The 72,089-nt window shown below is 47.4% G+C and overlaps 3 protein-coding genes and 1 non-coding gene across 4 annotated transcripts; 3 read left to right on the forward strand and 1 right to left on the reverse strand.

The window, feature by feature from the left end:
• Positions 1-17,825: 17,825 nt before the first annotated feature.
• Trnak-cuu lies at positions 17,826-17,898 on the forward strand. The gene has a single exon. It is a non-coding gene; the product is annotated as a tRNA-Lys (tRNA).
• Positions 17,899-45,452: 27,554 nt separating this feature from the next.
• Positions 45,453-46,115, forward strand: LOC8027647 (protein Mpv17). The gene has a single exon (XM_002409027.4). The coding sequence runs from the start codon at positions 45,453-45,455 to the stop codon at positions 46,113-46,115; it is 663 nt and encodes a 220-aa protein (XP_002409071.4).
• A 17,333-nt stretch (positions 46,116-63,448) lies between these two features.
• Positions 63,449-64,033, forward strand: LOC8041030 (protein Mpv17). The gene has a single exon (XM_040211315.3). The coding sequence runs from the start codon at positions 63,449-63,451 to the stop codon at positions 64,031-64,033; it is 585 nt and encodes a 194-aa protein (XP_040067249.2).
• A 2,304-nt stretch (positions 64,034-66,337) lies between these two features.
• LOC8027633 (protein Mpv17-like) lies at positions 66,338-66,880 on the reverse strand. Its single transcript, XM_040211316.2, has one exon. The coding sequence runs from the start codon at positions 66,878-66,880 to the stop codon at positions 66,338-66,340; it is 543 nt and encodes a 180-aa protein (XP_040067250.2).
• Positions 66,881-72,089: the final 5,209 nt, after the last annotated feature.

The following is a 72,089-nucleotide window of genomic DNA, read 5'->3' on the forward strand; positions in this document are numbered from 1 at the left end:
TGTGTGTGTGTGTGTGTGTGTGTGTGCGTGTGTGTGTGTGAAGGGAGGGGGGGAAAGGGGGAAAGGACTGTCGACATTTGCATAATTGAAACGGGTCCCCATTTTCCGCTGAATTTCGCATGCGGGATCGCCACAACCTTAACCCAACCTCTACCAAGCATCGTCTTGAGTGGACTTGCCGCAGGCAACCGGCTGTCAGCCCTCTTATCACGTGATGGCGCTCGCCGCGGGAAAGTGCGGACACGGGAAGCGCTGTCACGTGTGGTTTGGGGCGAATTCCACGGGTCGTTTCGGAGCACACCGGTATCGACTTTTATCCGGAGGCGGAGCGACTCCGTTCGGATTGCGTGCTCCATCATGGATCTGGTCTACCGATCCCGGCGCGCTCCAAAACGACCATTGGAACACGCCATTAGCTGCGTGATTGCAAAGACAGCGCTGGGCTGTCAGGTGGACGCTCGGTGCTTGCAGCTGCGTCGTCGCTCGCATTGCGAGATAGGCAGATGACTCGCCCGTGGTGACGCCAAGACGCACCCGTCGGCCGCTATGCGGTGATTCGGGTCGAGCTTCGGCGTGTTGGCCACTTGGGGGCGGGTCGGCGATCCACTAATGATGACGTCATACACAGGCCTTGGCTTCTACGTGGTGTTGGCTGGACTCTCGACTACAATGCCTGTGTACATGAACGCTTCCTGTTTACTTTTGTTCCGTTTGAACCCTTATTGATGGCATTCAGATGATAATATTGTTTTTATGTATATATTTTGATATGTAGTGGTGTTGCATCTGAGACAAAGTTTGAGGGTATAATGGAAGAATGACGTAATGTCTTATTTTTATTATTACAAAGAGGGAAAACAAAGCGCACGTCAAAAATGCATTAGTTTTTTTTATTCGTTATTTTTTTATTTTATTTCCACAAATTACGTTGTAGCGCTTAATATAATCTTTTTCTGTGATGCTCTCGCGAGATCCCGTAAGAGGCTGTATAGTTACACTAATTGCAATACAAAAGTCGTTAAAAAAGGGAAAAAAATCTCTACGGGGTAAGCCAGTGAGACGAGCCTATTTTTTCAGTATAGAAGAGTGAATAACAAAGTACCAAAAATCAGTTTTTTCTTTTCTTTTTTTTGCTAAAGATAAAAGTTTTTTGTTTTTGTTTTTTGCTTCAGGCTTATACTATATACTTCGTTTCATGTAGAGAGCCCACATTTAAGAGAGCTTCCAACTCGCACGATGAAGAGCATTTGCACTTTACTGGTGGATTCCTCCTGCGCAGAGTGAGCAGCTCGAAGCGCGTGGAGCGAAAGCTCGCGCTGCAGAACCCAAGGCTCCTGTGTTCACTCAACGCCACCTAGAATAATCAAAGCCTCCGCATCGCCTCCTCTCCCTTCATGAAACGTCATCAGAGTCGGATCGCGCTAACTCGGCTTTTGGTCCCGAGTCCGACCTTCGACGCCCTGATTGGACACGAGCCCCGGCCGAACACCGACGCAGCACTCGTGCCCAATCTCAGGCCTCGATCCACCTGACTGTGGCTGTGTTCCAAATTTCACCCAAATGAATCCGAGTTACTCCGGCGGGTCGTGTCACGTGACAACACAGATTGAAAAGTGCTGGACGCGGGTAGGTTTTGAAACGCCAAGGTACAAAATTCTTACCCTGGTGTAAGATCGAGTACATTTTGGAACACGGCCTGTGATGACGGTAAGGAAGCCTTCTGCTTGCCTAGGTGATGTTAGTTCAATCCGAACCCGGCCCGTTTTATCCTGGATGAGCATCATACCTGTGTGCGGTCGTGTATCACTACTGCGTGGTTAAAAACTCCAGGCTGGCGGTTATACTGCACTGGCTAAATTTCGCCACCAGACGGCCGTTGAGGCTGACTAATACTTCCGCCTGTCAGACATACAGACACCATTATTACTTTGGCGAGCACTTTTGAGGGTTGAAGTGAACCGGAATTGCGTCACGTTCTTTATGCAGGGCGTTGCTTATGAACACTTGTAAAAGAGTATGCGCAGTAATGACTTCACGTGCGACCCACGCCATTAAAAGATCTAAAACTCGTTAAATGTGTCGCCTTATTTTTTACTATTATTACATTTTATGGAGCGACGTAAGGGCTTCTAGGCGGAATCCTGACAGACCCGTGCAGGCTCCCAAGGGAGAATTCGGAGAAACCCTGCTTGATGATCGATATCGATTGAACGAGTCGTGCGACAGACGCTTTCGAGAAACGATAAGACACGCGGGGATCCATGCGTTCCTTCCAGGAGCAATCAAACTCAGATGACACGGTAAGGAAACGGAATTCGTGGAAACGTCTCTGTTTATCGTCTCGGCGTTGTTTCAGCAAGCAATTATTTTTATTTGTAGCGAGTTGACAGCCCCATTTATTTGCATCGATTTGACAGGCGGTTGAGGGAGTTTGCCTCAGCAGAAGCGATCAGAATCCTGCTCCAATATCGTGGTGTATACGGTAATGAATAAATCTGATATTTAAAACTAGCATCCGCCTGGTGGTCACAAGACTTCAGCAGTGCAGACTCCAGGCACGAGTCTGCACTGCTGAAGCCTTGTGACCACCAGCTGCACGCTAACTTTAAATATCAGATTTCTAGACTGGAATTGGCTGGCTTCTAGAGTTCGGTCTTAGTTTCTGTGGCGGAGACCGGCCTACAAAAAATAAAGGGGTTGAAAAAAAAAAAAAGGTCCCATCGAGGCAGAGAACAAAAAGACCAGTAGTTTTTTCGTGCATCCACAAGGTGGCCCACAATCTGAAGAAAGTTGCAAGCAACTACGATATTCAAGTTGTGTCCTCTGCCCCAAAGAAGTTGGCTGGGTCGTGCTCCCGCATTTTCGATGAGAAGGCGAAAATGCCATATCATAAGAAACACGTCAACCCTTATGTGGACGGCACAGTGGGTGTGGTCTACGAAATCCCACTGAGTTGTGGAAACGTATACATCAGCCAGACGGGGCACTGCATCAATGACCGAACATGCGAGCACGCATTATCAGTACAAAATAAATATGGGTCGCATTTGCCTATACATTGCAACACGTGTGACTGTGTTCTGCGACTTCAGCAGAGAATGACTGTGAGGAGAAGCCGAGAGACGGTCGCTCGTGAGCTATTGGAGGCACTCTTTATCAAAAACAGTGGGACGGCATGTGTCAGCCACACTTCTATTGTGCTTCATAGCAATTAATTTCAGTATTTGAATGATCGGGTACAAAATTAATAAACTTTTACGTGGTGCTGCTTTGCCTGTCGTGTGTATAATGTGTTTGCTTTTCTTGAGTAAAACTAGTTGAAAGTTAGCGCTTGTCCTGTATACTTCTTGTCCTTGTCTCCTTTGCGATATTTTATATGTTTAACTAAGATGAACCAACTGGCCCAACAACGTACCCTACTAATCTTATAGTCGCTCCGGAGACAATCGAATTGCCGCATCAGCCGAGAAAATGGCCGGCGAAGGAATCACGAAGCAATGAGCGTGAAGATAGTTAGCCACGTCTCGTGTTTCTAAAACTGTCGATGACCGTAGTCTTGTCACGCATAGTTGGGAGGCCGTAGTTCAAGGAGCGCGCCAAATGGACCCTTGTAACAATAACGAGGCATCCTTGCGAGAAAAAGGAAAAAAGCCCAAGCGGTCCACACCGTGGCCTTTGGCTCTTATGCTTGATGTCTCATGAGTCTGTGGCGCATCTGGAATCGAGGAGACCAAAGTTCGGGCGTGGGCAAAAATAGCCCGAGGGCAATGAACGGAAGGCGCGTTGGTGTAGCGCGGCTGGTGCCCAGAAAGGGCAACTTTGGGCTCGCCACGCCACCGAACAAATTGCGAACATTGCGTCAAAGTTCGGCAGGGATTCGGACATTCTCGCTCGAGATCGGGTCTGAGAGTTGCGAAAATCCCAGGTGTGATGGCGCTACCTATCAAATCAAATTTCATGAGTCGTGAGTGGCCACTTGAAACCACCGAGAGAAATTCTCCCAGGCGATGTCTGACCGATCACTGCAGCTGTTTAGTGCACCCATACCTTCTACGTGTCTTGCATTGAAAAGTGACGACCGGATCGAAACCTTTAATGAGCGGATTAAAAGTTAGCAAGAACGCTCATAAGCATGAACTGAACGCATGATCCGATCGTATGAGTAAAAAACATTTTCCTCTAGACTTCTTCTTTTGATTCCGCTGCCGACCTTTGTATTCTTATAACAACCAGACGATGAACCGCTTGGAAGCTACAGCTAACTAGAATCGCGATGTCACACGAAGCTTATACACAGAATTTTAAAGAATAATAAAAACACATTCCGCGTTTTATGAATGAAAAAATAAACTAAAAATCCTGGTAGCGTCGGGCAGGTGGGACTCATTTTTCTGCTTTGGCAAATGTTTCTCCCGGTACTTCTTTTTTTTTTTTTCCACCGCTTTCAGTTCTGGTTTTAAAAAAAAAATATATATATATATAAAACAATTGCGAAGTGCGTCATACTGCAAAAGTTCGATGGCCTTAGTAGGGAGCCGTTTCCACGGACAACTTCGAACTTCGGAATGCCTCGTTTGCTTAGAAGAACCTTTTCAATAAACCGGAAGTGGCCACACTTTAAAATCACCAAAACCGTAAAAAAAAAGCAGGGCGTATTTTTTTTAACTTTGTGAATGGTTTTTCGGTATTCTTATTGGGTAAGGCCACGAACTCATGGGCTGCAAAGATGCCCCGGTGTCACTATCCCCGCATTTTTTAGGTTGTCGGTGACGGAGCAACGCAATCCAATTCCTTTTCCTAATTCAAGTTCATGAAAGTTTTTTTGTTGTTTTTTCCGGTATGAAGCCGCATGGGCCATGTGCGAGAGAGGGCGAACATTTCTTCGAGTGACGACGTCAGATCCTGTTGACTCCATTGAAATACGGACAAGAACCGTAGTAAAAATAAGCAGTCCGGCTGCTCGCGTAGCATTACTAAATCCGTCCTTTATCTGGAGAATTAAGATACCGTATTTACTCGAGTATAACCGGCACTATTTATGAAGAAAACCTTATTCGCTATGTTATTTATGCACAACGCGATGATAGGCTGTATATGTGGTTTGCGGGAATGTAGACACAAGTGCCTTGTTCATAAATAATGCGGGTTATACTCGAGTAAATACGGTATACGGGGGGTGCATTTTAGATTAGATGTGTGTCATCTTATCAAGACGTACAGGGTTTCAAACGCCAAAAGCTTCGCTTCCTTTTCCGGCAAGCGAACCTTGTAAGAACTACTTCGCGCGGGATATGAACAATTCGCAAAACTTGCTTCCTTCCCAGAGTTGATAACTAGTATAGGCTGAACCTCCCTAAAGCATCGCTTTTCTGTCCCTTGTGGGTCACGTTCCCCCCCCCCCCCCCCCCCCACCCCCCCCCCCCTCATTACTGAAATGAGGCGTCTTCTTACTGTCGCTTTGCTTTTCGCGGAACTTCCGAGGCTTCACTGTCTTTTTTATTGTACAAAGATAATGAAACCAGGTCAAAAAGCTTGAGTGCCTGTCTCCCTGACAAAAGTAACAAAAAAGTCAACCTCTCTCGAAAAAAAAAAACTGTTCGCAAAATTGGTGACAATATTGCGCTACTATAGATGGTGGTATTAACAAAAACGGAAACGCAAGCACAACTACTCGTACCATTGTAGTGATAGACACTTCCAGCGCGAGAAACAATTTCGAATTCACACACGGCACTGGCCGTGTGTGAATTCGCGTGTGAATGCAACAAGTGAAAAAAAAAATTGAATGTCTGCAATACAATGTTAGTTAAGTTTTGATTTCCCAAGAATAATCAAAGCGTTTTTGCTTCGAATGCACTTAGTATCGACGGCAAAGTATACTGGGGGGGGGGGGGGGGGGGGGGGGGGGGGTAATCATGCAAAACCATATAATATTCATAACGCTAACAACCGGGTCCCCGACAAGGGCACCAGTTCTTCGGAAAGAGGTGGACTGATATCATCGTAATAGAACGAAGCAACACACTTTTCATGGCCCGATGTACCGGAAGGAAACTGTGATGCGCCATTACTATTTTTTTCGCGGAGCTAGCAAGCGCCAGCTGTGCCGTTTTACCCCGTCGCACCGCAGCAACAGGCCACAGCAGACAGGGCTAAAACTCGTTGCGCCGCCAACAAAGTTACCGGATTTCCCCCCGGTCCCAGAAAATGCTGGCGATTTTTGCGGCCTACGGCCACGCGATGGAAACCCATCCGGGCATCACGCAGATCTTGAGCAACGCGCTGATGCTTCTCATCGGCGACATCGTCGCTCAGACGCTCATCGAACGCAGGGGACTTCTGAACGCGCGAAGAGCCGCCGTGGCGTTCTCCGTTGGGGCCGTCTACTGCGGTCCGGTCTTGAGGATGTGGTACCAGGCACTCGACTGGATGTCCCTGGGGACCGGCCTTTACGGTGTGGCGCTGAACGTGATGCTGACGGAACTTGTCTTCGCGCCCATCTTCCTGCTGGGCTTCTTTGTGGTTTTCGGCTTCATCTGTTGGAAAAGTTGGAGAGACATGGGTGGTTTCATTAGGGTCAAGTACCCTTCGACTCTTGCGGCAAACTTGGTCTTCTGGCCGGCGACGCAGATCATCAACTTTCGGTTCGTGTCTCTGAACTACCGTCTCCTGTTTGCCGACTTCATGGGGCTTCTATGGGGTTCCTTCGTGTCCTGGAGGGCTAACAGCCGCTACAAGACTGGCCTTGAGGATTCGTGTTCGGACGACAAGTTCAGCATCCCATAAAAAAAATAAAACTAATTGAACTGAACATTTGAGTGGCTTGATGTGCACTGCACGGTACGTACAGTCCCCAACGACATGAAAGGCCCGTTCGACGAGGCAGTTGCAGAAGGCTGGGATGGATTCGCTTAGGCCAGGCCACTCATTGCTCGAGGACATAGGTGAGAAAATAAACGAATCTTTTCGCTCTTCTTTCTCTAAAAATCAACTGCCTCTGGCCAAAGTCTGCCCAGCACCACCTCATCAACTACCTGAACAAATGGGTCTTTCGAATTGTGGGAGTCTGTATACGGGTATATGCTTTCCCTAGAAGCAATCTAAACACAACCTAATAAATAAGAATATGTATGTTGCAGGTTTAGAATACCGGGACAACCAGCCCCACGAGGCTCTCTCCGCTCACCATGATTGGAAGTCTCCTCTTCTCCAGTAGCCTCCTCTCCAGCGTTCACCCTGCTAAAATGGAAAAATTGGAAGTTATAGTGTTCGGATATCCTTATTTTGCGGCGAACTATAGTCACTCTAGTCAATGACATCTTAAGAAGGACGTGGCCAGTCCTGAGCATTAAATTATCTCTCCGCAGCCAATGAGATTCAGGCATCGGCCGATAAGAATCATTAGCATAATAACCCACGCCCTGCGTTTCTTCAGCTGTCAGTGACTCAATTACCCAATTTCTAAGTGAGAGATAAAAAAAGGAAATAAACTGTTCCTCTCGACCTGCACCACCTGACGGTATAACAGGTTTGATCCAATATAATATAAAAAATGAGGGCCGTAATTGACCAAACGTTTCTTTAGTCCTTAAAGCCAATTAAAAAGAAAAACAGGGAGACAGCTGAACATTGGCATTGGAACGAACTTGGAGAATCTTGCGAGCAATTATGTCAGTGACTGTAAGAAGAGTGAGGATGACCGCACCCGATTGACTATGCATCCCGGGGGCAAGAAGACATCAACACCTTTTACCGCAATTAAGGCCATTGGACGATTCTACCGATTACCGTTGTCGTTAGTATAAATTATTGTAGAAAGACCAATTACCGGTTTTTCTAGCGAACTGCGATGCGCATTACTAACTCATGAATTTCTGAGTGCGTGTAATGAACCATCTATTCGCTGTAAGGACTCAAAAAACAAATCACAGTGAAAAGAGAAAAAGAAAAACATGAGACTAGGGACAAAAAAAAAAACAGTAACGGGGGACAACACACCATCTAAAGTTTCGTTGATATTTGGTTGGAGGCGGTTTTATGTTGCTCCCTTATTTTCCCTAATCTCAAGATTTTTTTTTACTATGATTATTTATTAGTTTCCCTGCGCAGTAACCCTCATCTCAGAATGACTGTTACCACATACAACCTGGCATATTCCAGCAAAATAAATTTAAATCGTAAGTGTTGTTTGTTAATTGGAGCGAGCAGGCGGGAAATTGATCACTTTTTTCAACTAACAAAATTTCTGGCCAGTAATTACTTTCAATGGGCACGTGACTTCCTTTTTCGTTTGTTCGAACTTCAACTCGTTTCTATCAAAACCAATTTCTAGTTTAAAATTATTAATGTAGGTCAGACAAAAACGAAAAGAGAACTTTGACAAATCTCATGAAAGAAAAAGAAATCATTCAAAGCAGTCATACAGTATACTGATATTCTTAAAATGCCGGCAAACTGAAATCATCAGCAAAAAAATCTGCCCTTACGAATGACTGCCGCAATGCTCGGAAGACAAAAAAAAAAAAAATGAGCATGGCGCGTGTTTCCAGCAGCATCGTGTAACGGTACTGCAGGAAGCATGACGATAACGACTGGTAACCAACAACGTTTCTTCCTGCGCAGCTTGCGCTTAATTTGTACACGAACTCAACTCTGTGACGTCACGGCGCGGTGGTGGCGCGCGCGTCGGGCGAACTTCCGGTCTGGGGCTGTGGGCGGAAGTCACCTTGCGCGACGTGCATTCCTGTGTTGTTTTGGAAGAAACGAGACAAAAACCTGCCTTGCCGTCAAAACGCCGCGACTGGGGCTGTCCCAAAAGAGTCGGAAAAGGTTTGAAGGTCAGTCTTCGTGTGTTTTCTGCCTGCTCGGTGCGTCCGAGAAGATTAATAGGTGCCGTGAAAAAAAAAATTATTAAAAAACCAGACGCCGTCGGACCACGATTGCTTCTGTGGGAAGCACTCTGGGTTGAATTCACGAATACTTGTGGTCATCAGATTTAGTTGCTTTGTTCCAACGTGAACGCGGGAAAACCACCAAGTTTTAAGAATCAGCTGCGGACTACGTTCAGTGCGTCTTCAAGTTCAAACGGCTGCCTGATCGTTCGAACTGTCGTCTGCTCTTTCAAATATTTCTCTTTGTTATCTTCTGCTCGTTCAAACAACAGCGTCCCGTAGCCCAAACATTGACCCGGTAATTGCGACAAGAAGTGCAGGCCTCAAAGGACTTAAGTTTGAAGGTAGGTGGGGGTAAGTAGGCTCGAAGGAGTGGATGCAATGAGATATTGATTATTGTTACCGGTGGCCATCACCGACTTGTTATGCCTGATTCGCTTGGGCCGATTCTGCTTGTGATTTTCAGTATCAACGTCGACCATCTCAGCAACGGTCCACGCTTTTGCAGCCCGAGCGACGTCGCGACTGAAAGCAGCAAGCAGAATCTCATCATGCGAATGAGGCTGTAGCGTCCATTCTGCGGCGTCCACACGGAATGAATTGCCGCATGTCACATTGTCACGGCTCGGTGCGGAGCGAGAGGGGAAGCGCACTCGCCGTAGACCGCAACGGAGGTTCGGACGCCCACTATCTTATGGTACGTGGGCTCCAGGGACGGGGGGACAAAGACAAGGCACGTGACGAACAGAGCACTAGAAACATTCAATAAAAGGCTAGAAAGATGGTGACAAAAGTAAAAAGGTAATACAGGCACAGTCTCAATCAGGCGGAAGAATACAAGAGAAACGTAGTAGCTATGAGAAAAATAGAGTATGCATAACAAGAGGAATGGGAACGGTAGCGGCACCACGAGGCTCGGAGAGGCGTGGGAGCACCTGAAGTCTTTCGCTTGTGGTTGATTTCCTCTTGACGTGGCTCTGGTGCGCCAGAGGCGGTGGTCGTTGGCTTTAGTCGCTGTCGCGTCACGGACGGTCGACGCACTGGGGCAGTCCGGCAGAGGGAGTCCGCACAGAGTAGCAGCACAGAAGTAGCCGACGTTGAGTGTCCCGTCGGGTCTTCCCCTTTACCGCGGTGCCCGAGGGTACGCCCGGAGCCGATAGGAAGACCGGGTTGCGCTCTCGAACCTCCCAAGTCGACTGCCGCGCCGTTTCCCAGTTCCAACCGAACGGCGCTCTTTTTCTAATAAACTAAACAAAACACACCCGCTCCCCAACAATAGCAATACACTCACAAAAAAACAAAAACAATTACGACCGTCACAGCGGCGAAGACACTCGCTGCCCCAGCTCCAAACGAAGTCGATACCAAAAACGCTCAACTGGGGCATCTGGCAAGCTCATTTCCAAATTCCAAGAAGTTTTACCACACCCAAGCATCGGGCAAAAGCGTCCCCCGAACGGGAGTCGAAGAGGCCACAAACAAGTCAAGTTAGGGTCCCAGTCGGGACCGGTGAGGTGCCAACTAGCGCCAACAACTAGCGCCAACAACCCGATGCGACCACATGGTCCCGCAGGCAGCCGATGTGACGCCATTTACAATACGCGTGGCCCAGCGGAACCAGGCCGGTTTTTGCGACACAGATTATTCACGCGACGTTTTTCGGTGTAGCGAGCTTGGTTAATTTCGCTGAGGCCGCTGAAGTAATCAGACATTGAGAAGAAGACGTGGAATTAACAATTCCAGCGCGAAAAAGAGCACGGGGACTCACCGACGTCTACAACATCGTTTTCCAATGGTTTGTTTATGGACGAAGGCGAGCTTCTTGCCCACACTCCATCACGCATGCGCGGCGCCGGCGTAGTCCGCTAGAGGCGCTCCGGTTTGTTTATAAACATGAGTTGGTCTATATAAAAGCAAGGTGAGGGGAATGCGAGAGGGAAGGCGGCAAGATAAGACTGCAAGGGCCACCGTGCTTGTGGCGGCGTGGCCTATCTGTAACAGTCTTCTCCCTCCTGGCGGGAAAACCGTACTGGGGCTCTCCTGGTTCGAGCAGGGCGTTGCAGGCCTGGCTTCGCTTCCGGCTGCGGGATACGCGGTGGACTGGAAGCGCCTTCCAGTGGATTTTCGGGAAGCCGGGGCTTGACTTGATCATGTGTTTGTGCAGGGTATATGTCTCCCTCGTTGCCTCCAGCCAAATTGCATTCAGCTTGTCTTCTTCCGGGGCGACATGGCTGCTGGAAGGCTCCCTGTCGCAATCACTCATCTGGCATTACTTTACAGAGCAACGACGCCGCTTTATAGAAGCTGGCATCTCCAAAAAAACAAACTATTGCACGCTCAAAAAAAAAAAAAAAAAGCACGTTAAGAATGCAAAAAGGAAAACGAAAGTAACAAACCGCGCAACGAAAGCCAAAACCCCGCGTCGCTTCCTATCACTATAACATCTGCGACGGATAAACAGACACTACTTCACTTCAAGAAGTTTCACTCAAGCACCTGGGTCAACACGAAACACTGATCACTTAGGCGAAACGACTAGTCGAGATGGGCGGGAGCAAGGACTTCGGCAGCCGTGAAAAGAGTGGCGAAGCTTTTGTTTTGTTATGGTATGAATCCAAACGGAAGTGCCCGTCTCGTAAACCTTTTGTAAAGAATAATAACTCTCATTGCATGGGTTATTCTTTGCGGCTCAAAAGGAAATTACAACATATCACAAAAGTTTAACAACCAAGGTCTAAGCTGTCAATCAATCTCTTAGCCAATGAGAAGTATAGCAGCCATTCCGTAACGTATAATACCAACTTTGTGGCGCGCGATTTAAAACGGACGAAATAGCCGCAGACTGAAACCAGTCTTGCGCAATAAATATTGCTGTAAAAATGTTTTTTGTTCGCGGAAAAAATTGTTTTGCGATACGCTTGTCCCAATTAGGCTGCTAAAAAAACTTTTCTTGTTTTTCAGTTATCCTTTAAGGGGGATGTGCGGCTTTAGAGTAATGTTCTTCTTTATGAAAGAATACTTATTATGTATTGTACACTGATATAACACATCTCACACCTATTCCAAGTATGCAAATATAAATACCTTTACTAAAACCCGGGTTATGGGAGATCGGTTTAATTTGATTAAGTCATTTGTTACCGGTCATTAAATTGAATGATTCCTGAATTATTAAAATGTTTAATGCAACTGCATTCACAGAGGTGTGATTTGTGCGGTCATTCTATTTTATATCTGACCTGAGAAGGTTATATTACTAAAACGATTGTAACTATAGTGTAAAAGACATGCTTTCTCGTTATTTAAGAAAGTAATTAATTGGACAGAACTCTTAAGCTGGTAGACTGTATGGGGTTATCCCCGTCCAGCTTCCCCACCCCCGAGTGACACAACACCACTTTCCATATAAACATTTATTCACTCACATTTGGCGAGTTCTCCGGCGGTCGCACCTCGCGGTATCCAAACGTCCGTCCTCCTTCACGTCCGTCGCACCACTCCCGCGTCCTCCCACCGACCCCTCGAGCCCCCGCCGGTCCTTCCCTCGCACCCCCTTTTCCCGGCGCCAGGCCGACGGGTGCCTTCCTCCCGACGTGGGTGTTCTCCCGGCTCCCCATCCACGCCGTCCAGGCCCTTGGGGGTCGGGCTCCTTTGAAGGGGGCCCGAGGACGTCCGCCGCCGCCACCAGCCGGCCACTATCAGCCTCGATCGGCTACCGAGGGTGCCGACGGCTCGCCCTTGAGCCGCCCTCGGCCGCCAGCGTCTGGTAGCAATCAGGCGGCGGCAGAGCGGGCCCCCACACCACCCCCCCCTCAATCCTCAGACCCCGACGCCGCCAAGAAAGAGTCCAGGTCAACGTCCATCAAGGACGGCGACGGCAGGGTCCGAGTGATAGGCCCTCCGGGCCCGGTGGCAGATGAGTCCGTCGGGGAGGGGCCGATGAACTCGGCAGGCCGGACCGGCTCGGACTGCCTCAGCGGCGGAAGCTCCAGGGCCCGCGGGATCGGCGTTCGCCGCGGTGGGGTCGGCCCCGTGCACCGCCGTTGGCAGACATTCTGTGTGGGAAAAAGAGGTGGTTAATGGATGCGATACACTAGTGCCTTTTGGCCCTGAGATTGTATCTCCGGGGATTTTCCCCAGCGTTGCTTGTCCCGCCTGCCTCCCCGTCAGTATCGTCAGGATCGCGGAGGCAGTAGGTCTTTAAGTCGCCCACGTGCACCGAGCCGGACACTTCGCCCGTGTCCAGGCGAGCAAGTCGGTAGGTCAAACGTGACAGTCGTGCCGCGACCCGGTACGGCCCTTCCCACCTGTGTGCCAGCGACGCCGCAAAACCTTGCGCCGCGTTGCTGAGAGGGTGTGTTCGCCTAAGGACCAGATCCCCAACGGCGTAAACCAGGTGGCGGTGCGTTTTGTCGTACTGGGCGGCCTGCTCCAGCCGGGCAGACGGGAACCCACAGCCGCCGTTCCCCCTGAGGCTAACCCCGCAGGGGCGACTGCGTCGCTGGTTGAGAGTCCGACCATCGCGCAACCGCAGGCGCCTTCGGGTGCGGCTGAGCTCATGGAGCAAATGACAGCTCTGTTCGCTACACTTACGCGGCAGTTAGCTGCGGCGCAGAGCCCGACTGCTCCCGCGCCGGTGACTCTTCCGCGTCCGCGGCTTACGATGGAGCTGCCCACGTATTCGGGTTACGCGGATGAGAGTTCTGTTCATGACTTCCTGTTGCGCCTGGGCACCTACCAAACGGCCGTTGGCGCGTCGGATGACACCGTCATCCGGCAGATCCTGCCAATCGCCCTTGTCGGGGATGCCGCCCGTTGGTGGAGGCTTCAGGAGCCTCCCTCATCGATGGCCGCGTTCCATGAGCGCTTCCGAAGCGAGTTTCTGCCGCCGGACTATGAGAGGCGCGTCCGCGAGGAATTGAACACGCGCACGCAGCATCCTGACGAGAGCCTTTTGGAGTACGTGCGCGCACTTCAGGAACTTTATTCGAGAGCAGACCCCGCGGCGAGTCACGCGGACCAAGTTTCGCGCGTAATCCGCCAGTGCCACCCATCCTTCAAGCCGTACCTTCGTGGGCGCAGCTTCGACACCCTGGAGGCTCTGGCTCGAGAGGCGCGCGTCGTTCAGGCGGACTTGCTTGCTGAGCTCCGCTACGCGCCGCCGCCTGGGCCGGAGGAATCGCTTGAGCCTAGCTGCGCCTGGGCGGGGTCCCAAAGCCCGACCCCCCGCGTCGAGGCAGCGTCGGTGTCCGCGGTTGTTAGGCGCGAGGCGCGAGAAGTCGTTTCAGCTCGCGCGCTAGACCCCTTCTCGTACGAGCAGAGACGCCGCGCCGGCCGCGAGAATCGGCCTTCGAGTTCGGTCGGGGCCGGCGCGGCCGGGGCGCGTGGTGTCGCGAGGCGGGGAGATAACGCGCCCCGTTTCGGTCGAGATGAAAGGGACGGGCGTCGCCAGAGTCCGGGCCGCCGACCCCTGCGTTGTTTCCGGTGTGACCAGCCTGGCCACATCATACGTAACTGTCCGCAGCTCGAGCGCGACGGTCAGCGCCAGGGAAACGCCCGGGGCCAGCGGCGTTAACCGGATCATCCAGGTTCCCGCCGCTGGCCAGCGGCGAAAGGGAGGGGCGACGCGGTACCGTGGGGAAGCCCCACGAAGACGTGTCGCCGACATGTCCCACTGATGTCGCGGACGCGTTTGCCCCACTGGCATGTAGAGCCCAGACGGGACTCTCTGCCTCTGGACCTTACATGACGATTAACATTGCTGGGAGGGAGTTCTCAGCATTGATAGATACCGGAGCTACCCTTTGTCTGATCGGTGACGACGTGTACGAAGCATGCCGCGAGAGGAGGAGGAGTTTAAGACCGGTCGACATCTGCATGCGTTTGGCAACGGGCATGACGAGGGCTGAGGGGGCTCTGCGCCTTCAGGTCGAGTTTGACGGTCGACGTAAGAGGCAACGTTTTGTGTACCTTCGGGGTCTCACATCTCCGGTCATACTGGGGCGAGATTTCCTTTCTCGGGAAGGCATCATCGTTGACCTGCGGAACAATGGGTACCGTTACGACCCGTCTACTCCGCTGATACCTTTCGCCGACCCACCGCCCTGTGTTCCTTGCGCTCCACGTACGACGGCTCTCGCTGGGTGTCCCAAGCTCCAGCCAGAGGCGCTCGTCACGCAGGTTGGAGCGGCGGAATTGGAGGCCGTGCTCGCGTCTTTCGACGGCCCGACCGAGCAGAGGCATGCACTCGCGGACGTTTTGCGCCCCTTTTCGGCGACATTCACCGAACGGCCGGGCATGACTAACGTCCTTCAGCACCGGATCGACACCGGCGAAGCTAAGCCCTGGGGTTGCAATCCCCGGCCGCTTAGCGTTCACAAAAGAAACCTCCTAGACGCCGCCCTCGACGAGATGATTGACACGGGCGCGGTCAGGAGATCGAAAAGTCCTTGGGCTTTCCCGGTAGTTCTAGCTCCAAAGAAGGACGGGACAGCCAGGCTTTGCGTTGACTACCGCCAACTCAATTCTCTGACAACGAGGGATGCGTATCCTTTTCCGTCGATCGAATCCATCATGTATTCCTTGGGGAACGCCCGAGTGTTTACAACACTAGACTGCAGCAGGGGGTTTTTGCAGATTCAGATCGCTCCTGCCGATGTCGAGAAGACTGCTTTCACTTGCCATCGCGGGTTATTTGAGTTTACTCGCCTTCCCTTCGGACTGTCTAACTCGCCGGCAAGTTTCCAGCGACTTATGGACATCGTTTTGGGAGACGCCAGGTTTAATTTCGCAATGGCCTACATGGATGATGTTGTGGTCTTCTCCAAGTCATTCAGCGAACATCTCGTTCACCTGAGGATCATCCTCGGACGAATGAGGGATGCGGGGTTGACGATTAACCCGAAGAAGGTACAGCTCGCTTCTCCGAAAATCGATCTCCTTGGGTTTGTGGTCGACGAGGGAACCTTGAAACCGAACGACGAGAAGTTAAGGGCCATCCTTGATTTCCCTCGGCCGCAGGAGGTGAAAAGCCTCCAAAGGTTTCTAGGAATGATTGGGTTTTATCGCCATTTTATTCCCAACTGTGCCGAGCTAGCCCGCCCGCTTAACCAGCTGCTGCGCAAAGGCTCGAAGTACGTCTGGCAACGAGAACAAGAGGTGTCATTCATCTCTCTCACTCGCGCGATCGCGGCGACTGCCAGTTTGCGACTGCCGGACTTAAACTTGCCGTTTGTGGTGCAAACAGACGCCAGCGATTACGGCGTGGGAGCGGTCTTGTTGCAAGAGCACGACGGCCAATTAAGGCCCGTCGCCTTTGCGAGCCGCACACTCACGCCAGCGGAACGCAACTACAGCACCACCGAGCGAGAGGGAGTGGCAATTATGTATGCCCTGCATAAGTTCGATCTCTACCTGGATGGCGCTCTCTTTACCATCCAAACTGATCACAACGCTCTCGCCTGGATTCAGAGGCTGAAGCAACCAGCCGGCAGACTGGCCCGCTGGGTGCTCACTCTGCAGCGCTGCGCCTACAAGATAGAGTATCGCAGAGGCACTGCGAACCAGGTCGCGGACGCATTGTCGCGCGCACCCGTGGAGACTGACCCGGGGGAACTGCCCCGGGCAACCCTCCACCCACGACAGCAAACTTGCGGGAATGCAGAGGAAAGGGGCGAGAAGGAGAGAGCGCCCGGTCACGCGCCGGAAGCTGGTTCCAGGGGTGCCATCCACGCGGAGAGAAAGACTCGCGGCAATGCGAGCGGTGGCGGAAAAGGTGATACCCCGCCTTGTGCGGCTGTGTGTGATGCCACCAATGAACAGATGAACGCTTGGGGTACTGTTGTGAGCAGGGAAGAGTTGTTGGAAGCCCAGAAAACAGATGGTTTCTGTCAGCGAGTGTCGGAAAAGCTAGCGGATAACGCAGCAGACGCTGGAAACGCTGGCACGGGACAGCGGGTGTCAGAAACGCTGGAGGGCAACGCAGCGGACACCGGAAACGCGGGTGCGAGGGTCGATAGAGAGATCGATTCCTATCTGTTGGGTGAAAACTACTTGCTGCTCAGGTACATCCCCGAGATGGACGAACACGAGGGAGACCCATCCCCCTTCAAAATCGTCGTTCCGCGGAAGCTGCGGCGGAAACTGATGAGGTATTTTCATGACTCGGCCCTGGCAGGGCACGGGAGCGGCAAGAAGACTTACGAAAAGTTGTGTCGTGTCGTGACCTGGCCGGGAATGAGGAGGGAGGTACTTCGATATGCCCGCAGCTGTCCAGCGTGCCAAGTGGCGAAGCCCAGGGGAGGGAAGCCCCCCGGCCTGATGCAACCTGTCATCAGCAAGCGCCCTTGGGAGACGGTCGCGTGTGACATCATTGGACCACTGCCCCGAAGTCCACGCGGAAACCAGTATCTACTCGTCGTCACGGACCATTTCTCGAAGTGGGTCGAGCTTTTCCCACTCAGAAAGCTAGTGTCTGCAAGAATCTGGGAAAGACTGTTGGATACGTTTTGTCGCTACGGTTTCCCTGCTTCTCTGATCACAGATAACGCGTCGGTGTTCACAAGTAAGGTCTTTGTGGACTCGTGCCGGTCACTCAATATCCAGCACAAACGAACAACGCCTTACCACCCACAGGCGAACATCACCGAGCGGGTGAACCGGAACCTGAAGGCGATGCTGGTGACACTCACCGGTAAGCATAAGGATTGGGACGCGAACATATCCGAGCTCGGTTTTGCAACCCGAACGACGGTAAATCGAATGACTGGACTGACACCCGCGTACCTGAACTTGGGAAAGGAGCTGACGTATCCCTTGGAAAATGGATTCCGAGAGTGTGGGCAGGCTGACCCCCGCCCCATCTCTCGCTACGCATCGGAACTCCGTGGCCGACTCGGGGACGCCCTCCGCACGGCCAGGGAGAACCTCGACGCTGCCCGGCTAGCTCAGTCGGTAGAGCATGAGACTCTTAATCTCAGGGTCGTGGGTTCGAGCCCCACGTTGGGCGCCAGTGTATGGGGTTATCCCCGTCCAGCTTCCCCACCCCCGAGTGACACAACACCACTTTCCATATAAACATTTATTCACTCACATTTGGCGAGTTCTCCGGCGGTCGCACCTCGCGGTATCCAAACGTCCGTCCTCCTTCACGTCCGTCGCACCACTCCCGCGTCCTCCCACCGACCCCTCGAGCCCCCGCCGGTCCTTCCCTCGCACCCCCTTTTCCCGGCGCCAGGCCGACGGGTGCCTTCCTCCCGACGTGGGTGTTCTCCCGGCTCCCCATCCACGCCGTCCAGGCCCTTGGGGGTCGGGCTCCTTTGAAGGGGGCCCGAGGACGTCCGCCGCCGCCACCAGCCGGCCACTATCAGCCTCGATCGGCTACCGAGGGTGCCGACGGCTCGCCCTTGAGCCGCCCTCGGCCGCCAGCGTCTGGTAGCAATCAGGCGGCGGCAGAGCGGGCCCCCACAACTGTAACAATAGTATCACCGCACAGCTCCATTCTTCCCGATTAAAATGACACTAAACGGGTTAATATTGTCCAAGAAAAACTACAGAAAACGCCTGTACGGCGTCAGTATTTGTGAAAAACTGTGAAGAGAGAAAAAAAAGCACTTGCAGTATGTGTATCCCTACTGACTGTTCATAAAAAATTCAGACTTCATTTTTTTTTATATTTGAAAATTATATAGAGAAATAATATTTTGCACTGAGCTGGGCGGGTATGTCTAAATATCAGAAAAGACATTTTGCAAAAATGACTTTTCCCCATTTCTTTTATCATTTAAAGACCAGCCTGCCCCATTAAAATTGTTCAGCGGGAACATCTTGAGCACATGACACACATGGAGCACACGGAGGAAATGAGAACTAATACTATTAGAGCGATGAAACTCGCGCATGGCACGAACATACACACGGCATGGAGAGTGCGCGGCGACAGCTATCAGTTTTGATTTCGGCAACTGCCGCTAGAGGCGCTTTTTGGAACCGAAAAAAAGTATATTATGTTTTATTGCATTAATTTTGTTACGTGAAAATAAATCTATTACGTTTGATACATGAGTTTCGCTTCACTCTAACTCGGCACGTAGATGTTGTCAGTGCCTAAAACTTGCGGCCGTGTCGTACACACAATCTACACTTGTTTTGTGTGTGTGTGTTTTTTTATGTATAGAAACATATTTATGAATAAACGACGCATTTACGTCATTATCGAAATTGCAGGTGTACAAAGACGTTATTTAAAAGTAGAAAAAAAAAATACAGGCACAGCTATTTTTGTGTATATAATCTAAAAAAACTTACCTTTCTCGTAAATCGTCATGGCATCAACTTAATAAAACGTTCCTCCCATAAATAGTGTTCTCGTTTTTGTAGATAAAAGTGATTGAGTGTGGTGTTTTGTGTGTGTGGGTAATTAAATCAACCGGGATATTAATAAGTGTCAGAAAAGAGACTCCGAGCTGCACGCGAACACACCACATGGCCGCTTGCTTGAACTGCATCATAAACCGTAGCAGCTTCCCGATCGTCATAGCCCGCTGACTGTGAGTGTTACACTTCCATCTTTTGATATAAAGGACTGAAAATCGCACAATTTAAGATAATGTTAACTTTTGAATACATGCGATGCGTACATCGAAGTACCTAACAACTGTTTACAAGCTCACAAGTCTGTATATCCAACTTAGCAGAACGGTGGGTTGGATTAATACCACCTTGAAGGGCAATAGGCCTGCACATGACGTCACTGCTAGTAGATCCACGACCCGCCTGAAGCGGCAAACCCGCTCAAGCTTGACGGAGCTACGCCGCAAAGTTAGATGCGTGCGTTCGTCTGCTTCTTTTGGAGGGGTAGCGGTGACGTCAGAGAGACGCCGAGCTCTCATTGGTTCTGAATGAAGGATGGTGGGTAGACCTCGAGGCAGCTTGCTTTGAGGTCTACCCACTATTCTTCAATCAGAGCCAATCAGACCTTGGCATCTTTCTGTGGACACCACAACTCTTGTGCATGAAGCAGACGACTCGCTCGTTCTGAGACGCTGCCAGAGACGCTGGCGCGGCGACGCGGACGCGACGTACGCGAGGCTGCGTGAATTGATGACGTTTGAGGCGGGAAGGAGCAGAACCGGCTCATTCTACAACAGCATGTAAACAAACGCTTTGAAGACACTTTAGACGGCCCACTAAGATCAGTTTCTCAACCTATCGCGCTGCGATATACTACATAGGTGGAAGCGAGTGGTAGAAGTTTGCAGTGAGAAACTGAAGGAACAAATTTACATCACTAAAGGTACGTGCGTTTCAACACTGTTGGAAAGCAGTCGGCGAAAGTCAAGAGCCAGTAGGAACGTGCTATCGTCGCTTGCGACCCACCAATAGATAACTAAAATCCACAGCAGTATGGCGGCACCCGGCAAAAGCATGGAGGTGGCCGTTAGAGTTCGGAGTTGAACCATCGCAGCCTCGGAAAAACCGGCTGGTGCTGCGTCCCCACCACAAATGTACGCATGGGCCTGGACGTTGGACCCTTGCGATTGACCGTCGCGCTCCGTGAAGCTCCGCAAGAACTTTGTTTTAGATGCCGAGCATCTCTTGTTTGGGTCTATGTCCCGCGGCGTCGTAGTCCGCACTCACACTACGCATGCGCAACTCTCCTCCTCTAGTCTCCTCTCCTTCAAGTGTGGATATAAGCAGCGGTAGCGCGCGCAGCGAAGGGCACGCGACGCTGGGCGCAAACGCTTGAAGTGAGCGGCAGACCCTGAACTACGGCAACGAGAAGCGGCGTCCATTCGTCAACGTCGAGCGGCGGATGCTGAACTACCACAACGTGAAGCAGCAGCGGTTCGAGAACGTCGAGCAGCAGAACCTGAGGTTCGGGACCGTGAAGTTCAACGTAAACGTACGAAGCGAGCGGCGGAACCCGACCTTCGAGAACGGGAAGCCGCGTTGGTTCGTGAACGTCGAGCAGCAGAACCTGAGGTTCGGGACCGTGAAGTGCAACAACGTTACTAACACCGTTAGTAACACCGTTAATAACACCGTTAATAACGATCCGCGATGCTCCGCATCTCCCCATGGTTCCCCTCGGGAAGATGGTGTAATTGTTTCTCCCGCATACCAGATACAGAACCCACGTGACCGAGAACGACAGGAAACAGAAAACGTCTATAGATCTTTCCGGAATTATGTAAAAAAACAAAATTGGGTTGTGTGTGTGTTTATACAGCCTAGAACTTGGTCTGCCTCACAGGGGCGACGAGTCTCCCAGCTGTAGATGAGAATTAGTGCCCCCAGCGTCTGCTTTACGCATTTTGACGTTCACATGTACGGCACGTGAAAGTATCCAAGCAGCGAAGACGAAGTTGACGTTGGTATAACAGTTCGTGATTTCAGAACGCAGAGAAGGCGGAAGGAAAGCAAAGCAGAGTGATCACCTTCTTTTCTGTTCGGTTTATTTGTCTGTGTGTCCCGAGCTCTTAATGATAAGAGAGGATGAATCGTTCAGCTACCAAGATACACGAAGCGTTCGCGCCGGCACGAGCGTATACACCCGAACAGCCCCACAATCCCCCTCGTTGCAAATTCTCCTGGGATATGGTGGAAAGGTCTTTGGGGCTTTTACCGACGCCTGTCGCAACGGTTGCTGGCGCTCGAAACCAGCGAGGAGAAGCCTTCGCCGCAGGAAAATGGGGATAATCGATCTCACTCTAACTTAAGGCCACGGCTGGGCTGGACTTTAGACAAAACACGGCACGGACGAGAAATAAAGTAGGGATCTGAGCGCGCAAAAGAAAGCAGTCGCGAAGTTTCCTCGACCCAAGAATAGGGGCGGGGACTGTCGCGAGGACAAGGTAGCAATATGTGGGCTATTTTCAGCCCGCTGTTCTGACGCAAAATCCAATCAGATCGCCAGAGATTGGAGCGCTCATCGCGTCGAGCGAGCGGATTTCTATCAGAAAAGATTAAAGTTTGATTTCTGGAGGAAACGGGAAAAGGCTACGACTAAAACGGAACGCGACGAACTTGAGAAACAAGGCGAAAAAGGGCTACCCGAAAATGGTGCGAGGGAACTGTTAAAAACGTACATTAAACAAGCACTGAATCAAGCGCGAAAGAAGCGAAACGAGAAAATGAAGGACAGACGCCGGTCTTGGAGGTTATGGCATCTGAAAAAAGAAAGACAATCTTCCTTTGAAACCCCCTACAACTCAAAGAAGCGTCAAACCGTGGTGCCATCGCTTGCCGTCGCTGCTTGCGAGGAATGGACCCTTTTCGCAATTCAGGGTCATCCAGTGGCTTTGTGAGAAGAGCATGACCCGCTATGATTAACACGAGAGATAAACTACCATAAAGTAACACGATGCGCTATTACTTATAAATATTACAAGAAAGCAAATGCACACGGCTAAATTAACGAGCATTTTGCCAGTGAGCTTTAAACACTGGCGAAGCGTTTTGTGATGATACCTGTATGGACACAACCCATAATCCTCCTAGATCTCTAAAACAAACATTATTCGTTACAAGCGATTCTTTCTAACCTATGCCAACAAAAGTGGCAATAATATTGAGAAAAAATAAGAATGCTTTTATGTCTTAAGTTTTTATAATGCACGGAATGTCGTATTTAAGAAGCGATCGTTTAAATAAACACGCAGTCTGATGGGACGACGTCACGGTGGCAGGTCATGGCGTCCCGTGTGACAAGGGCACGTGACACAGACACGGTGACGCAAGGTTCACACCACGTGTTCACGTGACGTCAAGGTGTCAAGTCGTGTTGCGACGTGACGTCACGTCACGTGACGCAGTGTCACGGAAATTCGTGACGCCACATTACATCACAAGTGGTTATTGTAGTTCGGCTGTTTTGACATGTCCTACAATTGATACATTTCTGGGTTTTCTAGGCTTCCATATAAAGAATTCTACGCTTAAAAAAAAAGCAATAAAACATCATGCAATGTTAGACCTCGTGCCAGTTGTGAAAAAAAAAAAAAAGTAGTTTTTTTAACTTTTGAGGCAAATATTTTCGGGAAGCCTCTTGCCGCAGTGCTAGGCTTACGGCATTTCCAAGGCTGCCACTTTACCTGCACAAAAGGACGTTTTGCTTGCGAAAGTAGAATAGACGAGAGCTCGGAATATCCTCCTCTTCCATAGTTCATCTTGTTTCATGCGTTCCCCCTTTGTTGGCAAGTGGATTGTCTGGCAAAGAGAAGGTCGTTCGGTCGGTAAGTTGAAATTTTCTCTTCCGAAATCTCCCCAAATTTATTCGTCGCGTTCCCTCTGCGTTACAAGTGAACTCACTCGCCAGACTTGAGCAAAACATTTCATTTTACTTTTCTTTTTTAAAGTTTCGCCTCTTAAAACTTTTCTTTTTATTGTCATGCGTTTAGATATTTTCATACCTTTCGTAAGTCACTCAAGTGTACGCTGCGTCTGCTGACATGACATTCAAAATGTAAATCGGTATTTTTTGTTCGTCTTCCTTCCACATACCTATATTTTTTTCTTTATTTGTCTCAGGGCATCTATTTTTGCACGAATCACGGGAACCACTCAGTTGCTGACGCCACCACTTTCTTTTTAGCTATCTACTTCATTCGCCAGCTTTTCAGTCTGAACGAACTAAGAAATAAATCACGTGTTTTATTTGGAGCCTTTATTTCCACGCCAATTCGAGTCCAGTGCGTTTGCAACCCACCATGTCGTCGCTATACGTACTACGCTACAAGCGTTGACAGCCTAAAAAATGGAGAATGGGGCGAGTCCCCGAACTCTTATTATCCTACTCCGGGCCGCCGCCTCGCACCGGAGCAATAAGTATATGTCGAAGGTTCGTTCCTTTTTCTGACCAGCGCCATGATATAGCGCCGCATGACAACAAGAGCTCCAGGAACCGTCCTTCTTCGCGCACACATTTTCAAGGCCTCGAGGCGCTCGATCGCGCCCGCGAGAAGCCTCCAGAGTAACCTCAATGTCGCCAGGCTGGCGGCTCACTCAGGGTTAGGAGAACTGTGTCGTCTGCTAGTCAAACCGCCATTTTGCCTCCCACTTCAATAAAGCCGTTTTTTGAGCTGTTCACGACGTTATTGAGCATTACCACTTATAAAATGACGGGAGAACTTTAAGAACATGCAACGGCACACGTTCCGTCAACTATGGGTTTATTTTCGGCGCCACATTTAATTACAATACGAAAAGGTTGTGAAGATGGCCGTACTTCCGATGCTTCGTTGCATTAGCGAGTCGAGGAAGCCTCTACCTGGAATAATTTATCCCGACTTCAAAGAAAGCTTCATACTTATACATTTCCACCGGAACAAGCCGATCCAACGGTCTGAAGTGGGTCCGCACATCGTGAAAGAAAAAATGGTGGCCGCGGTCGAAAAGGCGGCACTTGCCCTTCAAAAGGATGTCGAAACTGTAGCAAGGCGCAGCCAGCAAGCAACATTGAGGCAGTCTAGGAGTCCCTGGGAGCGCCAACTAACAGTGCCCCTGCCGGGAGATGCGCGAAGCCCGAATGAGATTTCGGCCCACTTTAGGGACTTATTCCGACACTTCACTTTTTATCCCCCGTGGTCCCGAGTCCATCTCTTCAGCGACACTGCCCACGAAGCCCGTAAATCCTGCTAATTAATAAAACGCGCCATTTGTCAGGGAGATAGGAGCAGCTGTTTTGTTGGTGCAGCCATCCTTTCATCACCAGTGAACAAATATGGGAAGGGGGAAGGGGGAGGTAAGAGTGTGACGTATATTTGACGAGTCCACCAATTAAATTGGACATATACCATGTAACAGCTGTAAAAGAAAATGAAATCTCAAAATCAATAGGCTTACGTTCATCTACTAAACATATATTACCAGAATGGCTAAATCGTCAACTCTATTACGCTTTAATATATTAGGAACTAATACTGGCTTCCCTGTCTGAGGTCAGACAGCGAAAACGAGTATTTCAAACCTCCATCGACCACAAAAAAGGCCGCACGTATCATACAAAACTCTGACTATGACGCACATACCTCCCCCTCTTCAAACATTATAAAATATTACATGTTTACCAACTGTAACCATATAAATTTGCAATCTACATTTTTCAATACTCGAGACTTCCGCAGCGAACGTATCCTTCATTTTGCATCAGACCAGACCATCGCTATGATCGGTATGCACTCTAGAAAAAGTCCGTGCGTCTACTTTCCCGCACAACACTCGGAGAGCCAATCAGCGCAACTCACAGAGGCAGCTCAGCGAATGACGATGCCGAAGCATACGTTTAGACAAAAAAACGCAGTCTGAGTTGTGACATTAAGCAATGCAAAACGTCACGCTTGCATTGCTTAATGTCGCAACTCAGACTGCGTTTTTTGGTCTAAACAGATGTTTCGGCATCGTCATTCGCTGAGCTGCCTCTGTAAGTTGCGCTAATTAGCTCCGAGTGTTGTGTGGGAAAGTAGACGCACGGACTTTTTTAAGAGTGTGATAAGTACATACTTTCTAAAATTAGGACGAACATAGCTACACAAGCCACTGGCGTATAAAATCCCGATCTAAACACGTGTAGTGGCATTCTAAAACTTTTCACACGTAGTACTTCAATGAACAAATTTAAATGCATACTGAAAGAAACCTCGATAGGAATAGAACCATAAACAGAAAATTAAAATGAAACTGAAGTGACTGTTTGGTATGAATTCTTCATTTATTCGCATTTTTGTTTTATTTTTTGTTGTAATACTATTGTTCGGGCAGAGAAATGTAATTTTATCAGAGCCTTTTTGATATTTTGTTCCTTTGTCGACAGTAACTATTCTTGTATTTTTACTATAAAGTGGCATCGAGACATTGTGAGACCATCTGGTCTCTTGCACTGATGCTGCGGACAATCTCCATAGACCGGAGCATGCTGCATAGACCGGCGCAGGACACAAAGCCGTGTATTGGGAGAGTCTGGCCATTCATTGGTTTTAATAGGCGAGCATCTCATGGCCAACCACAGGCCGCGAAACAGCCCCTAGCGGTGGTCGTGAGCAATAAAAAGCCGACTCGACTAATTTAAGCCGTTTTAGCGTCGCTAGAGTAAAAAGGTGTAACTCTCGGGGGACTGAAAACTTGGCGCATGTGAGGTTTTCGTCACTTCCATATATTCAGTGGTAGAATTATGGTGCCTGGATCGCGTCTCCGACTGCTGTGTTTAGCGTCCTATGCTGCCCATACATCAAAAGTGGTCCCCAAGTGGCAACGTCACAGAAGCCGGAGTGTCATGCTGTTGACTGTCGCGATCCTGGCGGTTGGCCGTAGAAATGCTGGCGAAAAGCGCGAGCGAACGTGAGTGTCGCTGTCGTCACGGTGTTCCAGGCGTCCCAACTTCCGGCTGCTTTAACTTCCGTGGACTGTCACAGTGGAGAGCGACCTGCAGCAGAACAGCCGTCTGCCATATCCACCACAGCTGCTGAGACACCACCAGGGTCGCGACCGGCGACAGCATGACACTTCTATGACGTCATCAGGCGGAAATCGAGGGACCACTTTTTTGGGCGCGGTAAACGCACCAGTCGGAGACGCGTTCCAGGCACCATTGTAGAATAAACGAACGTACTCTTCAAACCAAAGTGAACTGTATTGCTGCTGATTTGCTATTGGTGTCATTGTCACCGAGACGCCGAGATTGAACGCTTTTGTTTCATGCTTTAAATGTCGTTTCCGATATTGTGACGTCGCGGTCTGCTGACGGGTCGACACTGTGTCCCACTTTTAGCTTACGCTCTAACCGCGGGGGCAAGATTCGGCGCTGGCGGCGGCCTTTGCTACGCCCATTGGCCAAACTCTCCCAATATACAGCTTTGCCACGGCCAACGAGATAGAGGGGCGTAGAGTGATAAACCGGATGTTTGAAAGTGGCACCTCACCGGTAGCCGCCATGTTGTACGCAAAAGGGACTACTCGTCACGTGACCTGACAAGAGCCTTGTCGGCACCGGTAAGATGGAAGCGCCCAGAGCTAGTGGATGCGAGTTTGTTCGGTGCGCGGTAGTCGTGATGGTCGTGATGTTCCGCTGCTTGCCGATGATTTTGGGCTTGGTGCTCTCTGACGCAAGTATAACGCGAAAATATGAAAGAATGAGACTTACGGTATTTGCGCAAGATCGCTCCGGGTATTAGCACTTGTGAGGCGGTATCAGTCGTATCGCTGTAGCGGTGCTCGGATTCCCGGATGTGTTCGAGGATCAGTATAACCTTCATTTCTTTTAGCATACAATTTTCGCATTCTCTTAGCTTTTTCTGGACGTTGGAATGTCTGAGAATCGAAGCAAAAGGTATACGTCTCGTGTAGGGCCTAGGGGGAGTTGTTTCAGCCCTAGGTCCCCGAATAATCACAGCAACCTTTAGCGAGGAAGCTCCCTCGAAATTTAACCTTTTGTACTAATCGATTATAAACTGGCAGATCTCAAGATTTCGAAATGACGTGCTTTTAATGATGTAGCTTCTATTCAATTGCAGTATTTTCTTCTCTTTTGTTAAGCTGGCGTTTGTCTAAGTGACGCGCACGCAAACTTTCAGAAAGCATTCGAACGAATCATTTGGAAAAAAGTTTATTACTGAAGTTCATAAAACTCTTGATTTATCCCCTGGGAACTCACAACACAGTTTGGGAATCTTTACTCTTTTTATTGATCAGTACACAAAATGCTGCATCCGATGTCCCTTCAAATTAGTATTTGTAGGCTCTTGGCATTGCCGATCGGTATCAATAGTTCACACTAACCTTCATGAGTATGATCAAACTTCTCTTAGATGGTTTTCTAATCCTATGGTTTTTAAATGGAGGCCCGCGGACGGTTTGGGGTTCGCAAGACCTGCCTCATCAGTGGAGCCCGGCGATAAAATTTGTCATTTTTTCAGACTGAGAAGAAACGTTCCGATTTTTCGGTGAGTTTTCTCACGTGCATGTCAACGAGAGAAGTCTACTTCACACTATACCCCTTAGTTATAACCATTCATTAAATCATTATCATTATTAAGTTATACACTTCTCTTCCCCACACCACTAAGGGGGTCCTCCATCAACCCCGCCGATCCACAAGGGATCCGCGAAACGTCAGTGGTTGAGAACCACTGGTCTAATTCATCATTCTAACATGTAGAATCTTTAAAAAAATGCAGCCCCACTAACACCACACATATCAACAATTTGTTAGAAATAATGCAAATTGCAAATAGAAGATTAACTGCACAAATTTCCTTTTTGTAGCATTTATTGCAGACATAATTGTTTTTCATCAAGAGTGCATTGCATCAGTCGGTCGATTATTTACTTGTTCTAATTACCTGGACAAGATGACTTCTATTTGTGTACGTCTCTTGCCCGAAGAAACAGTCCTGTTGCAAAATTTTGACTACCATTCCTTTCAGTCTCTTCAATAGGCTCTTTTTTAATATGTGCGCTGCCTATATTTTGTTTCACCATACCTTGGCAAAAAAAAAAAAAAAAACTGCCACAGCCCCTTCAAGCCAATCAGAGAGGTAGAGTGAAAGCACGTGACAAATCTCTGCATGAGACCACTCTGATGAAATGTTGCCCCGTGTTTCTCTCAAACGGGGATATTGGCTCGCTGGGACTCTAGCCTTCGCCGCTTGCCAAATTGTGATGAAACGAAGTACAGTAGCTACTACGCTAATTACCCAAGGCATTCATACTTTCGGGCAATTGTTCGACAAGAGTGATATGTCAGCAATCACCGTGAACTTGGCTCAGCGCCTATTGGACTCGAAGGCTGGATTGGCGTTTGACGTGAACAGGGGTCCATTCGTGTGCTTTACGCCAAAAACAAAAATGGTGACTGTCAATGTTGCTTGATGGGGCTTTGCAAAGTGTCTATTATGTCAAATGTATATGAAATGTCCTGCTATATAAAAATGCACCAACACATACTATTAAACTAGGTGCTCAAGAGATGTGATTGTCTCTGTGGTTAACAAGCTTCAGCAATAATTATTTTTTGCGCAGGTAATATTTATTTTCAGTAGCTGGGCCCGTTTTGGGCTCAAAAATGTCAGTGTTTGTCGATGATAATAACATGTGTGTATAGTTTTAAATATCCCCTCTGCGATGCCTACAGAGGCCCTTGGAGGGAATAAATGAATAAATAACATGTTCACATCACAGGACCTTTCTTTCGGATGCACCACATGTTCAGGAGAGATGGAAGGAGTGCAGCCCCATGCAACAAGTCGGCCAGACTGGTTTGTCCCATTTAATTATAATGGGGATCAGAGCTGCGAGTGTCCTCAAGAGCTCCACCGCATGCAGTGATCACAATTCTTGGTGTGTAGACTCTGAAGGCATAAAGGCTGGAGTGTGAATATATGATATTGATTCTTATCAAACGGTCCCTTAACGAGTCATTTTGCGACAGTCTTGTGTCGGGCGTTCAGTCGTAGTACCTGTGCTCCTTGTTGTTGGATGGCGATCTTAGCATGGCGGTGTTCAGTTTGGTCGAGTGGCAACTTTGACTGACTGATGCTGTCTTGTGACCATACGTCATGTGCGGCCACTGACATCTGATGAACTGAATCTGCATGGCTGGCTTCGAATCCAGAAATTTTCCTGGTAGCTTTTTTGCGTCAACGTAGCAAGTTAGAGCATGTATTGCTTACGTGGCTGTATCTTTTTGCTGTAACTTTGACTTGACGGCTGGCAACAATGTTTGTTTGCTTTCCAAGCTACTTCACTTCTATTCCGCAATGGCGATTTCTTCAGCATGCCGCGACCACTGTAACTTGTGTAAGTCTCGTGTGGCAAAGTTAAGTCGGGTGATGCTTGGTGTCCATTTTTGTGAAAACGACTAACCATCCCTTTCTTTTTCTTGACGCCACTCAGCAGCATTCTCCTTAAAGTTGGAAATCTCGAGCTTCGTGGAGTGGACACAGATAATTGGTGTCGGCGAATTATTGTTGCTCTTGGACGACGGCCGACACCAACTCAACTGTCATTACATTGCCGCTCACCTGCTTTGTCGTGCTTAGTGTAAAAGCATATGTCGTGCTTACCTCCCGTCGAGGTGATAGGGATCAACAGTTTCAGGGTAGTGTCGGCACCAGGGACAGAGGCCGCCGAAGATACTCCTCAATGTCCCGCGGTCGCTCCCCGAGACGTGGTCAAGGGTTGTTCGGCACGAACCCTCGCAAGCCCATAGATTGGTATACGGGCACCCCCGGTAGACATGGCCGTCATCACGTAGTGGTAGCAGGGTGGTCGTCGGTCGGCCGTTCGCAACATCTTCGTCTTCCTCGGTGTTCTTTGTTCAGTGCGGACATAGATTATAAATAAAAGGGTATATTCTTACACCCCTAGTCAGATATACGATACCCCAAACTCAAGTTGGACGTACAGCGCACTGACGTTGAACGAACACTACCGAATTTCACGAGCGGCTTGATAGCCGAGTTGTACAACTTATTCAATCAGCTAATGTAAATGTGACTGCCTGCAATAAAGGTTATCAGATCTTCTTAGCTCCGCTGCAAAGCCTCTGTGTTTTTTTTTTTTGTTTTTTTCTGTAGACTTTGATATGTTATATCGCACCGTCATCAACCATCTGCAGATTGCTCCTACGTGATTGTCATTGTTCGCTCAGTCTGCTTCAATTTTTTTGGGAGGAGACGCAATTCCGGTGGTTCTTCCTTGTTGCAGCGACTGGCTCGGCTTTCAGGTTCTTTGTGGTGTATTTGCGGGGTTTGCTGTTGTGGGACTCGGGGGCGCAAGCCCCCGCGGTTCTCGCCGCGTGGGAAGTGAACCTCCACCTGCTTGTGGTGCGCACTGCCAGCTCTATAGCTGCAATGGAGGCGAACTCTCAACCCTTCACCTGGGGGGAGGAGCTTTAGCTATGGGGCTCCTCTTAGGAATGGATGCGAAATAGAGGGGGGGGGGGGGGGGGGTGCCCCTAGCAATCAGGACGAGGGCCCTTTCCAAGGGGGGCCCTCTTGGGATGATAATGCTGACATTATGGTGGTGCCCCCACAAGGAAGGGTGGCACTGCATGCCAGCTCTTCCAATATTTACCGTGGGGACATAAAAGATCCCTGCGGCGGGACCGCCTGGTTCAGTTATGATTGCCTTGCGGTCTCGTCGACCCACTGTGCCACATGCTCATGCCCACTTCGCCCCGTGATGGGATCGGACGGGGGTCCGGGTCTCGGGGTCCTCTTCCCAGCGGGTCCTTCCTGGGTCGTTCGCTTGGCGACGCCCAGCTTTATTTTTACAATAGTTATATAGTCCCCAATTGGGTTTTTCCTGAAAATTTCCACCTGATCACATGATCCAATTCCTTTTTATCTGAATTGGCTTTAAGCCTGGAGTGCTCACGTGGGAGCGGGCAGGGGACTAGTTATTTTTCAATCTTTCACAAAGAGCCCCGACCTCAAAAGTTGTTGTGGGACTCGCTCGTCTTGCAGTTTTTAAGCCGGGTTCGGGAAAGGACTTGGTTCACGGCTCGCCGGGGGTGTAAGACGCGGAACAGTCCCGTTGTCCTGTTGTCGGACAACTTGGCTGAGCAGCCGCCAGAGTGCACACAGAGTTAAGGTTTAAGGGTGAAGTACCCAGCACCTCCACCAGAGTATATAATGACAGCCGAGCATGGCCTGGAACTTTCCAGAATAGTAAAGATTGATAGCAGAAAGAACTGGACCAAGCATCCGTGAGAATATAACCAAACTGGCAAAAAAATAGTTGATCCTGACCTGTAAAGAAGCTACATTGCTTTAGTGGCATTCTGTCGGAATAAGTCCTCTCCTTCGGGGTTTTGACGACTGCCGCAGACGAACTGAACTAAAAGGGATGTGGAACCGCTTTTCTTGTGATGAGCCGCAGCAAACAGTCGCCGCAAAGCGGCGTAAGGGTGGGCTGGGTAGGTAACACACGCCCCAGTGGTACACGCACGATAAACAGTCCACACTAGGGTGCCTTCATGTGCGCTTTGCTTAGGGTGGTGGCATCTCGCCATTTTGTCCCACACGTTTATTTTTCTTTTTTGTTCAGAAGCGCGTGAAAGAGCGTGTCCCTACACGCGCTTGTGGCGCTGTCTGTGCTATGGCGACATTTTGTTTTCGTCGATTTCTTTGTATTTTCCCCGTGAGCGCGTGCTGTCGGCATCTGGTACTACAAAGGGTGGCATCACCCTAAACAGAAGGACATTGAGGCACCCTAGTCCACACAGCTTGCAATAGACCATTTGCCTTCCCCGTATAAAAGATTCGAAGTAAATAACCAAAATAAAACGTTGACGAACGCGCGAGCAAGATGCCATTTGTTTTAGGTATTTGCTTTAGAAAATTTACTACTGCTGAGGCCAGCACGTGCCGCGCGTGGAACCTCCAATCCCTGCATTCTCCTTGATGCTTGGGTAATATAGCAATAGGTCTATTTACGTGTTGCTGAAACGTTTGTATTTACGAAACGTGCGACAGACCAGCGGATCCGAAACCAACTGCAACACCTGTGCTCCGTGAAAGTGCCCGTCTATACGCCAGAACAATTTAGAAAACAGCGTAACATCACCTAGCACGGAACTATTAGCTCGAAGGCGGCTCTACGGTGCGCCGCGCACCTGTACTCCGTGAAAGTGCACATATACGCCGGAACAATTCAGGAAGCAGCGCAGCATCATCAAGCACGGCACTGGAACTACCAGCTTCAAGGCAGCTCTTCGGTGCGCCGCACAACCAAAGTGAGCCTCCGTTCATTTGGACGAAGCGGCACCACGATTTTACAATCCCTAGCCCGACTCACGTAATTTCCGTAGCTAAACCGCGTTTCCAAATACGTTGCACACTCTTAACTGCAGACCTCAAGGATTCCGATCGTCAACAAGAGCACAAAAACGTCGCGTTAAAATTTATCCTAGCAATATCCGAATCACTCCTACGTCCGAGAAACGCAGGGCCGATTATCTCTTTCGTGGCATTAGCACCGTCGATCACCAGCGAAACGCACACCGTTCCTCCTTATCTCCACGTTATGCCTGCGTGAGAGACCACGCTGAACTTTAAAGTCGCTTTCGACCGGCTTCGCATGACGGCTCCCGCATCTGAAATCCACTCTCTGGGACCAACGACGACAAACAACGCATCCGACAAGCTCCGGCCAACGCTCCTACCCAGCTGGGGCCAGCCGATACCTGGGTGATGCCATCTTTGCTGTGGCGTCACGCGTCACGTGACGAGTAGTCACATTTGCGTACATTGGCAGCGGCCCGCGGGGGGGGGGGGGGGGGGAAAGAGGGAGGGAGGGTGGAAGGGTTGGAACCCAGTGTAGGCCGGAAACCCTGGTTAATTGCTCTAAGCCGCTCAACCTCGTTGGCCACGGCCTTCCACGCAGCGCCACCTACAGTTTGCGTCAGCGTCGCCGTCAGCGCATCTTGGGGCGTCTCACACCGAGTCCGACGCTGGAAGGCGGCGACGCCAAGACGGACGCTTCCGCCGCTCTCTCGTCGGCCTTCGGCGTGTTTGCCGGTTAGGGCGGGTCGGGGATGCACTAACGATCGCGGACGTCATGTGTTCTATGTGGCACTGGTCGAAGCTCCTCCGGAGTCGAGAAGAACAAAGTCCGGAAATGGGCAACAGTAGCCCGAGGGCACGCATGAACGGGAGAGACGCCTCGTCCAACTATACGTCCGAATGCAGCCGACGACATCGTCCGACGGAGCCGTTCCGGCAGCGCCAAAAGTCAATCGTCGAGGCGCTCGTCGCATTTGTGTGTTCATTATCGTCGGCCAAACCATTCGTACACAAAGAGAAGGCTCGGGGGGCCACGGTTCATTCAATATGCGTGATTGGTTTAGCCGCTCGATAGCAACCGCACAAAGGCGGCCACGAGCGCCATGAGGATGGACCCCTTTGCACTGCTTAATTGGGTCTATCCGAGCGTCGCCGGCGCTAGGGCGATAAGATGAACAACTTTGAGCACGTCATGCCGCCGGAAGATTAACTCGAGCATTGCGTCAGAGTTCGGCAGGGTATATATAGCCGGACGGCCCCAGCTCGCGATCGGGTCCAATGATGATGCCGTTGCGGACTGTCTCAGAGTTTTTAAAATTCCACATTAGAGGGCGCTTCCTGTCGATAAGACTCGTAAGAGTAATCAGAGGCCGCTTTAGACTTCCGATTTCGAGTGACGTTCTTCTAGCCTGTTCGAGGTACTGATCCCCGCAGCTCGCTGGTTCAAGTCAGACTGCTCATACTGAACGGGACATCAATGTTCTCTATTCTGGGCGGCGGGCTGGCAGGCTGGAAGGCGCACTTGCGTACGCGTTCTCACCTTTCTGCACAGCCTTGTATGCCAGCCAGGATCACATTTCTTGTTTGAAAACATCATCATCATCATCATCATTAATATTATTATTATAATTATATTATTATTAATAATAGTATTCAATCCAGGTTAAGGCAGTTAGGTTTATTTACAATAGGTATGATCGGCATTTCTCACCATCGTCCGCTGTGACAGTGTTGGTGAATCGAATCTTTCAATTGATCCTTTCCGAAATTCAGTGCCATCTGGTGGCTAAAATGGCGGTTTACATTTTGCCGTACTAATGGCGGCAATGAACCTGTAGCCTGCAGCATTTTATTGGGCACCGCCACTTTCGCAAGACAATGGTAAACAAGAATGTGCTCTTTACTGTGCAGTTCTTTCTCGATCATCTCTTTCAGCGTCGTTGGCCACAAAGATGCAACCAGTCACAACGAAGCGCCAACCCAGATAGACGCCTTGATAAAGTTCTACACATCAATGGGCTTTGAAGTCGATTCTGTGCTACTAACAGATCGACTGGGCCCGAGCTATCGAAATGGACGGTTACGCAGCTCTTGCATTCAATTCCTGCTTCGTATCGTGCCAACGTCTCTGATGTATAGGTATCGAATCCTCAGCCATAGGAGTATCTTTAACATGCTCCTTCATCACTAAACAGAATGGCGCCATTGGTACGGCACATACGTCATTTTTCAGATGATGATGAGGATGATGATCAAAGTGGCCAGACTGAATTTCGGAAAGGGTCTATTCCCAACACTGTTTCAGGCGGACTGTCGAGCGGCTGAAAATGTTTACTTAAATTGTTAACGAGAATTGTGGCATCCAGCCCATGAATTACATTATTTTCACACGTGTGCACCAGAAGGGTCTCATCCTTTGAACATTAGCTTCGTCTGGTGTACCTGGATCTTCCGCACCGGTGCACAAAGGTGTAGGGCAGTGCACTTCCGGTATGTGTACTGACGCACTTATCTGCACCAGTGCAGGAGGTAGTACAGGTAAACAAAACGAAGCTATATTTCCATTTCAATCTCATATTGATTGTTAAAAAAAAATGCTTTTCTTTGCACTTCTGGGCTATGGAACAGTGTTGATGGACCAACACGCGCGCTTCATAACTTTATATTAGCCATAGAGAAATTTACCTCGAACCTGATGAGTGATTGTTAAATCCATATTTATATTGTCCTGTTTTTGTTCGACGTAGATTTATTTTAACCACCGTTTTTCACTCCTGCAATGGCATTTATTGAGGTCGTGGTACGTACAAACAATAAGATGAAATGAGAAAATAAATATCGTACAAAAGACGTGGTTGTTCGGTGCAGATATGATGACAAAACGATCGCCAGACGCGCCTCAGGCATCTTCGGAGTATGTTTGCTTCATACATATGGATGCTTCGAACACGTCTCCAGGCGGTTTTTGTACGACTACTAATATTACAGCACCGCTATACAAGGAAGGCCTCAGACGTTGTTCGTAGACTGTCTTTTGTATAAAATTATTAGCAGCCTGACTGCGGCTTTGTCTGCTTTGTACTGGAAAGTAATGCCTGGATCAAACCTTTTACACACACCCCTCCCCCCTCTCCGCATCCTTTCACCCCCAAGCGCACTGAAGTTCGCATGAACGCTCATAAAAATAAACCGATCGCATAAAACGAGAGTGTGGCACATTCAATTCTCCAAACTAATTTTTTTTTTAATTGCATATGTAGCAGACGTTTTATGCTAACAGCCAGTTGACTAACAATTGGGAAACTACGGCTAACTAGAATCGTGACGTCAGACTGACCTCAATCGCGGGATTCACTCCGTAAGTGTGACGTCATGGATCCAAACAAACCGTTGCTAGCGTCGTTGTTATGGACAAATACATGTGGCTCGGTTTCTCTACGAAAACCCGACCGTTCAAAAATCAGGAGTAGCATTTAAACTTCTAAAAATCACAGATATAGAAAGCTTGAATGTCATATATGTTTCGACAGAAGTGTGCCAGTAATCGCTTGTTTCTGAAATATTTACGACTGCAACTTCCGGTCCTCAAGATGCCTGCAGCAGGCGACGAATGCAAGAATTACGCCGTCTGCCACACGCCGGCCGGCGAAGCCGGCGCCGTCGTTTGAATCGTGTGAATAAGGACGATATTCCGATATTGCATTTGTTCTAAATATAATGATTTTCAGTAACTGAAAAGAAATCATAGTGGGGTGCGATGCAAAATATTGTTTATCGAAAGTCCGGGCGTCGATCGAGATGATCGTCTGCTAAAAGATCGCATTGTACCCGTGGGAAAAGCACTTGAGACGATCGGTAGAGATCCCAAATTTTGTTTGTGGGCTCGCGCTATGTGAGGGTGCGTCGTACCTGGTTCTAACCATCCCTGCAATGGTTACTGAAAAATCGCGATAGACATGGATTTCTTTAATAACCTGACAACCTCAATAATACTAATAATGAACGAATTACCTTGACGGCGTACAATTTGTTTCTCATACTGTCCTGCACTACGCCGGTAATGCACTTCATGTTGTCGTCGTAAATGATCTGCATGACGTGGTATGGTTTTACGGCATTTTCACCCCTCTGAACTAAACTAGATTCTTCACAAAAAAAAAAAAAAAAACGCACATTGCGGAGGTTTCTACGGCCATGGCGATGCACTTGCTTGTGTTGCTCGTTTACCGACGCAATTCAATGAAGACGCCCGCTGCAACAGAGGTCAGCAAATCTATCGTGTCGTCTGCTACCAAAGCAAAGCGGAGTGGAGTACTTAAGAAATGGCTTTCATCGTTGGAATACGACGCTGAGATGACAAGAACATCTTCATAATTAGATAGCAAGAAGTTAGGTTGCTTACAAAAAATTATTTACTTGTAAGTGAAAATCTAGCCTCAGGTGGAGTCTCCATGCATTAGTCCATAGCAACGTCCCTTGCAACGGTTTGTTTAGACCCAGACGCCGTGTTGTGACGTCATCACTTACGGGGTCAATTACAGAAAAAAACACATAAACGAATAAAAACACGCTCAAATTTCATTTTGTATGGCAAAAAAAAACACAAAAAAAAAAACAAGCACGTGCGCTTCTTTCTTTTCTTTTTTTTTTCTTTTTCTCTTGAAAGGTGGAGGGGGAGGAGTTTGCACAGATGTCTCTTCTGAAGTTTTTTTGTTTTTTTTTCTACACAAGTGCGAAGGACGCGTCGTGCGAGTAAAGTTCGACTGCCTTTGTAGAAGGGCGTTTCTACGGGCAACCGAAAATGTTCAATATCTTGCACGTATGGAAAACAGAAGTTGAAAGTCGCAATCGCGATGCTCATATCATACAAAAAGACACGGTGTATCTCCGCAGACGTGGTGACAGAATTTTCCGCGACCACGCCTCAAGCTCGTTCGAAGCGTCTTTGCCTTTACTTATTTATGTATTATTTAAACATGTATGCACACATTTTTTTTTTTTTTTTTGTATACGATCATTGTGACAGGATCATTACGGTCCTGTCATGAAGGGAAAAACACGTCTCGGACCGTCGAGAATTTTAGGGAACCGTTTTTGCACACCCGATACGATACGATGGGCCCTCCGGTATACGAACTGCGCATGCGCTACCACAGAAGACTCGCACATGCGCAGTTCGTACCGGAGGATCCATCGTACACCGTATCGGTCGTGCAAACACGGTCCCCTAAAACTCTCTACCGTCTGCTGACTGTTTTCGGTATTGGAGTGTATCAGAGAGGTAATTAGGGAACCGTTCTTGCACACCCGATACGATACGATGGGCCCTCCGGTATACGAACTGCGCATGCGCTACCACAGAAGACTCGCACATGCGCAGTTCGTACCGGAGGATCCATCGTACACCGTATCGGTCGTGCAAACACGGTCCCCTAAAACTCTCTACCGTCTGCTGACTGTTTTCGGTATTGGAGTGTATCAGAGAGGTAATTAGGGAACCGTTCTTGCACACCCGATACGATACGATGGGCCCTCCGGTATACGAACTGCGCATGCGCTACCACAGAAGACTCGCACATGCGCAGTTCGTACCGGAGGATCCATCGTACACCGTATCGGTCGTGCAAACACGGTCCCCTAAAACTCTCTACCGTCTGCTGACTGTTTTCGGTATTGGAGTGTATCAGAGAGGTAATTAGGGAACCGTTCTTGCACACCCGATACGATACGATGGGCCCTCCGGTATACGAACTGCGCATGCGCTACCACAGAAGACTCGCACATGCGCAGTTCGTACCGGAGGATCCATCGTACACCGTATCGGTCGTGCAAACACGGTCCCCTAAAACTCTCTACCGTCTGCTGACTGTTTTCGGTATTGGAGTGTATCAGAGAGGTAATTAGGGAACCGTTCTTGCACACCCGATACGATACGATGGGCCCTCCGGTATACGAACTGCGCATGCGCTACCACAGAAGACTCGCACATGCGCAGTTCGTACCGGAGGATCCATCGTACACCGTATCGGTCGTGCAAACACGGTCCCCTAAAACTCTCTACCGTCTGCTGACTGTTTTCGGTATTGGAGTGTATCAGAGAGGTAATTAGGGAACCGTTCTTGCACACCCGATACGATACGATGGGCCCTCCGGTATACGAACTGCGCATGCGCTACCACAGAAGACTCGCACATGCGCAGTTCGTACCGGAGGATCCATCGTACACCGTATCGGTCGTGCAAACACGGTCCCCTAAAACTCTCTACCGTCTGCTGACTGTTTTCGGTATTGGAGTGTATCAGAGAGGTAATTAGGGAACCGTTCTTGCACACCCGATACGATACGATGGGCCCTCCGGTATACGAACTGCGCATGCGCTACCACAGAAGACTCGCACATGCGCAGTTCGTACCGGAGGATCCATCGTACACCGTATCGGTCGTGCAAACACGGTCCCCTAAAACTCTCTACCGTCTGCTGACTGTTTTCGCTATTGGAGTGTATCAGAGAGGTAATTAGGGAACCGTTCTTGCACACCCGATACGATACGATGGGCCCTCCGGTATACGAACTGCGCATGCGCTACCACAGAAGACTCGCACATGCGCAGTTCGTACCGGAGGATCCATCGTACACTGTATCGGTCGTGCAAACACGGTCCCCTAAAACTCTCTACCGTCTGCTGACTGTTTTCGGTATTGGAGTGTATCAGAGAGGTAATTAGGGAACCGTTCTTGCACACCCGATACGATACGATGGGCCCTCCGGTATACGAACTGCGCATGCGCTACCACAGAAGACTCGCACATGCGCAGTTCGTACCGGAGGATCCATCGTACACCGTATCGGTCGTGCAAACACGGTCCCCTAAAACTCTCTACCGTCTGCTGACTGTTTTCGGTATTGGAGTGTATCAGAGAGGTAATTAGGGAACCGTTCTTGCACACCCGATACGATACGATGGGCCCTCCGGTATACGAACTGCGCATGCGCTACCACAGAAGACTCGCACATGCGCAGTTCGTACCGGAGGATCCATCGTACACCGTATCGGTCGTGCAAACACGGTCCCCTAAAACTCTCTACCGTCTGCTGACTGTTTTCGGTATTGGAGTGTATCAGAGAGGTAATTAGGGAACCGTTCTTGCACACCCGATACGATACGATGGGCCCTCCGGTATACGAACTGGGCACGTGCAAGCTAGTGTTCTGTGGTAGCGCATGCGCAGTTGGTACCGGAGAGCCCATCGTACACCGCATCGGATGAGCAAAAACGGTTCCTTAAAATTCCCTATCAGGGAGTTTTAGGGAACCGCTTTTGTACATCCGATACGGTACGATGGGCTCTCCGGTATGCACTGCGCATATGCGAGTATACTGCGGTAGCGCATGCGCAGTTCGCACCGGAGGACATATCGTACCGTATCGGGTGTGCATAAACGGTTCCTTAAAATTCCCTATTATGTCTGAAGACGCGATCACAATACAAAATACATGATGCAAAAGGCAGACTACAGCCAATGTCCGAGGCGTTTTTCCATCATGGACGATGGTCCTATGATACCGGTGATACAAAAACGGTCTGCAGAAATGTTCCACGCATACATATGTATGAAAGCGTCCGCAATGTCAGAGTGTCGATCGGGAAAGCCAATCGAACCGAACCGAAAACAGGAACCGAACCGTTATTTTTGTTCGAACCCGAACGGAACCGAAATCGTCGCCGCCATCTTAGAGGTAAACCGGGACTGAGGCAGAAAAAAAATAAAATAACGGTAACCGGTTAAGAGCGGTTTAACCTAATATACAAGGTGTCACAAAAAAAAATACAGTTTTCTTTTTTTTTATCGCAAAACTAGGCATCGCCGAGCGCTCATTCTCCCCCCCCCCCCCCCCCCCCCCCCCCAAAGGTAGCGCTAGAGGTCACAACCAGATGCCAAAGTTTCAGCCCGATCCGAAACCTTATTCAAAAGCAAGTGATTTTCTAAAAAGCTTTTCAGAAAATCACTTATAACTTTTGAATAAGGTATCGGATCGGGCTGAAACTTTGGCATCTGGTTGTGACCTCTAGCGCTACCTTTGGGTGGAGGATCAGCGTTCGGCGATGTCTGGTGTATTTTTGCGACAAAAAAAAAATTGTATTTTTTTTGACACCCTGTATATATATATATATTGCCAAGTGTCTGAACTGAATATATGATATCACAAAAAATGAAAGGCGTTTACAATTCTCTGTAATGCCGAATTAGAGCGCAGCTCTTGAAGAGGAGGAGGGGAGGGCATGCCCCTCCTCCCCCTCCGTACATTCCCTCCTCTCCTTCTCCACTCCTGCTCCCCTCCAATTTAGCGGAAACTTTTCGCCGAATTTCCCACTAAATTTAGCTAAAATTTCCCCGCTAAAATTAGCGGAAAAAAAATCCCGCTAAATTAAGCGGGAAATTTACGAACATGTTTCCGCTAAATGTAACGGGATATTAAGCGAAAATTTCTCCGCTTTATTTATCGGGGAAACTAAATCGGGTGTTGAGGTCACGTGACGTCAATTTCCCTGCTAAATATAGCCAGGAAATTTTTTTGAGGAATTTAGCGGAAACGTTTCACCGCTGTATTTCATGTGACGTAAGACTCATTCACGTGACGTCACGCGTGACGTCTAAATTTTCTGGAAAAAAATTAATCGAAAAAATATTCCCGAGTCTGCTGGCGTCACGTGTGACGTCACGATGATAAAATTTTCCCCGCTAAATTTAGTGAAAAAATTTCAAGCCAAATTTAATCGGAAAATCTTAGCCTCGTTGCGGTCACGTGTGACGTCATTATGGGAAACGTCCCATAATTCAATGCGCCGTTACGCGGACGGCGACGGCTACGGCGACGTCTATCGATAAACCCGGAAACGGGCACCTAAGAGCTGCGCTCTAAAACGAATATTGCGGTGCTATTTTTATATACCTCAGAAAATCGTCAGATAGAAAATCGCTATGAATGAGAAATGGTGGAATCACGTGATATTATGCGATGTGGTCGCTCGAGATCAAGGCGTTAGGCCGTCGCATAGCATCACGCTGTGCCATCATTCGACACCGCGACTTTTGTTCACACCGTGACGTCACGCGACACTACAGCTTCGCAGCATGTGTCAAGAGATACCACGACGTACTCGTTTGTCGTGAGCTCATGCATTCGAATGGGGCTCGTGGCAATCATAGCAAAGGCCAACGTTCGAGTACTGGGTCGTGTTGAATCAAGGATGGAAATAGACGAACCCCAAAAACAATTTCTAAAGAAAAGAAAGTGAGGGTGCGGGCGAGCTTGCGTAAGTTTACCATTTTGTTAAAACACGTATTATCTGAGTTTGAGACGTCGCCTGACTGCCTTCTTTCCCTGTATCTTCTACTTTGATGGTTTCAAGATTTTCTCACCCTGTCTCGGGTGTATTAACAAAATGGTAAAATTTCTAAAGCTCAGCGCGCGCCGTTTGCTTTGCCATTCCCAGCACGTGCTTATGATGTTAGTAATACTAGATTATGTGACCGCTTGATTGCAAGTTCAAAGCGTAAACGCTACTTTTTTTTTGCGATTGCCATTGCGCAGAGAGAAAGGTTATTGCGTATTACGCACGTTGTTAACGTCAAGGATTAGTTCTCATCGGAATATGTACTTAAAGGGGCACTGACACCCCAAAGGTCGTATTTATTTTTATTGTCTAAAACGATGCAAGTTGCAGCCATAGACACGCAAAAAAAACCGCGTCGCGAAAAAAAATTTTCCCGCGCGCACGCGCGCCTTTTTATTTTTGGCGTTTGATTTTCCCGCCTCTCGCCTCCTCGCTTCTTTTGATCGGTGACGTCAAAAATCAGGAAATTTAGAAGCTTTGTAGGCGGCATCTTTATAACATTTAATGACGGCAATCCTAAAACATGTTTTTTAACGCAATTGCGAACGCACTACGGCCCTTCTTTTTGAAATACCAAAAATCGGGAGTTCGTTGTGGTGCCGTCTCCTGGATTTGTATCCTCCAACGGAAAACAGGCGACACCGCTCAAAACCGGTCCGCCGCAACGCCGGCGCTAGCCGGCGCTCGCTCCTTTCCTCCTCGCTTTGGGTCGCCATGGCAACAGCAGGGAGTGGTGACAGGAAAGGGGACTCTCAGGTCTCCGCAATTTTTGACGTCAAGGCACCGGCGCCGATCGCGCGGGAACTTCGAATTCGGCATTTGGAAATTGTTTTTTTACTTCACGAATACTGAATTCCCAAATTTCAAATTTTGAGGGTAATGTCCCGGCATCGTTTTCGACCGTTTCGGATAATAAAAAAAAATATGATTTTGATGTGTCAGTGCCCCTTTAAAGTACAGAAACCGCTGCACGGCCCATTTAACCATTTAACACATAGGTAGCACCGAGGCTTCTAAATGTGTATGTTTTATTTCTGAAAGGAACTAAATGTAACTTATTAACCGGACCGGACATTGTATAGAACTACAAGTCTGTACAATCAGGGGGGGGGGGGGGGGGGGGGGGATATATGAAAAGAAAGATCCCGGTGTCCTCAGACGGACAGCAGACGTCTGGCTAAGGGGTTTTAAGATCAGAAGCTAAGCCCACTAGCGACATGTTGGCAGGCGCTCTCAGTTTCGCAGGAGGTTCGTTCTTAAGTTCTTTCTGCCACCTTCGACGACCTCCCAGTCTTCCCACTCTTCGGGTGCGGAAATCACAATATAAAGGTATCACCCAATTAACAAAGAAGGACAGAAAAAGAGAGGGAAGGATAGTTTTAGAAACATACTGTGTTGTAAATGTTATTTGGCGCCATATCTATAGGATACCGCGTTCCCCCTCCCCCAACAAGAATTAAATAAAATAAAAAATAAAGATTTGTTTTAACGCAGAAATGAACTATGCATCTTTGAAACCTCATTTTGTACACAAATGTAGAGCTAGCGTTTCGAACTATGTGCCATATTTTCATAACTAACCATTACCTTGTTCAAAAGTTATAAGATATTTTCTGCAATTTTCAGTGGGAAAATGAAGGCCGACGAAGCCGTCGAGTCTATGAAGCTGGATGGCGGCAGTTACCAAGAACTGGCCCCATATTCTGATTAAAATGTTTCAAAATACACTAACTTTTTTTTTAAGAGATAACGGGGAATTTTGAAAATTTGGCATTTGTTTTGGGCCGGTAGTGCTATATTTTGGTAGAAAATAAGCCTTAGGTGATGTGCAGTTTATTTTTGCGGTGAAAATAAAAAAAAAATCTATATGAGTTTTATGGGCGAACATGCTGCCCAACAAATACCAGAGAGTGTGGCCCCGAAAACTACTTTGTTTGCACAAACAATCGCTTCAGAAATCGCGTTTTTATGGTGCCACACGCTTGCGCCGTTCTTCGCAACGACACACCAAGCAATAATGATTTGTTTATCTCGAATACAGGGTTTTCATTGACATTATATCGGTGGCCATTTTAGTTACCTTGGTGCTAATTGCGTACTTTCTGCAACGCGCATTTCTTACAAATAAATTTGCTTTTTTTCAGCAAGAAAAGGTGACCCTGGCCAAAAGGCATTATGCGATGAGGTTACGAAAAAGCCATTCATTCATAGAAAGGGTTGTTTCCTGGTGAAGTGCAGTATTCGAAACTTATCAGTCAAGATGGCAATAACCCTGCAAGCATGCTAAACGTCTTACATTCAGTCCAGTATCCCTGGGTTCTGCAGCGCAAGCTTTCGCTCCACGTGCTACGAGCTGGTGTGCGGTAAAACACTCGGCCATCATTCCCCCTTTTGTGAGATATATAGGCCGGCGCAGTGCGCATTCCATAATTTTATCTACCATAATAAATTACTTGCTAAGTGCACAGCCAGAATTTAACTCTTAAGAATGTGACACTAAGCCGCAGCAATTACTGGTATTTCAGGTGACTAACCTCGCTTTGTAACAGTTCTTCGATTCAGTAAAACACGCGACCTGGGAAAACAATTTAAAATTCAGTGGCGTACAAACGAAAGTTTTATTGAAACCTAGTTTTTGGATTGATGCGTGTCTGTAGGACAAGGAAATTTCTTCTGTGTTTCTTTTTTAAATAAAAAATAGAAGAGCAGTCTACGAACTATTAAAAAATTGACTTAACGCCTGAAGTAATGTCTATACACCTTTTTTGTTTAGCCTCGCACCCAGCCAAGTTGTCCCCCTATCCGGTATGCGTTCCGAACACAAAGCAAGAGATTACAACCCAGAACGAGTAAAAAAGTATAGAAGGGTCATAACAAGAACGACTGACGGTTGCAGTTAAAATATTAACAGGTTCTACTGTCAAGGCGAGAAGAAAGCAATGTTTTCACGCATATACCGGAAGTTCCAGAATTGAAGATGGCGGCGCCTACGTAAAAAAGGTGTATTGCGAAAAAAAATGTTAGGAATATGTTAAATATTTAGCGATTCAAACCAGTTCGAGTCTATTCAAACCGGTTCGAACCGGTCTGAACCGTTCTTTTTGCTTTCCTGAGCTGAACCGGAATTAAACCGGAACTGAATCGAAAGCCGTAAACCCGAACCCAAAACGAACCGGTAAAACTTTTGGCTCGACACTCTGGTTCGCATATATACGTGTCTGCATTGAACAACGCGTGTCTTTTGTATGATGTATGCGCAGCGAGGCTTTGACTTGATGCGCCATGCCCTACTTCTGTCGCGCAGCTGTAGCAAGCTCCAGCTGTGTCCTTTTACCTCTCTGCACCACAGGGACAGGCCACAGCAAACCTGGCTGAACTCGTCGCATGGAGCGTTACGCAGCCAACGAGTTACCGGATTTCAGCCCGCCCCAGAAGATGCCGGCGATTCTTGCGGCGTACGACCACGCGATGGACACCCATCCTGCCATCGCGCAGGTCTTGAGCAACGCACTGATGCTCCTAGTCGGCGATGTCCTCACCCAGACGCTCATCGAACGCCGGCGACCCCTGAACCTAAAAAGAGCCGCCGTGGCGTTTACCGTTGGGGCCGCCTACTGCGGTCCGGTCTTGAGGATGTGGTACCAAGCACTCGACTGGATGTCTCCGAGCACGGATGTGTCCGGTGTGGCTCTGAACGTGGTGCTGACGGAACTGGTCTTCGCGCCCATCTTTCTGCTTGGCGTCTTCGTGGTTTTCGGCGTCCTCGAGTGGAGGAGCTGGGGAGCCATTGGTGGTACCATTCGGGCCAAGTACCTCGGGACTCTGGCGGTCAACTTGGTCTTCTGGCCGGCGACGCAGGTCGTCAACTTTCGGTTCGTGCCTCTGAACTACCGCCTTCTTTTCGCCGACTTTATGGGGCTTCTCTGGGGTTCCTTCGTGTCCTGGAGGGCTAACAGCCGTTACAACACTGGCCTTGAGCAGCCGTGTTCTGAGGGCAAACCTGTTACCACAAAAGAAAAAAGTGAACTGAAAATCCGAGTTACTTGAATAAAACACTAACACACAATTTTTTCAGGCGATTCAATATGGCGTTGTCCCGCATACCAGATACGGAGCCCAAACAATATTTTGCTGCAGTCACGTATATTTTTAATAATGAAAAAAAAAAAAAAAAAAAAAACATCTCCTCGAAATTGAAACCGAAACACGAGCAGGCTCTTGGCCGGAAGTCACAAGACTACATCTGACCTCGATTTTTTTTTCTTTTTTTTTTCTTTCTTTTTCGGCATTTGAAGCAGACGACGACGACGACAAACTTGCGTGCACCGTTTGTCGTGCGATTGTTTCGAACTTATACACGTTTGCTAGTCCGGTCTCATGGCGCCGCCATCTTGCCCAGTGGGGTGCGCTTGGGCGCGGCCATAATTTGACTATGACACCTTAGCAAGGCTTCATAATCGGATTAGGACGCGTCCAAGCGCACCCCAGCGAGCAAGATGGCAGCGCCCTGAAACCGGACTTGCAAACGTGTATAGACGTTTCTAGTTTCCTTTCGTTCTCAGTCACGTGGGTTCTGTGTCTGGTATGCGGGACGAAAAAATAATAAAACATTTCAAACTGGAATTTGCGAGAACATATGGGTGAGGCAAACATGAATGTGTGACAGTCCCGTTTTTCGTGAACACCTTCCAACAGCGTGGAGATATCAAAACGTTGTTTTAACGCATACAAAATTTACTAGAGTTCCTCAGTCGTGGAACTCCCGAGGAAGGGGGTACCCCCCTCAGTCACTTCAGTCCGCCTCCCGTCGTTTGAAGCGCCACCTAGGTTTTCGTGTCATAAGTGTGTGTTCCATAGAGCAGACCTGGAGCGCCATCTAGACGCTGCGCTTCGAAACGTATGCATTCCATAGAATACACTGCGGTTGCCATAGCGTCGAACGACTGGAGGCGAGTCGTGGTGAGTGAGGCGGGCTACTGCTCGTGCATTCAGCGTCTATGAGCAGTTCCATAACTGAGCAAATCTAATAACGTTAACGCATACCGGAAGTGACGACATTCAAGATGGCTGCCCCCTTGTCAAAAAGTTTAAATATCCCTTCCGCTCGATGCTCTGGGCTTGAAGATCGATTGGCCGTTACCACGAACAACAGTTCCGAAGTAGCGACCCCACGTCCGTCGCAACGTTGCCCGTCGTTCGCCTCCATCGCGTCGTCCAGCCCGCGAAACGTCGCCATATGAAAACGACGTAGTGTCGAGGCCGGTTAAAACGAAGTCAACGGGAATCGGAAATCACTTTGCTATATCCGCCACTTCGTTCTAACCGACTTCGGTTATAACGAAGTGCAAAAGGGAATGGGAAATCGTCATGGCTTCGCTGTAGCCGCTCTTTCGTTATAACCGACCTCGTTATAAGTGTTCTCGACAGTAGAACATGTACTTCCTTTGGGCTGTGCAACATTTTTTTTTTATTAACGTATTTGCAGTTTTTTTTTGGACCTCACGAAAATGGGCTTCATGTTATTTCATATTTTTAATAATGAATGTGTGTCTTAGATGACCCACGACTTTGAATATATCTGCTACACATAGTTTGAACGCCACGTGACCATGGAAAAGAGAGTGAGCGCTACTAAAACCGGCCAATTCTCGACCGGCTGTTTTCAGGCGGAAAGAAAACAAACTTCCAGCAGCAAATTATGTTCCGGATAGTTAGGTCATGTTCAATTAAAAACCTCGGCTAGCACAAATACTCTGTCAGGATTGAACTGTACCCGCCAACTATGGTCTATATGGTCTCCAATACTATGGTCTATATTGTCTCCAAGAATACAAAAGACCCTTTCGGCGATGCATTTGAAGGAGATTTTGCTGGACTTCTTGGCATGGGTCAGGTCAATATTGCTTGGGGTGAGGAAATAACTGAATCTTTGCTATTCTTTCTCTAAAAATCAAGTGCCTCTGGCCAAATTGTGCTTAGCACCGCCGCCTTTGCTGCGTCGGTAGATGGGTCTCCTGTATTGTGGGAGGCTGTGTACGTATACTTCCCCGAGAACCAATTTAAGCACTAAATGAATAGTAATATTGTCTGTTGTACGTGTGTGTTTCCAATTCAGATCGTGCAATGATGGACCAGGTTATTTTTTTTTTTTATGTTTGTCTAGAAGAGTAGTTTTCAACCATTGATGTTTCGCGGACCCCTTGTGGATTGGCGGATATGGTGGAGGACCCCGTTTGTGGTGAAGGGAAGGGAAAGGTTTAAGTTAATTATGATAATGAGTTAATAAAGGAATAAAACTAAGGGCTAGTGCGAAGTAGACTTCTCTGATTGGCATACAGACGAGAAAACTTACCCGAAAGTTGGATCGTTTTATGTCATTGGGAAAATTGTACAGCTTTAATTGCCGGGCTTGACTGATCAGGCAAAGATTCGCGAACCCCTAGAATGCCTTCGCAGACTCCAAAAAGTCCGCGGACCCTAATTTGAGAACCACTGGTCTAGTATATATATGTTATATTTGTGTTATTGCGATGAGCATTTAGCTATATGCAAACCCCGTAGCTATTCTTTTTTTTTTTTTTTAGATATAAATTTTTGAGGTTTAAAACGCGTAGATCGCCAAGGTTTCGCCATGGTACTTTGTATAGGCGTCAATTTTACGCCGAAGCATGCACATAGTAAAAATGTTTCTACTTCTTTTATGAAAGGTTTGCGACATGTATACAACATATTAAAAATTACAATAAATGATTTTTACGCAAAAAAGAATTCCGAAGCACGTCAACTGGACAAAATTTGTGATAAACATTCTCAAATCATTTACCAACGAACTACTTCACATAAAACGATGAAAAATATACCAAACTCCACATATTTAGACGCAATTTGCAAATATATAAAGATATGCTTAACCATTATTGTAGTTTTGTTATTTATACAAAAACGTTGCTCATTTTCCTAAATGTGACAAAATTACATGACAATATTTAAAAATAAATCATTTCCTATTGTTTGGACTCTCATTAACGGTTTACAGTGACTTGAACTAACTTGCGATGGCAGAACATTGAGTGACATATGACCTATTTAAGAGAATAACAACAACAAGCCTTCACTAAAATTGAACTAGCTTGTCTTTGTTATAGGGTCCTTGCCGCACGTCGTCGGCTCCAGGGAGACATTTTTTTTACGACCGACAAAGTAGGTGCTGCGGTGCTGCACTATTGTTGGCAATGTTGGATAAAGTACATCTAAAAAGTACTTGTAGTAAAGTAGAAAGTGAATGAGAGGTTATGGACTTCAAGTAAGGTAGTAAGTACACCGGGTGTAATGTACTTTCAAAGTAAAGTGTAACTACTTTTTAACGCAATCATTCGCGATGCCCTTGGTGTGCATTACCCCAGGGGTAATCGGGACGGCATCAGTATTTTCGGAAATGGCGACAAGTATTGGATAAAGTTAAGTGGCCAAAGAGTATTTGTTTTAGTCTCGTGCACGAACTATTTTTAACACAATCAACTTACAAGGCCCTTCTTTGTAGCGGTCCTACAACACCAATTACTTCACTAGAAATGTCGGGATGACATTTCGAAAGACGATCGATATCGCGTTTTCACATGACGATACACCATTCCTTTTATTAGAGGTTGGACTCGACCTTACTGGGAAAGCCAACAGCACGAGCGCATTGTCCTTGAAGGAGCATAGTTTCACCGATACCAAATTTGGCGAATGTACTTTCAAGTTTGGAGTTGTACTTTCCTTGGAAAGTAGCAGAAAAAATACTTTAATTAAGTACACCTATATAATCAGAGAACGTACTTCAAGTAAATTACACGTTTTCTAATCCCACTTGAAGTAATACTTTAAGTCCAATTTACTTGAAGTACACCCGCTGCGGCAATATGAAGATGAACACCTTACCTGATTTCTTGCCTGTTTTACGGCTCCCTAAAGCTATAACTTTGAACGTCTCAAATAGTACGTGGCTTGGGGTCTAAACTTTCCCTTCTAGCCCTTTTCTGGAACAGAGCTTGTTCCAAAACTTGCAGGAGCGTCAAAAACAAGAAGAGGGCTGTTCACCTTCATATCGCTCACGGGTGTACTTCCCAACACTGCTAATAAGGAAGGTGTGTCGCTGTCAGTCTGTACGGGCAAACAGCGGCTGAAGCCCTTCGGTCCTGTTTAGCCGCAGCTGGCGAACAAGAGGAAGCTCAACAGACCCTTGGAAGAGACAGGTAGCCAAGAGCCGCATCGGTGAGGAGCGCCAACGCAAGGCCAAAGAGTTCCAATCAACACCTGTCATTAGGTCGTCTGTAGCCAAGTCCCGATAACGTGGGACATGAGGGAAGTGCCACCGCAGGATAGTGTTTGCGACACGTCTCTGCGCACTGTGGTGTGACGCGGTCAAGGCGGCCTGAAGGTTGTCCCAGACTGCGGCACAGTACGCAAGGTGCAGAGCAGCATGCAGTGCAGTGTAGAGGTGCCTTAGTGTCGTGGCTCCTGCTCAGCTCTTAAGACACAGGTCGCAAATGCCAACATTCTGCGAGCTCTTGACTTCAGCAATGTGAGTGTTAAAGCTGAGTCAGCATTCCAGCGTGGCGCTTAGAAGTCTGGTGGAGGACGTTCTAGAAATATTCACCCCTCCGAAGTTGAAGCTCGGGGGTGCAAGTTGGTTTGGCGTGGATGTGGATATCTTCATCGTAGTGCACTTGGCGTTGTTTAAAGAGAAAGTTTTTTTGTCTCACCAGACGACAACACTGCCCAAATCATGTTGAAGTTGGTTGTAGATAGGGTTTCGGATCTGCCGCGCAATTGTAAGGTCGTCTGCATACAGAAGTGGTGTACAACGCAAGGTCCGGGTGACATCATCTATGAAAATGTCAAAGGGGGTTGGGCCCAGGACACTGCCATGAGGAACCCATGACATGACCTCCGGCGTTCGTTACTTCCGTCCACAAAGACCACGCTCTGGGTAAGGCCAAGCTGGAATGAGAAAAAAACAAGAAATACAGAAAAGCAGTAGAAAATACAGAAAAAACTCGATATTGAGATTCCCGTGGCAGTGGCGTCTGTAAGCTATAGCTCACTTGACAACTGCTGTCCATTGCTAAAACGCGCCCTGTCGCCTGGGTACACTCGCATTCCGCCGATCTACATCCCGCGACCATTGTCGCTTTTAAACACGTAGGCAATAGACCCTTTCCGAAATTCAGTCTGGCCACTTTGATCACTATCATCACCATCTGAAAAATGCATATGTGCCATACCAATGGCGGCTTTCTATTTACTGATGAAGGAACATGTTGAAGATACTCTTAAGCTGAGGATTCGAGGCCTATACATTCTAGACGTTAGCACGTTGCGAAACCCGAATTGAATGCAAGCCCTGCGTAAGTGTTCATTTCTCTAATTCGAGCCCAGTGAACCTGTTAGTGGCAAAAAATCGACTTCGAAACCCCTTGACTTATAGAACTTTATCAAGGCGTCTGTCTAGGTTGGCGCTTCGTTTTGACTGGTTGCATCGTTGTGGGAATCGACACTGGAAGAGATGATCCAGAAAAACCTGTATAGCGAAAAGTTTATTCTCGGCTGCCGTTGACATGCAAAAGTGACGGTGCCCGATAAAATACTGCAGGCTACGGGTTCATTGCCGCCATTCGTATGGCAAAAGTTAAACCGCCATTGCAGCCACCAGATGGCACTGAATTTCGAAAAGGGTCTATTATATCTAAAAACATGTCCGCCTGCTTAACCAAACCGCACCCTCAAGAAGAGAAGGAGGGGTGTACAAATATTTTGTTTAAAATAGCTAAGGAAAAAGCCACCCCGCGGACAATCAGAGCCATACATTCTCCCTAGTTTTCCTGGAGGACTAAAGGCCCGTTCACACTCTTGCGACCTCTTAAACCTGGGTTCCTTAAAACTTCTTACAACCAGAGGACACACTGGCGCCATCTATTGGGAAGCAGTGTAAACTCGGCGGTCCGGCATATTTTGTGTTTATTTCTCGCGCATTATCCTTTCTTTCTTGGCTCGAAAAACTTTTGTCGATGTTGTAAACGAGCCTTTCTATGGGTATTACGCACATTTGACCTCGGAAATCGCGCAAAACCTTCGCTCTTGTGAAATGCAGTTCCAGGGTCACCACATAGATGGCGCCACAATGCCAGTGTGTTCCCTCATTCTAAAAACATTTAAGAAACATTTAAGAAGTTTTAAGAGATCTCGTCTCTCTCAGTCGTACTCGGTCGCAAGAGTGTGAACGGGCCTTAATCCGCTGGTCCACGGTGAACCCGCAAGTGTGTTTTACATGGGGTGCCCTTTGCGCAACGACATGGAGGAGGGGATAGGGGTGAGGAGGGAGTAGGCACATATATAAGAATAAATAACAAAGATCCGTCAAGTTTCATGCTAACGTTTGGGTCCACTCTTAAAGTGAAATCATTAACATGGCAAGACCTGTTCGAAGGACAATTATCTCTGTGTTTGTCCTTTGCCCCCCTTGTTACCCTATTTAAGGGATTATTGTCATATTTATCCCTTGTCTGTAAAATATGGGTACAGATTTTCATATGAGCACCGTGTCATGAAATGTCAAAGAACAACATTGTCATAAATACTCTTCACTTTTCTTTAAAACACTCGTGGACAAATTTTGTTAAAATTGACTGTTACGGTTAAAGATAGTTACTGCCAACGTTAATAAAACGGTTAGTTAGGAAACTCACCGTTGAAACCTGGGCCGCTTTCGTCCACCGAGACCGAGCTAAATATGATAACAGCGCCAACCTTTAGCGACGAGTTGAAACGTGAAAGTTGCCTTATATACCTACTGCAAGAGTCACTGAATGTTCCCACACTACCTAAACTCCCCGGCTCGAGGTGCCAAGATGGGAGTCAATCTTTTTTTCTTTACACTGGTCACCTCGAGCTTTCAGAAAGCATGTTTTTGCGTAAAAACAAACGGGGAAAAAAAAACCTTTTTGGTGACAGCTTTATTGGAGACTAGTACAAAATAACAGGCGCGAGATGGTTTCTAAAATCTTTAGTTTACTAGGTTTTGTGGCAGAATTAATATTATTTTTATACAACCATGTCTCATCCATGATTTCAGGTAGCGCGTCCCGACCTGGACGCGTCCTAATTTCGGAAGTAATTCGCAAAGCGTCCGCTTGGGAGACAGGGACGTCGTTCCTGTCTCCCAAGCTCTTCTATAAAGTACTTAAAGAAAATTACAAAGTATGTGAGAGGTTATTAGCCTCATTTAATGTAGTATGTTCACCGGGTACAATGTTGCTGAAGTAAAAAATACATAAATGTTGTGCGACTTTGATGACATTAAAGACGGCGCCGGCACTAACGTTTGTCGTAAAGTTAGAGCCGTCTATTCCGTAGCGGAAGTTTACGAAATCAACATCGAGCTACTCGGCGTCAGGCGGCTCTTCGCGAATGGTAATACAACGTTCTTTCAAAGTGCACGTACTTTTTGACACAATCTTTCATAACGCCCTTTAATTCCCTTATTGGCGACGAGATGTTTTGGCGGCGCCCAGAGATATATATATACTGGAAGAGTCTGGACATCTATTGTCCTCGGTGACCTCTCGCCGTAGCTTCGTTCCTCCCAGACTCCTCACATAGGAATGACGTCAGGCCTAGCAACCGCCTAGCAACAGGAAAACGCCGGGCGAACGGCGCAGACCTGTCCACCTTTACCCACGGGTATGCAGAGCTGCATGGTATTTCGCGTACAGACCCTTAATTTTCAAGGTTTCTGGTGAGAAAGCGGTCGGTTATTGTACGGTTAAATGCCAAAATCACAGCCGTCATGTTTTTTGTTTTTTTGTGATTCTAAAAGAAATAAAACGTCGCAAAGTATGGCTGAATAAAATCAAGCGCGATAATTGTAGACGCCCAAGGAAGGTTCCTGTCTTTGTGAGGTAAGAATTCTTGCTTCATCTTGAAACTCTTTTAATAAAATGAAGTTGTCGTCACAGTCGCGAAGAAAACTGGCGAACTAGCTGCTACACAAAGTTCGTGTGTAATGTGTAATGTGAATACTTCCAGCACGAGGCAGGACAGTCCCATGGATGTGAAGCTTTTCCCCATGTCATCTTCCCCAAACCGCGAAGTGAATCAATTTGTTAGTGAATTGTAGCCTCCCAATAAATGTTATGTTTTTATATGAAAAAGCTAGCTTTGTTGTCTTCCTACTACAGTCTAAGCTCATTACAACATACCTGATTACAACAAACATTTGGATATAACATGCCAATTTGTGAAATTCGGTTGGTTTTCCTCTACATACCATAGACTCAACTTCATACCTGCATACAACATACTCCTTTTACAACAGACCGAAATCTTGGTCAAAATCAAGGTCTGCTATAAGGAGCTTAGTCTGTATTAAGTTCTATGTAATGACATGACGTTGAATGCTGGAAACTCAGCGCCGTTAGGAACGGCCCATCAATTGAATTTAAATCCTTTAAAACGAGCAAGCTTACCATTCGCGAAGAGCCACCTGACACCGAGTCGCTCGATGTTCATTTCGTAAACTTCCGTTACGAAATAGACGGCTCTAACTTTACGACAAGCGTTAGTGCCAAAGCCATTTTTTTATGACATCAAAGTCGCACAACCTTTATGTTTTGTTTTGTTTTTTCTCTCCGAAACCTTCCGGCTTCATAGATGTTCGGAGAACAAGATCGCTGTTTCATTGCTGAGGGCTCGGTGGAGGCAGGCGGGAAGCATGCAGAGCGTTATCATCTTGTCTCAGGAGTAGCGATCGCTTCGATCAAGCTATCTCGTTTGGCTCGTTGACGCATGGTCAAGAGCAAACGGAATTGGCAAGAAGCAAAACTCCGGGAAACTCTATGACGAAGGGCTTCCTCTCACCTTACCGTCTAATAAACAACTCTCTTCGCAAACACGAGGGCAACGATGGCATTCTCTACGCCCTCTTATCAGAACACACTGCGGAAAGCCCCTCGCACTGCTCAAATAAGAAAAGTCCTCAACTAGAAGTGAAAATTCCGAAATTTACGCGAGCTTCCTTTGCACTATGCACCGAACGTCCGCGAAGCGTATGAACGGGCTGGTGTCGCGGTGCGTACGAAGGGAGAATTTGTTAACCGAGTACTAATTTAATATATGGCTCCTGAATAAACACGACACAGCCCAAATACTGCTAGCGGGTGACTTAAAAGAGTCATACGTTGGAGGAAACCGAGAACCAAGCATACGAGCATAGGGACCTGGCGTCGGTTGGGATCAAAGATGACGAAATAGGAGTGGCCATGGCGTTCCCGTGACGCGTCAGTGACGTATAGTTGACGAGATGTCAACGAGGCCCCGCCAGCTGGCTAAACTCTCTCCTATATATGTATACTTTGGCGGCGCCACCTCGCGGACAGACGACGCGCTATGTCAAAGCACGGAGTGACTGTATTAGGCAATATCTATGCCAATTAAAAAGTTGTATTCATTAACAAAAAACATGTCGGACTTTTTTTGTGAGTTATCTTTCTAATGAATAACAGCGCTTCAAAATTGCTTTTTATATTGGAAAAAATTCAAATAAAATATGTTCAAAAACAAGCTTGGAGCTTCACATTGCAGCTTGCGCAGCGTGCATCAGAAATATTCACAGTCTTTCTGATTCTTTTTCTTCTTTGGTTCTAAAAAGGCTGCTAAAAAAAAAGGTTTTGCATTCACCAGAGGAATTGACGTGCTCTCTTAGCTGTGCAGGCGCGCATAGTTATGTTGCAAAGCGCCGCACACTTGTTTTAGCTACATTGAGCTTGCCGATACCGACGCTTCTATCCAAGTGTGACTCGACAGTTGCTGCCGAGCAAATGCTCGTCAGCAAATGACGCTTAGCTTCACCCGCATCGAATGTGGTAAATAGGTTTTTCACATCAGGATTTCTGCTCAAAAAGAAAATAAGAATTTTTTATAAATTTCTACGTTGCCTGACATATGGCCCGGCAAATTCAGGCGATTGATTAGTTTTCTCTGTCCAAGTTTTTAACTAAGAATTGTTTACAAATATAGAATCGCTCGCTAAGAAGCGCATTACGCAACATGCGCATTTAGGTTCACAAAATTGAACATACAAGCGTCAGTAATTCGTAGTAGGCTCATTTTTTGGGACACTGAAGTGTCACCGACTTACTAAACTTAAGACTTCGATCGCGAGTGGGGTTTCGCACGTTTCGTGTCGACCGGGTGAATAAGCAGAGATTTTCTTGAAACGATTCTGGAAGCCCCAGCCACCGCTTCTTTCTTCCAAATTTGTTTTTCAAGAAAGCTTTGTTTACTGGTTAACGCTAAAGGTAGCGCGTTTCTTTTATTATGACATAACGTAGATCTCCGGGTACCCGCCGGCGACCTACGTTCCTTTTATTTACAAGCTACAAGTAATGCTTTTCATTGCTTTTTTTAACGTTTACAACACTGCTTTTACGGCTCCAACAATAGACCTTTCCGGAAAATCTTAGGAGACCTTTCAACGCGGATAACTGTCAGGCTGTTCGGATGTCTGCTCGTGCCCGCTCGGATGCTTCGTGTATCCTGGTAGCGGCACGATTCATTCTTCCCTATTGTTAGGAGCCCAGAACACGCAAGGAAGATTAAGCGAACGGAAAATACGGTTATTACACACCCTGTTTCGCTTTCCTTCTGCCTTCTCTGCGTTCTGAAATCACGAACTGTTAAAAAAACCCACGTCAACTTCGTCTTCGCTTCTCGGAGAATTTCGCGTGCCGTACATCTGAACGTCAGAATGCGTAAAGCAGACGCTGGGGGCATCATATATTTTGAGAAAACATCCATTAATTGCGGCGCAACTAACGGTTTTATACCCCGAGCGAGAGAACGAACTACAGCACGAACGCGGTCAAATGGGCACACGAAGCATGGCGTGTGGGAGCGACGAATTCCTCCAACTTGGATTCCTGCGGGTTCCGGCGAGATTTTTGAACCGGAAATGGCGTTGCATTATGGTCTCGTGTAAGAGCTCCATTACGATTTGATAATGCGTCTTCACTAGCTTTTAGATATTGTGTAAAATTACTAAACCATGCAGTTTTTTTGTTTTTTTTTTAATTTTTTGCGGCCTGTTTTAATATATTTGGAAGAGGGAAAAGCGTATCCCGTAATTTTATGGACAAAGCTAGTTCCAGATAGACGGCAACCATAGTTTGAGCACCAAAAATACGGCTGAAAAAGTAAATGTCGTTACTCTGAAGCGCCGCGTATTTTGTGAGTCCACTTATACCTAAACCTCTCTCTGCACATCCGGACAAAGCGTATGTTTCAAACACATATTTGATGGTGCTCGCAACAAACGTGATTTCTGAAGAAAAAAAAATGTTTACCGGGAAAGTTTTGCGTGAGCTCCAATGCTTTCATCTTTTGCCCCTTGACTGTTTGCTACAAACTCACTGGCGCCCCCTATTTGGGTTGCCACGCCACACTTCTGGTTCACGTATAGACCTTTCCAGAAAAGGGCGGCTGGCCGGTTTCATTTTCAGTGTTCGTGCGTATCGCGCGTGATTTGCTCGCTTTCCGAAGCGACGCACACGAGCGTGCTGAGCTGTGAAGATCGCACGCTGAGCTGTGGATTTGAAAATATTGGAAAGGTCTATATTTTCTAATTTTTTACTCATCATTTTTTTGTCATAAGAGCGGAGTAAGTATGAGAGGGCTATAAGTGTCTATTTCCATAAGATAGCATATATATTGGATTTCGGAAATACTGCGACACTTACCGTCTAGTTCAGAACCAAAAGTGGTCGGGGGCTATCTAAAACCCCTTCATGTTTTAAAAGTAGCGCAATGAGCATCGATGCACGAGGCACGTGCATCGTGCAGCCCTTGGGAAGATGATGGCGGCACAGCGCACCACTGAGCTAGGTTTCAGACGCCATCATCTTACCAGAAGTGACGCCCGGCACGTGCCTTAAGCTTTTCCACAACAATGAATGGCGCCACTTTTCCTAGGATAGAGGGGCTTTAGGTAAAGCCCCTTGATGTTTCAAAAGTAGCGCAATGTTCGTCGATGCACGAGGCACGTGCAAGGTGCAGTCCTTGGGAAGATCATGGCGGCACAGCGCAGCCCTGACCTAGATTTCAGACTCAATGTTCTTCCCAGAAGTGGCGCGCGGCACGTGTCTCGAGCATTTCCACAACAATGAATGGCGCCACTTTTCCCAGGATAGAGGGGCTTCAGCTTTAGGGCCATTCGCACTAGCGCCATCACGTTTCGACTCACGCGATGAAAGAGCGAATATTATCACGTATAAAGACAAATGATGAGGCGGCAAATAGCTGAAGAAACTAAACATTATTTGGGACGAACTTGTGCCCAAAACAAAATAGAAAAAGGCTAGCGTCACAGGCGTCGATGGGGGCGTTAACAGCAGGATCGAGCGCTGGGGCTAGACCACGCTAGACTGACTCCAGCTTGTGACGCGGAGCCCCTTTTCTACATGCGTGGGCTTCTAGAAATATCGGTGTAGAAGATTCGGCGCGTACACTCTACGAAATACCTGCGCGTTTATTTACCCGAAAAACACTTTAAGAGCCAATGTCTGCGATCTACGAAATAATAATATAAAAGATGAGGCCGCTTTCAGGCATCGAACCTCGGCCTTCTGCGGAGCCAAGCACGATAGCCATTCGACCACGGGCGCGCTGCCTAGATGGCTAGCCGCGCGCGCGGCAATATACAGGGTGCTTGCGTGCTCTTCTCGGGAGTAAAATAAAATGCATATAAATAAGCCAACAAATTGAGTGCAATAAACCTTTTCCACAAAAGTGTATTCACGTAGTGCGTTAATTATAGTCAATTCTTATGGTTTACAGTAGTATATTAATAAAGGAAAACCTTTTTTTTTTTTTTAATCCAGAGGAGGAAAGCATTAAAGACCGTCCGGTGGACGGTCTTTAATGCATAATTCTTAGAAAGCGCACAACATAATGCAAAAAAAATGAAGGTTTCTTTGTATTTAATATTGGAAGGGAGATCCGGCAGTTCAGAGCGTGTGTTATAGTCATTCTTAAGAGCAGCGACAACCAGAGGGTTTCTGCCGTCTTCCTTCGCGTGGATAATAGAAAAAAAGACTATTAAGGCCTGGATTTTTCCCCCTTCCCAAAAACTTACACTTATAAGAGTTGACTATATATGATAAATTCACCACTTAAAACATCTTCGCGAAACGTTTCAATGCACTCCGTCGTCTGGTTAATTTATAATAAACTCCTTTAACAACCGAGTTGCGCTGGAAACATTCTGTAGATTGTTTCGTGCGCTGAAAATCGGTTATCAGGGTTCCGTCCGATACGCCTCCTCGTCTTTTCTAAAGCGTTCACTGGTGTGCGGCAACAGACTGACGATAGCCGAAGACAAGCTGTTTGTGGAGTCTGAACCAAGTTATCTTCAGACCGGTCTCGATCGCGTCTCGATGTCAAGGAAGTTAGGGCGGTGTTCACGTGCCCCATCATCACCAATTCCTGTTGGTAAGTGACGTGGGTACTTGTTTAAAGCTCTTATCTCTTCTGAAAGGTAAATACGTCAAACAACTATTCGCGACTTCGGCCAAACAAACCGAACCCGTGGAGGGGAAAACACTAAACTGATCGGAACAGGTCCATTCGCAATCTTTGCTCCCCTCTTGCTGCTTTTGTGTTCGTATGTTGTTGGTGGTTGGCGCGACTGCCACTAAAGAGAGAAGTTGCTTTGGTTGTGTTCACACCAATGAAAATTACATCAAGAAATGTACCGCAGGGAAAACCATGACTCGTAGTGGCCTAACAAATTAGGCGTAACTTTTATTGCTTCTTATCTTGTGGCAAGCAGTTGTCCCGGTTATTCTGTCATTACTGTCGTATGTGCGTGCTGCCTAGGTCGGTCTGAACGCAACTTAGCAACCGCGTGAACCCAACACTGGGCGTTTATCAACGTTCATCCGCGCGGAAGAGGGACAGTTGGTAGCTGCTCCCATTGCTTCCCCGAAGAGAGCCAGCTCAGGAAGCTCGTTTACGCCCACACACTGCCGCAGGCTCTGAACGCAGGGGATAAAAACCAGCCCAAACCATTTCGAAGCCCGTGCTTGCCCTCTTAAACCGCAGCGTTGCGCGTTCAGCTGGTGTATATTGCAAGGCACGACCAAGTTTTCGGCCGCCATGTTTTGTCGATAGAGGCAACCCCTACAGGTCACTGGAGTCGCGAATAGTCACCGAAAGCCGAAGAAATTCAGGGCGCGGCTTATTATTAAGATCATACGCTTTGTTTGCTTCGTAATTCGTTCCTAGACGTTGCCATCGGCTGATACTGCACTCTCATTGGCTACGGATCGATAATGAGATGCAAGTTCGTCTGCTTCTTGCGCAGGGGTTGCGGTGACGTCAGGAGGCGGAGCTTTAATTGTGTCTGATTGAAGAATAGTGGGTAGACCTTAAAGCAAGCTGCCTTGAGGTCACCCACTGTGCTTCCAATCAGATCCAATCAAAGCTCGACGTTATGACGTTACCACAACCCTTGCGGGAAAAGCAGAAGAACTTGGGATCCACATAGCTCGGCATCTCGATCACGTGGTCAGGACGTACGCATGTCGCAAGTTGGATAACGCGACACGGTCACTGACGGGTCACAGGGTTAGGCTTGTAATTACATTCACGCTTCGTGATTTGTTATTCGGCGTTCTTAAAGGCTGCAGACATGATGAAACAAGCATCAAGTATATTCGAAGCATGTGTGATATATGCATGCATCTACTACGGTTCGATCTTGTCTGCAGGCAGTTTTTGTATGCCAAATGTGAAAAACCGTCATACAAGGAAGAAACACGCCTCCGACACTGTCCCCAAACTGTCTTTTGTATTATATGTTAGCAGTTTGACCGCGGCTTGTCAGGGACCGTTAAGGTGAGAACTAAGAATTGTGACATGAAACCAAACGCGTATGTGATCCGTGACAGGAAAGACAATTACTCGTAATTCGTTACATTTCTTTATAATTCTGTCAAAAATTACATATTTTATTTAATTATCCTACCCTGTGGGCCAGATATGAATTCAACCTTCTTCAAATCAATTGCAAGAATCAGCTTCGTGCTGCGAAGCAGTGCATTTGTTTAGTGAAAATATCGAACAAAATATATACCTCGATTAAATGTTGCAAATACCAGATCCACTTTTTGTTTTTGTTACAGAGGTACTGAATTGAATCTTAAAATATACCTATCCCCGATGGCTGTATCTTTCGTGCTAAATGTTCCATTCTGGCGAGCGCTTCAAAATCAGCCATCGAAGAGCATGGTGCAACTTGACCGCGGCGTCATCGGCCTCCCTAGGGCCAAGCGTGCTGTCGTTATGAGCGTTGACACTTGTTGGCGTCAACGCGTTACTGCCTCGCTTAGTCATGTAGTGCCCAAGGGCTGTAACATATCACCGGGAGATTGCGGAGTCGGCGGAGTTGTGCGCGCTTTCGTCGGTCTTGTCCGTCTCGTCCATCGAGGTTCATGCGAAAGTCCAGGCGGTGGCACTTAGCACGTCGATGGCGTCTAGGTTGGACGGCGGGACGACCCCTGAATTCTCCCATCGTCGCACAAAAACTGCAACACACAAAAGCGGATACCTGAAAAAACAGCCCTGCGACGTGAACGAGGGTCATTTCGAGAGGACGGCTTCCCTCTTCGGAAACGACGTTGAAAGCAGCACGCCAAGTTGGAAAAAGAAAGTTCATCAGCCCCTGATGTCAGTGACGTCAAATTAATGTCGAGAGTTGGGCTAGTTGGTATTCGTTGATCATAATGTAAAAACAGCGCAAACAAACACAGACGAAGGAGAAGAAACACGCAGACGGTACAAGCGCTGTTTGTACCGTCAGCGTGTTCCTGTCAGGTTTTGACGACAAAATCTGACTGGAAGCGATTGGCTGGCCGAGTGAAGCCAACGTGGCCAACTGTGCTTTGGCTTTCTTCGCCAAATCTTTGGTATTACGTTCTGGCCTAGGTAATTTGTACTAGTGAGCGTACTTCCCGTAGGGTGGCACTGCTGTTAGAGCCCGATGCCGTCACGAATACTTCATGGAAGATTCATGACCAACAACCAGGTGGATTTTGGTTATCGTTTGAATTCAGTTTAAGATACTTTTACATGAATTTTCTCTAAAAAAATCTTTATGTTTCTGAGGTTTTACTGCTAACTACGCCATGTTGAAGTAAAGAAATGAGCTCCAGAATTTCGTTTCCGTACCCCTCTAAGGCTCAATATGGAGTTAAGCTTTTTCCAACTTAAAATAAAAAATACGGTGATTCCTTTTTCCGTCTCATTTAAGCATTTGATGGGACAAAAAAAAAATGAGACAGATTTATTTTAGTTCCCTTTAGGCGTCGTATGTCAAACGTCCCATGCGGGTCACGCTAACATTTTTATTTTTACTTCTGCATAAAAACGGATACACTTTATATTAAACCATATAAGATTTTGATCTGTAACTCTAGATTGAGACTTTTTTAATATATTTCTTATAACACGCATAGACCACACAACCACCCTTTCACGTCGAATTATACTGTCGCAGCATGGAAAACTGAATTTGCGATATATTAAAATCGAGTTATATTCATCTGACCCTGGCGGTAGAAACATCTTATTACGTATTTACGTAACAAATTTAGTGCGACGAGTCAATCTTTTTTTTTTCGTAAAAAAAGGGAATTCTGTACACTCTAAAAGAAGCGTGTTTGGTTTAAAGAATACTTTTTGCTCTAAAGTTGCGACTCTGATACTATGCTTCCGATCAATGACACAGCAGAAATGCTCGAACAATCGACCACAATCGTAACTGTAATTACTCGCATTATATTGCTTATTTACTTACTCTTTGGCGTTTTCTACACGCCTGCCGCGGAACATCACGCTACATTCGCGGATTTTATTTTTATTATAATTTTCAAAGCAGATGCTGCAGCTGCAGTCAGTTGAAGCCACCTTGGCATCGTTCTTTATACTTTTTACTAAAACAAAATGTAGAACCCTAGCAGCCATTTCGTAAATAAACAGAGCCTAAATCAACGTTAGTTTTGTAGCCTGATATTTAATCGTTCGTGGCGAATTTTCGATGTCTTTTTTAAAGAGAAAACACGTCACATTTTTTGTTGTTATTCCAAATGTTCGAGAAACCCTCGGACGTCATCCTACCGCGTATTTCGCTCGTTTACCCGATTTCTAGTTCACTGCACACGCCCGGATACAGGTGGGGTTTTCGCTGCTCGTTACATTACAGGTACCGAAAGCCTCGACGCTGCCATTTAAATTAGAGTACACACGCTCGGAACAGCGAGCGGATCCCGACGGCAGGAAGAAAAATGAAGTCACGCCTTGTTTACTGCGCCAAGATCATCCGCGCCCACCCGGGCAAGACACAAGTTCTCACCACGGGCCTGATCATGATGTCAGGAGACATCATCAGTCAGAAGTTCATCGAGCGAAGCCAGTTCATCGACGCCCGACGGGCATCCAGGTTCTTCTTGATGGGAATCATCTACCGCGGTCCCGTCTGGTATGTCTGGTTCAGATTCCTGGACAGGAAGATCGGTGCCGGCAACGCTCCAAGGACAGTCCTCAAGAAACTCCTGACAGACCAGGTCCTCTTCAGGCCGATGTCCCTGTTCTGTTTCCTCGGAATCCTCTCGATCCTGCACAGGCGGCCGTGGGTCGACGTTAAAAAGACCATCTGGGCGGACTACGTGAGTGTTTTGAAAGCGGGCTACATGTTTTGGCCTGTCGTCCAGCTCATAAACTACGGATGGGTGCCGGGCCACTTCCGACTCATCTACTTCAATTCCCTGGGTGTTGTATGGAACACTTACCTGTCCTGGAAGGTGAACCGGTCCAAGCACCCGGTTGAAGTTCTAAAGACTGTTGAATACATGAAAACTGGCCTGAACTGAACACTGACGCTGCTCTATTATGGTTCAGTTCGAATTCGCGTATATTAAAACCAGATGGAGGGAGGTTTTGGGGGGGGGGGGGGGGGGGTAGTAAAGCTAGAAGAAAGGACGTGAGAGTGAATCGCTTCTAAGCCTCAGTGTGATAGTCGACTTCTTGCAAATCAGGTTAGCTTCTTTATGAGTTGAAGGTTTGCTACGGCAGAGAGCAGCTACGTGTGTAAGCGAAGTGTCGGTTGCTAAAGTAATTCCTACGTTTTTACACATGGTCTACTAGGAGGTGACCGGCAGTCTCCTGCTCTTTTCGTCAGGCGATAACCATTGCCATCAACCTCGGAAGTACTTCAACGTTATGTTAATTTTAGATGAAAACTGTTCAGAGTATCTGGTAGCTTCTATTTTTTATTGCAATCGTTGCAACAACGAGTCGTTTATGGAGCTGAATAAATTTTACATATAATTAACCTCGTTGTAATTTTCTCATTTTATAGAAACCATTACTTTAAAAGGGCCCGGTGTCCTGACGTGGAGAAGAACACCTACCCATAGTTTCAGGTTCGTTCCTCCATAAAGGGTATGTTTATTTTAGATAGAGGCTCAGAATAATTCCTCTAATACAGCTCAGTACTTGCCTTTCTCATACCAGTGAAGTGGTTGAACCTGACACCGAAAGTTTGTCTGGTTCTTGCCCAGGTCTCCGCTTGCACTCTTCATTTGATTCCGTGTGCCTGCAGCACAACCTCACCGGATGCAGCTGAGAGCGTCTAATGGATAAGTACAACCCTGCTTTTGCAACGTGCAATGCAAGCGCAAAGGTCGGTGTTGCTTAGAAGACCGTACTCACTATGTACAATGTGACCATGACCTTTGACATTCTCACTGTCCCTGCGCAGATCGCGTTTTTGAACCAAAGCAAAGTCGTTCTAGACATTGGCCGGGCCGAGTACCCGGAGAACGCTGCCGCAGCCTTCAGGCCCAATACCTGCTCCAAGCACGTCATCATACTATGACGTACTGCGATGAGTGGCGCAGCAGCTGCTAGAAAAGCGCTCCCTTATGAAAAAGATCCATCTTTCCTTAACCCTCTTTGGATCATGTCCGCTACCCTTGCTTTGGTACGCCAACCCTAAAGCCGGAGTCACACGGCTTATACATCGCATAGAAAAGACAGTCTGCATTCAGGTTCGAACGCAAGTCACCTCGAGATCCACGCTTCGAATGCCGCATGGCAACGAGTTTAATATGAAAACTTGCCACGCGGAATTCGAACCACTGATATTGCCGTGGATTGTCTTTTGAATGATGTAGGAGCAGTGTGACCCAGACTTCAAGCTGCTGTCCCGCTGCTCATAGATCATACAAAAGACGCGGTGGTGACTGCAGACATGATAACAAAATAATCTGCGGCCACGACTCCAGCAGGTTCGCTTCGTACATATGTAAGCCTCTAACATGTCTGCTGCAGACAGTTTTAAAGCGGAGCTGTTAAGGGCTAGTTTCCCCAGGATCGTGTCCCCAGCAAAGAAATGAAGACACCGAACTCTGGACACCTACCGCCATCTATGAGCGACGGCGGCAAGCCACGTATCTGGTTGCCGCCGTCGATCATAGATGGCGGCAGCCTTTCCACTCTGGCTTGCCGACTTGCGGCCGGCCGTTACTTTCCATTGCACAGCTCCGCTGGTCTTCCCTCTTCACCAGAGTGGAAAGGCTGAAAGTGTTTTTGTATGACAAATGAGACAGGACCGTCACACAAGAAAAGAAACATGCCTCACACATTGTTTGCAGGCTGTCTTTTGTGTATGATGTATCAGCAGTGTGACTGTGGCTTTCTGTTTAATTTGCGAAGGACAAAGAGACGACATGACAATTTCTCGATTCATTTTGTTTTTTGTGTGTTTTGGCCCTTTTTTAATGAAAACTACTACAAAACACAGTTGCGCAGGCAGGAAGGAAAATAGAGAAAGCTACTACCCCCCCCCCCCCCCCCCCCCGTTTTTTTTTCTGTGGTGGACGAAGTCTGTTGTAGATAGGAACGGCTGCCGCTTAGCATGTTTGTTGGGCAGTCGCACGAGGTCTTGAAGACGACCGCAGCGAACGTTACGAGCCACCCTAGCCAATCCATCGCTGTGAATATATCACGTAACTTCGTATCCCGCGCGTTGCTGCGCTCCTCCCGAAGGCCACGTGGCACTCATATGCGGCGTTGGATTGGCTTCGGTGGCTCGCAGCGTCCACTGCGGATCATCGTAAGGGTGCAAGCATCGCTACACGCATCGCCGCCATTCGTATCGCCGCCCGTGTGCATCACACAGCTGGCGTGGCGGTGTTCAGCTTGTATGAGAGACAGGTGCCCCACACAAAGGCCACAGAGCCGGAGAACACAACGCGGTAATGGAGCGGCACGTAACGAAAGTTGATGGCCATGGCCGCCGGCCAAATCACGTAGCTGGTCGCCAAGACGTACGCGTACTTGGTCTTCACGTCCTCCTTGATCTTGGACCACTGATGTCCTTGGAAGACACCCCTGAGTCCCATGAAGCCTAATAAGTAAACCGGAGTGCAAAGCAGCTGGTCCAGGATAACTTGCTTGACGGTCGCTGAAGTCCCGCTGCCAAGAACAAGCCATCGGTCCAGAGCGGCGTACCAGGCCACCAGGAACGGACCGCTGTAGCAGATCCCGAGGAAGACGGCGCCTGCCGCTCTGTGGACGTCGATGGTTTTTTTCCGCTCAATGAGTTTCTGTGCAGTCAGGTCGCCCGCGAGCATGATGGTACCCGCCGTCACGCTTTGCGTTTTTATCGGATGGCTCTGCAGAAGCCTCGCGTAGAAGGAGATGACACGTCTCATCCTGGTACGTCATGTGGCATAGAACTGTCGTAGGTGAGAGTGTTGCTCTTCGTTCAAAGGGCAGGACAGAGCGAATCTGTCAACAGATTCACAGCTGCATCCTGTCAGACTTTGCACGGATGGATCATTACAAAAATTGAGACAAGCCAAATACATTATGCATATGCAACCTGTGCGAGAACGCTATGTAGCACATTCCGCTGACGCTCATCATCGCGTTCGCTGTTAGGCGGCCCCAGTGGCCGTCTGGTGTCTCAGCTGTAGATGAGAATTTTTGCCAATGCAATACCACTGTTATTCTGGGGTCTTTAACGTACATCAACCGGAGAGCGCTCGCCGGTACGGTGCTCATCCAGGTAAAAACGGGCAGGGGCGGGTATTGAACCCAGGATCCCAGGATTCTGCAGTGCGAACGCTCGCTCGCTCTGCTCCGAGCTGCAGTGTGTTTTGTTTCACACCACTCGACTATAGATCTCCCACTCGGATAATCAGCAACACGGGTCTGCGAACGCAAACAGCAATGGCGAACGAAGAAAAAAAAAACGCTATCATGACATGTCGATGCGGAGTCATGTGCAGTCTACGGGCATAGAGCAGCTGAAATATATAACGCTGAAACATTAAGAAAAGAGTCATAACATGCAGACTGGACATTGACCTTCGTACCTTTCCTTGAATGATAGATTCAAAAACAAATACGCCAATTCGTTAGAGATGAGATCAAACCGTCGCTACGACGGTATGATCGAGCGGCGATCGAAGAAAAAGCACAAACACGACTGAACACTGCTGTCGTTCTGTGTTTGTGTATTTTCTTCGTCAGCATTCTTTGAGCTGTTTATGCCCACCGTAAACAACATTTACCAACTGGCCCAATTTGATGCCTTAGAACAACATGAGTTGACGTGGCCGAGCGCTGCGTTCGTCTGGGGATTGTGTTATGTTAGTGACCTGAATTCAACATGCTGCAGCACCCGTGTTTCTGCACCACTTTCAATAGAGGTAGATTACGTAAACAATTCATTCCATGGGCCCTATGTTGGGTGAAGGCCGAGCTCTGTGAAAACTAAGCTCGACAAAACACCGCTTATAAATAATGTTCGATCTCCTCGGTGGTCGTCGTCCAGCGTTTAATCTCGGAGGTTCCTGGTTGTACATTTTCGCGCATTTAACCCAATAACTCCGGTCCTCGATCTGCATCTATTTGGCTGAGTCTGCGAAGACGCCGATCGGTATCATGCCACAAGTGACATCGCTGTCACGGTTGCAGATCGCTGGACGACTCATCGGCTAAATGATTCGGGAAAAGTCCAGTGATTAGTGGTCCGAGGGCATTGTGCTGCACTATATATACTCACTGATAAGGTAAAAGGCGCAGGGCGTGGCGAATACTTTTAAAATGTTAAAACCGTTCCGCAGCCAATAAGATGGCTGTATTTTCCAGTAAGAGCGCAGAAGAACGAATCAGAAGGCAAAATGCGTGACAATCGAGCCCTGCACTACTTAATCTGCCAGTGACCATGGGCTCTTGTAGTCACTGAATGCCCAAGAAATGCAGGACGTGGCTTGCACACCCTGCTTGCTTCGTGGTTCGTTCCTGGGCGTTGCCATCGGCTAATACCGCGCTCTGATTGGCTGTGGAGGGATAATGAGATGCACGCGGCTCGCCACGCCCCGCGCTTCTTCAGCTGTCGGGATGCTAGAGCTCGGCACCTCAATCTCGTGGTCAGGACGGCACGCACATCGCAAGTGGACGAACGCGACGTGGTCACTGCCGGGTACCAGAGCATGGCTTGGAATTACATTCGCGCTTCGTGATTTGTTATTCGGCGTTCTTAGCGACGACAGACATGATGGGACATGCCTCACCTATTTTCGAAGCATACTTTATGCATACTAGATGTACGCTTCGATCTTGTTTGTAGACAATCTTTGTATGTCAGATGTAAAAAAAAAAACCGTCATGCAAGTGAGAAAACACGCCTCCGACACTGTGTCCAGGCTGTCTTTCGTAATATATGTCAGCAGTTTGACCGCGGCCTCAAATTATCGTTGACTTTAACTGTTAAGGTGAGAAGAAGAGTAAATTACTTGTAATTCGTAACATTTATATATAAATGGGCCATAAATCACACATTTCATTTAATTCATCTACCCCGTGGGACAGGCATGAGTTAAACCTTCTTCAAATTAATTGCAAGAATCAGATTCGTGTGCTGCAAGGTAGTGCGCTTGATTCGTAAAAATATCCAAGAAAATGTATATGCCTCAAATAAAGCTTACAAATAAAGTTGTGATTTTTTTTCTTAAGGCTCAATGTGGAGGTAATCCTTATTCAACTTAAAGTGAAAAATCTGTTCTTGTCTTTTGTTGTTTGGGCATTTTGTTCGACAAAAAAAAAAGAAGAAAAGAAAAGGCATCAATTTCTATTTTGCTTGGGAGAAGAGCGTGTTGGTTTAAGTCATGGATGAAGAAAGAATAAAACAATTAAAACGGGGACAACACAACCACATCTTTCAACTAGCAACAGACGAGTCTGTTGCTAGTTGAAAGATGTGGTTGTGTTGTCCCTGTTTTAATTGTTTTATTCTTTCTTCATTCATGAATTTCTATTTCCTTCCCGGTGTTCAAAGCCAAATGAGTGATGCAATAACATTTTTTTTTCACGTTGCTTTGAAAAAGGTTATACTGGATATTCAACCATATAACAAAAGAAAAATTTATTTGTAACTTTGGAACGAGACACTTTTTTTTTCATTTTTTATAACACGCATGGATAACGTAACCTCACTGTAATGGTAAAATATAGTTTAGCATGGGGATAAGCTGAGCTAGTTTGTTACACATTGGGAAGAACTAGCTGAACATACAATTACAGGAACATTCATACAGATGAAAGGAGATAGAGAAAGGAGCAAACAACCGCTGGACTAGCTTAACTGCCAAGTATTTGGATGATAAACTTCTTCCTCAACTAGTTTCCTTTTCCTATTCTTCTGCTTCACTTGTTTCTGCATCTCAGATTGTATACCTCCTTCTCGTATCTCGATTTATTAAAAGGGCTGTAGCCTTTCAATCATATTTGCTCTCTGTTGTATAGCAAAACTGATGGGGGACCAACGCAATTTTCTTTCTTCTCTTCTATGGCCCGGGCCTTCAACATCTCCCGTGCGAGCTTGTTTCTGTGTCGTCCTAGATGGTCACTTGATTAAACTCGGCCTTGCACGTCAGTTCACGACAATGTGCGGTTAGGTGCCCTGTTAATATATAATTATTAAAAATTAATTAAAAATTAAAAAAGAAAAGATTGCGAGGCGACAAGACGTCCAAGTGGTGTGCTCGGCGCCGAATTAAGCATATTTAATGTGCCGCAAGGTGAACCAGGCACGACTCAACATGAAAAATGTTTGCGGTACAAGTCATAAGACAAAATACCGTATTTACTCGAGCAATAGCCGCACTATTTATGAACAAGGCCCAATTGCGTCTACTTTCCCAAAGAACACATATGCAGCCAATCATTGCGTTGCGCATAAATAACATCGCGAATAACCAAATGGAGAACACGATTCTCCGTAGAAGTGCAATCTTCACAGATGGTATCTTCGCACGAAGACGTTATTTCTGTCCTGTGAACAGCTGAAATCATGCTGTCGATCGGGGTGATTATAGCAATCTGCGTGCTCCGCGGAAAAGTGAACCGTCAGGATTTCTTCATAAACAGTGCTGCTATTACTCGAGTAAATACGATAAGCCCGGTGCAAAATGGAAGTTATCAACAACATTCCCTTAACATGGGGACGTTGCTACATCGGACACGAAAGAACGAAAGAACACGAGACCATCAACGAAAGAACACAAAAACATGCAAACAATCTTAAAAAGCTTGACAACAACAAGACGATCGCCCAAGTCTTCACCTTACTTCAATACCCGAAATCGACGTTAGATTTGATATTTCATTCATCTGTGGTAGATTGCTAATATACTTTTTACGTCGCTTTGTTTTTATTCCTATATTTTTAGAGACCCCAACGTCATCGTACCGCGTATTTTACTCGTTTACTCGATTCCTAGTTTACAGTACACGTCCGGATGCAGCTGTGCTCTCGCAACTCGTCATAGTGCAGGAACCAAAAGCCTCGACACCGCCACTTAAATTGCAGAAACACGCGCGCTGGGTACAGTGAGCGGATCCCGCCAGCCAGAGAAATGAAGTCACGCTTTCTCTTAATAATATTATTAATAGATTTAATTCTTCATCACATTCATGGTGGAGAGAGACCGAGGAAAAAAAGCTACATAAATGTAGCTTGTCGAGTCCTAGGCCCCCTTCCAACAATCGGCAGCAACGGCAGCTCACAAAGAACAACAAAAAAAAACATATTCAAGCTCAGTTAACCAAAATAGCGAAATGTATCAGGCCGACAATTCAAAATATCACAATGCAGCGTGGTGCAAATTCAACTCTAATAATTTAATAAAAAAATGATGATTATCACAAGAAAGCACATATATTCAGAGATATAGAGCGCATAATTAGGCCCTGTTATATAAATTGTTATTACTTACAAGCTTATGGAGAACAGACATACTAACTATACATGCGTAAGGACACTAGAATAATGATCGATCAAAGTCATCAAAATACACTTTTAAGAAAAGATCGGACTTTCTTTCGGTGTTGATGTTAGGAGTTCCATATTTTGAGTGTTCAGATAATTAAGTAGGTCGGTAAGTACATTCGATAACATCTGCTCACCGTGAGTTGTTCTGCAATTGGGCACTTTCCAGTTTTCTATGTTGAGTTGACTATGTTAGCAATCTCCTCGTCAGAGACGCTAGTTTGACAATATGACATATATTGTTCATGACTTCTGACTTGTAACTTAGGCATACACGGTATGTATAGAAACTATACACATGCAATGCATTCAAACTTTTGCAAAGGGATCTGCTAGGGTTATCATATGGAATATTATTTATACTTTGTACTATTTTTTCTGGAGCACAAGTATCTTATTTAAATTTTTTTACTATTATTTCCCCAGACAAGATGGCAATGGTGCACATGCGAAAGAAATAAAGAGTTGTAGATGATTAATTTAACACTTGCCGGCTGAATGGAGCGATGATGTAATGATATGCCAAGAACCCATGACAACTTTACCAAAATATGATTTACATGGTCATTTAAAGTCATTCGTTC

This window comes from Ixodes scapularis, unplaced genomic scaffold, assembly GCF_016920785.2.
Source record: "Ixodes scapularis isolate PalLabHiFi unplaced genomic scaffold, ASM1692078v2 PGA_scaffold10__122_contigs__length_95168666, whole genome shotgun sequence".
NCBI lineage: Eukaryota > Metazoa > Arthropoda > Arachnida > Ixodida > Ixodidae > Ixodes > Ixodes scapularis.

Excerpts from the sequence above, each read along its gene's own strand:
- LOC8027633 (XM_040211316.2), bottom strand. The coding sequence starts at position 66,880 with ATGAGACGTGTCATCTCCTTCTACGCGAGGCTTCTGCAGAGCCATCCG.
- LOC8041030 (XM_040211315.3), top strand. The coding sequence starts at position 63,449 with ATGAAGTCACGCCTTGTTTACTGCGCCAAGATCATCCGCGCCCACCCG.
- LOC8027647 (XM_002409027.4), top strand. The coding sequence starts at position 45,453 with ATGGAGCGTTACGCAGCCAACGAGTTACCGGATTTCAGCCCGCCCCAG.